The 51021-nt window shown below is 32.1% G+C and overlaps 2 protein-coding genes across 4 annotated transcripts; both read left to right on the forward strand.

Annotated features, from left to right (window-relative positions):
- Nucleotides 1-7383: 7383 nt before the first annotated feature.
- On the forward strand, nt 7384-14318 carry LOC107888511 (uncharacterized). Its single transcript, XM_041077574.1, has 6 exons — nt 7384-7678; nt 8016-8108; nt 8195-8453; nt 12624-12738; nt 13298-13465; nt 14096-14318. Exons 1-6 carry the CDS (start codon nt 7583-7585, stop codon nt 14130-14132), a joined length of 768 nt encoding a protein of 255 aa, XP_040933508.1. The 5' UTR covers nt 7384-7582; the 3' UTR covers nt 14133-14318.
- Nucleotides 14319-19688: 5370 nt separating this feature from the next.
- LOC107888510 (transcription elongation factor B polypeptide 3) lies at nt 19689-24100 on the forward strand. 3 transcript variants are annotated; one of them, XM_016812642.2, is made up of 9 exons: nt 19690-19930; nt 20575-20784; nt 20874-21011; nt 21144-21222; nt 21924-21992; nt 22135-22210; nt 23163-23219; nt 23315-23448; nt 23823-24100. In XM_016812642.2, the coding sequence occupies exons 2-8, from the start codon at nt 20581-20583 to the stop codon at nt 23403-23405; spliced, it is 714 nt and encodes a 237-aa protein (XP_016668131.1). In that variant the 5' UTR covers nt 19690-19930; nt 20575-20580; the 3' UTR covers nt 23406-23448; nt 23823-24100. The 3 variants fall into 3 exon arrangements, with proteins under 3 accessions (XP_016668129.1, XP_016668131.1, XP_016668130.1); XM_016812641.2 differs by having other exon boundaries at nt 23870-24100; XM_016812640.2 differs by lacking the exon at nt 23823-24100 and having other exon boundaries at nt 19689-19930; nt 23315-23565.
- Nucleotides 24101-51021: the final 26921 nt, after the last annotated feature.

Here is a 51021-nt window from a genome sequence, read left to right on the forward strand (position 1 = left end):
GTGGTGATGTTTCTTGGTTAGAAGGGAGTGGTAGCCCGTGACCAAAGGATAAGTTCAAGTCCAATGGACCAGAAACTCTCTAATAAGTCGCATTGTCAAAGTTTTCCAGTAGATGGCAAACTAACCGGCAAACAATTTTGTGTCATTGGATTGACTGCCAAAACTCGAGGCTCCAACTTGTCCATATGAAAGATTGAAGGGGAAATTGTCATTTGAATGAGCCACTGTAATTTTTTTCGAAATTTTTTTCTCAAACTGAAAGAAATCTATTGGTCAAAAATTTATCCACGCTCATTACACCAATTGTTGAGTAATTTTCCTTTGTGTCTCATTAAATAAGACAATTGAATATTTATATGCATGGTTACTATTCATGAAATTAACGTGCTTAGTAGATTTTATACATGCTGGACACGTGTATTGTTCTAGGTTGCCTGCTGGATTCTTCAGCCCCCCACATACGAACTCATTGGGTATATGTGAATTGGGACCACAAACTCCCCTTGCAAGCACACATTGGCATGTGCGAGCTGAGACCGTAAGCTCCCCTTATGAGCACTCCTTGGCATGTGCGAGCTGAGACCGCGAGCTCCCCTTGCTGACTTCTCACTAAAAGGCTTGCACGCATCCATCTGATAGGGCTTAGTTGGGCCGCAGGTAGACGACCCAAACCTTATCTAATTTTCAGGTTAGTGATCATAAGTACATAACATAAAGTGTTCGCTAAATTATTAGTTTCGTTCTATTTTGATCGTTGAACTTTTTTTATTTAATCATTAAACTTTTTAAAATTAAATATTTTTATGACTAAATTTTAATCTGTGTTTGAATTTTGATGGATTTATTAATGTGAATTTTCTAATCTTCCAACTAATTACTTAAAATTCCACCTGTGTAATAATAATTTAAGGTCATTAAATTAAAAAAATTAAGTGGCTTAAAAGTTAACCCTTCTTTTATGCATTATTTTTAAATTTCTCAACATTCCAACTGATTTCTCAAACATAGCTGTTATTTTAATTATTCAAATTTATTATATATATTTCACGAAATTGGACACATCTACTACAACACATTTTACGATTTTATTTTATTCAACCATAAGTAAATATAATATTGATTCAGAAAATATTTTTAAAATACACATACCAACCATGAAAGGTTAAAAAAAATTTTAATAAGTTCTTATTAATAATATTAACTTCGCATAATTTTAATTGAGAAAATATCCTTAATATGATAGAGTTATATTCGCTCATAATTTTAAAAATCTTACAACTTCATGTACATCCAATCACAACGAGCTTCGGACAGAATTATCATATTTCAATTTTCATATCTTTCTTTTAAATTATTCCATAATTGAAGTGGATATTTCACAGTCAAATATTTTACTTTCAACCCTCTATGAGAATGATAACAAAGGAAGATCATGACAAATGATCACAATCAATTCAATTTTAATATAAGATATGCCACAATTATCATTCTAACATGCATATTTACAAAATTTGGGACATTATAGTTTATATAGATGATATAATAGGATTTAAATATATATCAACCAATAAATTAAAGAAATCAAAAAATCCAATCTGCCATAAGATTATATATGGGTCAAGATTTGCAACCACATTTGGCAAGTAACATATGTCACAACAAATTCAAATAATAAAAAGTAATGATAATTACTATACAAAATAAAAATTGCATGGATATTAAACTTTATACTATTTTTTTTACCAATCAAATTTAATATTACAAATTAAAGTTTCAACCCAATATAAATAAAAAAAAAGGAAAGTTCAATTTTAATATTAATTCAATAGTCAAATCTTTACTCATCCAAATGCCATGCAAAATAATTGAATTTTTCTCTATTTCTATCAAAATCAAAATAGGAAAATATTTATAACAATAATGATTCATATCAAATATAATTAAAAAAATTGAAGGAAGAAGCATAAACACATACTAGGTATAGCGTAATTAGATATATTTGTGTAACAATTTTTTTTTAAGAAAGTGATCCCTTTGAATGGATAAAATCTTGTATTGTTTGCAAATGGTGCAAGTTTGAATCTTGCTTTTAGCAATTGGAGATTTAGTTTCTTCTCTTTAACCGTGATTGGTTTTATATATTTCTTTATGTGTCAAACTTAGAAATCTTAGAGTCGTCAAGTAGTTAAAGGAGAAAGCTTAGAAGAGATTAGGAGAAATCTTGGAGTACGCAAGTTTAGGAGAGATTTTTTTTTTCAGAAATTTTATGTGCAATTATCAATAACTTGGGAAGAAAAAATGTAAAACCCTCAACCTAATTTGATTCGCTGGATCCGAATTTTAGGTGTTACTACAAATAATACATAATCAAATATACAATACTCTAACAAACCACCACAATTTACAAACAAGCCTAGTTTAAAATTACAATCTAGAACTAAATTTCAACAGAACAAATAAAGTATTTAAACATATAATTATACAAAATTAATCGAGACTGACACAACTATTTTACATTTATAACTCGATATATTAACTCCTTTTTTAAACACCAAAAGAACAGCACTGCATGCATAATATTCCAATGCGCCCCATCTTCGGCGTACTCTTGGCATCATTCCTTCAGGCGTGTACCCAACAATAATACATGAAACATGAAGATAGAAATTGATAAGTTCTAAGGAACTTTGTGAGAAATGACATCGTTTACCTTAGTTAATACTCATACATATGCTAGTTGTTAGTTGTTTATGGCGATCTTGTTCTCAGTCATGTGGTTTTACTTCTGAAAAATACGTTCCCTAAACTCACTCCTTTATATACACGTTAACTACCCTACCTTGATCTGTTCCCGATTCTATTCTTTATCAACCTCAATCCTCAGATATTTCTTCAACTCTCATCATTCATAAATCTACACAAATATCATTCAAAAACGTATACATATCGATTATCACCTCACACGTATTCTTAATCCAGAACTAATATTTCTAAACACAATTCTTAGGCGAACACATACTCAGTTGGCAAAATCACAATACAACTTATCTATCATAGTTTACCCAATCAATAACAATCTAGCCCCACATTATTTCCTGCTTATACTAACATAGTACAAATAGAATTGGCAGATAACTTCTTCGAACATACAAATTCGAAATTTTGTTTAAAACATCTATTCAATACTAACCCATTACCTCTCAGTATCTCATCAAATCATTATTGTTAATCATATCTTAACCTTGTATAGTACTTTCCATACAGCTAATAGATACATTATACCATACTGATTTTACTAAGCACTTTATAGAAATATATTGAATTCTCCATATAGCTTTGTACAGAACACGCCACAAGGGCAATCTATTACAATACGCCACAAAGGCAATCCAAAACTGTTGTGTTTGCTATATGGATTTGCTTAAACTCACATTGCATAAGGTTTGCCCATCATCACCTCGGGACACGCAGAGAACCCCTTTTTGTAAATGTCGTTCAATAGTTCTTTTCCATAGGGTGTCATGACCATGGACTTTTTCTTCAAAATTTTATATCAAAGTTTGTGTTTACTGTCCCAACAAACTTCATCAGTTACCACTGCAGTGACTCGATTCACATTACCAACCCCTCAAACTCACACTTCCTAGACTCAGCATTTCGTATCACTCAACATACATCTAATAGACCTCACATTAAAGCAGACTAACTTATTTTCTTAACAAGAACATTATTCTTCACATGCATCTATCAAATCAACAAAGGCTCATCACCCAATATACATTTCAAGCATGCACACATATAGATATACTTCGGTGACCCGACCATTCATACACAATTCATCACATTTTTGGACTCACCAAATCCCATAACTATTACACGTACTATCTTTAGTAGTCATTCATGTACTCAACAAATTCCAACATAACTTTATTCCTATAATCGTATAAGTATCATATTTATACTATACTATCCATGATTTTCAATTCATAGTTTAATCTCTTTCATGTAGATATACTTTAGTATGAACAATATACATGAAAAAGTCAAAGTAGAAACTCATCTAATAACTCACCTAAAGCAGCTTGAATTCAAGATCCAAACATCCATCAAGATACAGTAGCATCCACTGCTTACAGAATATAGTGACATCATTAAAACTCATTCGTAAATGAAGTATCATCAACTCAAACACTGACAACCCTCATGCAAAACCTTATATTTACATCTTATTGTTCATGCACCTCTTTCAAACTTACTCTTTTAGAGTTTAACATGCAGGATTATAAAATAACCACTGATTAGATCCAAGTCCTTATATTTTCGTTTACATGGGAAGAAATAGTGTTGAATTGTAGTAGAGAAACTAGAGAATAGCATAATCAGGAAGAAAAAAAACTCCTCTCAAAAACTCTTCCACATACATAAATAACCTTAACTCTCTTACTGTAATTTGACAAGTGTCACTTGAATTCAAAGTTTGTCCTACTTAATGGTCTATAGATTCTGAGAAAAACATTAATGAGAATCCAAAATAATAAATATCATGTTAGTCGATCAAATTGATTCCTAATCAAAATACTTACAACGTAACTAGCAAAGTAACTCAGACAAACATGGCGTACAATACCCTTGGCGTTATCTCAATCATAATTGTCTCATTACACTTACCAAAAATCTTCATGTTTACATAACAACGCGTTCTGATATAAGTCTCTACTTTCAACCTTGACGACTACTATACGCCCTTTCTATATATCAATTGAAACAATTGAACGGATAACACTTCGCCAAACAAATTATTTGATACATCACAAAAAAAACATAGAATCCGCTTAATCTGAGGTGTTACAAGAAAACTTAGAAGTGAATCATATTGATAAGGTGTTATAAAATAAAAAATAAGAGAAATAGGAGAACAAAAGAGAAGTAATTATTTTATTCATCAATAGAAATATTTATAATATTTTTCCAAAATCTATATTTATAGACATAAGAAATATAAATAAAATAAAATTATATATTAGATTATTAAAATAAATTAAACTTCTTATTTTAATTTAAATCCACTTTATAATAAAATATTTATAACAATTTCAATATTAAATAATAATATGAAATTTTAATTGTTACTCAATGAGAACCATAAACTAAGAAACTGAATTTTTTTTTTATTTTTTGTTTAATAAGAATAATCAAATATTATCATTTGTTAATAATTTAAGTTATACTATCAAATTAAAGGAAATTATAGTAAAAAAAAAAACAAAAGACAAAAGAAAATATAAGACACGAGATGAGAGAATAGTTTTTCTTTCTCTTGGTTCATTTACGAGTTCCTTACATGACTTTTTTTTTTTTTATAAACACTTTTTTATAAACATTCTAACATAAAGTCCCACAAGTTATTAAATTAATGAGATAATAATTGTTTTTATGTAAAGAAAAGGCTTAAATGAAAATTGTCGTTTTAAATTAATCTGTTTTAGTTAGAAAAACTTTTAGCCAATCAAATTATGACATTAGTCAAAAAGATTGAAAATAATATTTTTTATTTTCCTTCTCTCGCTTTTCACCTCTTTTTTTTTCTTTTTCTCGCTATATTTTATATTTTCTCAAGTAAATTACACCATTGATCCCTCTAAAATAGCATTGTTCCTATTTTGATCACTCTAATTAAGATAATTGCTCTAATTGATCACTACCGTTAAAAACTATGTTAATTCATAGATGCATTGTTGACATGACACTTTTTTTTTTTACTTTTAACTAAAATTAGGGACTTTATATTAGTCCAAAATACTTTTTTGGTTTATTTACAACATAAGAACCACCAATCCTTGTCATTGCCCAATGCTCACCATAAAAGCCACCTATTCTCATCCCAAAATAAACTTAAATAATTAAAATATCTATTTTATACAAATTGAGATTCGCTATTCTCAACACTTTGACTCCCAATTTCCCACATTTTTGCTTAAAACTCGAGTTCCCAACTCTAAGTCCCCTAAAGGAGAAGACAATGACTGGTATTTGGTGTTGATGATTATTTGAATTATCAGTTCCATTCAACCCAAGCTCAGCTACATCAGAAGCTAAAAGAAGTGCCAAAGCACTTCCCATACTATGACTAGCCAAAGTTATACTCAATTCCTCACCTTTATACTTGTTTAATAGTCTGGAAGCCTCAGATAAGAGTTGTTGTTGACAACGTTCGAACCCAAACCTGCTTTCAGCTTCTTCATGTGTGCATAACTTTCACTTCGAGCCTCGGGTTGTGCGGGTCGACTCGTGCAAACGTGAGTGAGCTCATGAAATTGGCAACCCATTCATGGTTGGTAACCGTGCCTCGAAACATGATCAACAAATATCCCTTCTCCCGAGCCTTTTTTTCAGCTTCATCTGATGAAACCGTGAGACATCCAACCGCAAGAAGCATCGTTTTGGATGGGGATATTAGCCTAAGACTTAGTTTAGTATTATTTCTCAAAAAGTTAAAATTTTTTACTTTTACTTTTGACTAAAAAAAATTTTAAAAAATATTTTTTTGTCTGTACTTTTAAAAAATTTAAAAGCATTTTATCTAACAGTATTTTTATCTTAAAAATATTTTTTGTCACAGAAATAAATTTTAGAAGCAATATTAATCCGACACTAAACGTATTAGCCCACTTCATAGCTTCAGATTTCCATCCCAACCTCCTTCCACATACTCTTTTTCTGTACTTGCAGTTCAAGCATCTTTTGGAGCTTGAATCCATTTCAAAGTATTGGATAGTGTTACAGTGGGTATTATGCAATGATGAGATTAAGTGGTTTTTAGGTTATCAAACTAATAAAAATTAAACTAAAATGCTTAATATCCATCTAACATCTAACACTACAATCTTGAATTTTGTTGATAAATGGAGATTTGAAGACACTGACACATTTTTAAAGTGGAAAAAGAGTGAGAGAAATGGGATAACTTGGTTGGCTAAAGATTTCTTTTAATTAATTCAAAAAATATTACATAATCATGGTTTAGCAGCTAAAGAAAAGTGCAATTTTTCATTCAAGCCCAATGAAAACTTATTTCATTTATTTAATTGGAAAATTGTCAACATCCTCATTTGTATCAAAATATTATTACAACCTATAAAATATAAAACACAAATGTTGATATTCACTTTATTTTTTTATTTGATTTTATATATTATATATCATATTTAAATTTGATATAATTATATATAAAACTTTAATTTTAATTAAATTATATACATATTTATTTAATATTAGATTAATTTTTATATAATATATCAAAATAAACTAATTTGATAAGTAATTTATAAAAATTGAATTAAATTATAAAATTATAAAAAAAATGAAAGTTGAATTTCATTTAGATTTTATTGTGAATGAGAAATATCTGAGACTGATATTTGTATCTCATTTGTTAGATATTTGAATGAACAATGTCCCATCACCCAAAACAAAATATCTTTTTTCACTCAGATATTTGATTACTCACAGCTTAAAAATCGTCATCATTTGTAGAGAAACTGCAAAGCCATATCACCTCCATCTTTGAAAACAAGAAACGAAAATGGAAAGCGAAACAGCAAGACGCAGAATCAGCAACATTGCATCCCATTTTTCACCCTGTGATGATACTTTATCTGTTGCTCACCTTCTTCCCATGGTACTCTTTTTCATTTCCCAGTTATTGTCATCTCTGCATGTTTTTACTCCTTTTCCTATACTGAGTAGGGTTTAATATGTTACTTCTTCTTTTACAAGAACTAAACATGGTTCTTAGATGAAACTTGGTTGTAAGGCTCTACCTTGTGATGAATTTAGAGTTGACTTGATTCATATTTATTTCATCTTGGAAATATTTGAGACAGAAACCTTCATGCTTTTCCTATAGAAAAAGGTTTTTTTTTTTTGTTTTGTATGATTTCTGTTTAATTTTGCATCTCTTTCCTTTCTTGTTGTTGAATGGTGTTACAAAGTTAATTGAATTTTGCTGGGTACAGAACTGTAGTGGGAGATGTGATAATAGAATGTACTTTGCACGTCAAGGTTCAGCATATCAAGCTTACTTCATGAGACAAGTTTCAAGACCAGAGGTACTCACCTTTACCTTTGCAATAAATTGCTCCTTCTGTAATTTAGCTGCAACTCACTCAACCATTCTATGTTGGTTTGCCCCCAGAGAACTGCTTCTCAGTGTTCTGCACCTCCCAAATCCGTTCCCACTCCATTGGAGAGTTTTAATGCTATTGAAGCACCATTATTTTCTAGACCTACAATGATGGATTCAAACTTGTCAAATTTAGCAAAATTAGAACCTCTGGGACTAGATTGGAGATTATCCACGCCTGACCCTCCTAAGTTTGCTAGACCAAATAAAAATACAAGTGAAAAGATGCCATTGCAATCTAAGAAGAATACATGTTGGTCCAAATCTAATGGTAAGTCAATTTAGTTCCTGAACAAGATGTATTTGTTTCTATGCATTTAGTCTTACCTTGTTGATTTCAGTATATAGTTCTTACGTGTCAAGTTCCTAAAAATAAGCAAATTGTCTAGGCTAGATGGATTTCACAACGCTAAAAGTACTTTTTCTATTAAAAATTTCATCTATTTGTAGAAATGGATAGAAATTTTAACAAAAGAATCAGTTTGCTCTCTAGGACTAATTTGCTCATTTTTTGAGTAAAGGGGGCAAAATGTAATCCGACTCTTACTACAAGAGCTTCCATGGTACTTTTACCATTTCATAACCTAATGAGTGGTTGAATACTTAGCGATGCAATATTCGATCTGAATGTTGCGGAAGCGACGATAATATTAATAACAATATTATCAGAAATATTTAGATAATTATTATGCCAACAATTATACTAAGAAAATTCCCAGTTAAATTGGAGGGGTCACAATGGTCCCGCTTAAAACCCAACAACTAGACAGAACTCACTTAGATATTTATAGCAATAATAACTAAATAAATATAACCAACATAAAGCTATTAAATAAAAGCAAACAAATAAGAAATAAAATACCAGAGTTTTAACGAGGTTCGGCCAATTTAGCTTACGTCCTCGGACACTACCAAATTAATATTTCCTCTAGAAATATTACAAAGGAGAAGATTTTGGGATGATACAACCAAAGGGGGAGGGGTTCTATATATAACAAACCAAACCCCCTCCCTTTCTATCTTTTCCTAATGTGGGATATTGCCAATATTCAACAAATCTCCACCTTGGCGATATTCCACATCTTCGAACATCTTCTCATAACACTAACTTCAATAGTGTCTTCAAATTTGCAACCAATCGCCTTCTTCCCTTTTGGTAGTTGTGCCAGCTTCCACGTCTTGTTTTTCTCTAGAGATTGCATTTCCTCTTCCATTGCACCTAACCATCTATTATTCTCTAAACTCTGAATGGCTTCGGTGTAAGTGGATGGAATATTATCAACAACTGGAAGTGCATAAGCTACCATGTCAGTGAAACGAGCTGGTTTCTGAATTTCTCGTCTCTGCCTTCTGACTGCAATTGGCTCTGATTGCTGTTGAGGTTCTTGGGTAGAAACCTCTTCCTCATCTGACTCTGCATCTGCCAATGAAGAATCACTAGTGGTACCTTTTGCTGGAATTACCACACTCTGCTCAAACTCCACCTGCTGCGGAGTACACTCCACCTGCTGCGAAGTACTACTCACTCCTTCTGGATTTACCTTATTCAACATGGCAGATTCATGAAAGGTAACATCCCTACTGATTATCGTCTTCTTTGCCTCTAGACACCACAAACGATATCCCTTAACACCAGCATTGAAGCCCATGAATAGAGCCTTCTTTGCTCTTGGATCTAACTTTGATTCTTTCACATGACAATATGCAATAGAACCAAAAATGCGCAAGGTGTCATAATCAGTAGCAGGTTTTCCATACCATTTCTCCAAAGGAGTCTTGCCATTTATAGCAGATGATGGCAAATGATTGATGAGATGTTGAGCGTACATCACAGCCTCAGCCCAAAACTTTCTATCTAATCCAGCATTAGATAACATACATCGAACTTTCTCCACAAGCGTTCGATTCATACGCTCTGCCACCCCATTCTGTTGCGGTGTTCCACCTACGGTGAAGTGCCTTACTATGCCACAATCTTGGCATATCTTCAGGAAAGGATCGCTTTTATATTCTCCACCGTTGTCTGATCGGAGAACCTTAATCTTCCTTCCTGTCTGATTTTCAACTTTAGTTTTCCACTTAAGGAAAACTTCAAACACCTCATCTTTGTTCTTCATAGGAAACACCCAAACTCGTCTGGAAAAATCATCAATAAAGGTGACAAAATAACGTCTTCCTCCAAGTGATGGAGTCTTGGACGGTCCCCATACATCAGAATGCACATAATCCAGAATACCTTTAGTATTGTGAATCCCAGTGCCAAATTTCACCCTTCGTTGTTTTCCCAGAACACAATGCTCGCAAAATTCAAGTTTGCAAGTCTTTGTACCTTTCAATAATCCTTGCTTGGCTAGAGTTTGCAAGGATTTTTCACCAGCATGGCCCAAACGCATATGCCACAGCTGTGTTGCCTCAGCGTCCTTCTTGGTACTCGAAATTGCTGCTGCTGTTGTCCCGACCACTGTACTACCTTGGTAGTAATACAGATTGTTCTTTCTTATGCCTTTCAACATCACCAATGCTCCTGAAGTTGCTTTAAGAACTCCATCTCGTATTGTCACAACTAGGCCTTTAGATTCTAACGACCCCAAAGAGATGAGATTCTTCTTCAACTTTGGGACATATCGTACATCCCGCAAAATTCTAGTAGATCCATCATGACTCCTCAGTTTAATTGAACCTATCCCGGCTATTTTACACGTGTTATCATTACCCATGTAAACAACCCCTTCATCTAGTTTTTGAAATTCAAAGAACCATTCCCGAATGGGACACATATGATAGGAACAACCAGAATCCATGATCCACTCATCTGCATATAATGTTGAAGATGTCATACTAAGAGAAAAGTCTGACTCTGCTTCACTATTGCATTCTGCAACATTTGCATCTTGCGGAGTCTTCCCTTTTTTCTTCAATTTTGGACAATCTTTCTTCCAATGTCCTTTTTCTTTGCAAAAAAAACATTCATCTTTGGCAACAGCTCGACCTTTGGACTTTCTTCTCTTCCCCTTAGACTGACTTTGCTGACGACCTCTTGTTACCAATGCTTCCACTGCTGCTTCACCTGAACCTTTCAACTTATCCTTTCGGCGTAGTTCATAGCTATACAATGCAGCAGTTACTTCATTGAAAGTTACTTCCGATTTTCCATGAAGTAGAGTAGTTTCAAGGTACTCAAACTCCTCAGGAAGCGATCCCAACAACATTAACGCCAAGTCTTCGTCTTCAAAAGTCACATCCAAATTCAACAAATCAGCCACCAGCTGATTAAAATTGGTAATGTGCTCGTTCATCGTGGTACCAGGAACATAATTGAAACGAAACAGTCTTTTCTTCATATGCAACTTATTTTGACTGTTCTTCTTCAAGAATTTCTCCTCCAATGCTTTCCACAATTTACTTGCAGAAGTCTCTTTACTGAATGTATACTTCTGCTCTCTGGAAAGACATGATCGAATTGTACCACATGCCAATCGGTTGATGGTCTTCCATTCTTTATCATCAACCCCTTCTGGTTTTTCTTCCTCAATGGCAATATCTAGACCCTGTTGAAATAGGGCATCTAGAAGCTCACTTTGCCACATGCCAAAATGACCTGTTCCATCAAAAATTTCCACTGCAAATCTCGTATTTGCAGTTCCAATCCTCGGCAAAATGTACGAAGTGGAAGTTGTTGATATGGATGGTTTTTCTTCTGTCATTTTTGCCATAGCTTCTACTTAATAGCCACCAAATGCAGAATACCCACAAGCTTTCGGAAATGTTTCTGATGTGTAAGATCAGACTAAGCTGCAAACACAGAGCATACTACAAACCTTGGCTCGGATACCAATTGTTGCGGAAGCGACGATAATATTAATAACAATATTATCAGAAATATTTAGATAATTATTATGCCAACAATTATACTAAGAAAATTCCCAGTTAAATTGGAGGGGTCACAATGGTCCCGCTTAAAACCCAACAACTAGACAGAACTCACTTAGATATTTATAGCAATAATAACTAAATAAATATAACCAACATAAAGCTATTAAATAAAAGCAAACAAATAAGAAATAAAATACCAGAGTTTTAACGAGGTTCGGCCAATTTAGCTTACGTCCTCGGACACTACCAAATTAATATTTCCTCTAGAAATATTACAAAGGAGAAGATTTTGGGATGATACAACCAAAGGGGGAGGGGTTCTATATATAACAAACCAAACCCCCTCCCTTTCTATCTTTTCCTAATGTGGGATATTGCCAATATTCAACACTGAAAAGGAGTGCACGTAGGTGCAAATTGCAGTACCATGATTTACTTCTAATGACTTTTAAATTGTTATAAAGAAAAGTCAACCATCATCCTTTCTTAGAATGAGAAACATCATATCTCCTTGCCAATATTCGATGGTGAATGAGAATCTGGTCTAATTTTTTTATATTTCATGCAGGCACTAAATGGTCCCCTAAGATGGATGTTGCAGAATCTGGACACAATTATATTATGATGGTTGAAGTTCCGGGTGTCAGCATTGGTGACATTAGAGTGGAGGTTGATGACCAAAAGTAAGGCTAATCTATTCTTACTCTAAGCTCTTCCCATTTCATATATGTGATGAGTCATAAATAGGATATAAATAGCAGTCAAAACGCAATGTTACCATCACTATTTTTTCCGTAAAAGTTGTATGAAGGTTCTTGTATTAAAAGTTAGATTGCATTTTGTCTTTTTTATTCAAAAAATGAGTAAATTAATCCCTGTAAGTTAGATCAAAGAGCAAACTAGACCTTTCTATTAAAAATTTCATTCATTTCTTCTATTAAAAATTGACGTGGCTGATGAAATGGCTAGATAGTTATACTTGATGTGTCACGTGTATCTCGTGCTGACATATAGAGACTAGTTTTTAACAGTAAAAAATAGATGAAATTTTTAGTAGAAGAATCAGTTTGCTCTTTATTCTAATGTACAGGGATTAATTTGTCAATTTTTTAAGTAGAGGGGACAAAATACAATCTGATTTCCAGTACAAAGATTAATATTTGTTGCAAGTGACTGCAATTACCCGCAGAGAACGCAATTGATCTTCACATTTGATGTGATAAGAATTTTGTTTCCCAACAGTTTAACGGTGAGGGGTAAACGCTCTAGCCATTGTTGGAAACTAGCTGCTGATTGCTCTGATGGCTCAATCTCTGCATATCACAAAAGGAAGATATCACAAGGGCCTTACCAGGTTGTGTGGCCACTTCCCGCTAATGTAAACAGGGACAGTGTCTCAGCTGAGTTTCTGTAAGTTCTAAGCATCATGTATCTTGTTTTCTTCTCTGAGTTTTTGCTTTTGCTTTTGAATGTGTCATCTTAACACGTATTTCATCAAACAAAAAGTAACATTTCTTCCTGAGTTATAGCATCTTCACATCTGTTAGAACTTAGGTAATCTACACTCTTAGTGACTCTAAATAGGGGTCAGTTCTTATTTTAGTTGCCTTGATTTTTTTTAATTTGGTCACCCAAGAAAAGAAATTGGGTCACTACTCTGTTATGTGGCAACAAATGCTGATTGTACATTTTCACGTTAGTAACTCTAAAATTAGGGTAAGCTATTCATTAGGTATTTAAAATAAAAGTCGTTCCTGTTTTGATCACTTCAAAACTATATGTGAAAATGCACCGTTAATTTTTCCGTTACCATTTAACGGTGGAGTAACCAAATTAACAAAAAAAAAAGTTTGAAATGACTAAAATACAAACGACCACTACTTAAAGTGACTAATGGAAGGAATGAGGTACATAAAGTGGCACAAAGTTAAAACCAGTTTTTTTGGGGGGGGGGGTGGTTGGCACTCATGTGGTAGCTAAAACACATAGAAATAACAGTTTATACTCATGTTGATGGCTCCATTGATTCTAATGATGCAGAGATGGATTTTTACGTATTGTTATGCCTAAACTTTGAGATCAAACTGGTGGTGGAAGCATTCATGCACATATATGAAGACAAACTTATGTACTATATTGATATAAATGGAGGTAGCCATTAATGTTCGATGCCTACTCTCAGTATCTGTTGCTCTTATTAAATTGTTGGCAAGGACTTTGTAAATCCGTACTAAAATAAAATAGTTCATACGAATTTTGTGAATTTAGAACAAAATTACAAATTCGGAAATTGTTGGATTAGTTTAAAAAGCTATCTTCATTCGATTCCCTTAGAGCATATATGTCAATATGAATGCTATATAGGTGCTACTTCAGTATGAACTATTTAGTATCCTATTTACATTTATTAATAAATTCAACAACAAAACTTCTACTTAACGTAAATAACACAACTTTTGTCTAACATACATTTGATCTTATATAAACATTTGTATTGTAACACCTTTCACCTTTTCTGATATTCGGTATAAATGGAAGATGCCATTGGAATTCGTATGTTGGAAAAATCTTTTCTTTTTTTTTTAAGAAAAGCAAAGAGAGATTAAATTATAAAATGTGTAAATATTTAGGGTTATTTTTTTAGAATCAAGATTAATTTGACATAATTTATAAATGTTGAAGGATAAAGTTATTATTATGTCAATTTTAAAAGCTGTCACTATTAGCCAGTTAGTGATAAAAAAAATAAAATTGAATAATTGGGTGATTATTTTGTAACTTTTTATAGTTGAGTGATAAAAAAGAAATTTATTAATAGTTGAGTTGTCATTTTGTAACTTTTCATAGTTAGGGGATAAAAAAGAAATTTATTAATTTTTGGGTGATTGTTAGTGTAGTTTACCTCAAAAACAAAAAGATTAATACAACTTGTTTTAATTACAACATGACGTTTTTATAATTTTTCTAACCCAGTTGGTGCCCAATTGACTTGTAACATCAACTCAGTCAGAGACTTGTAATGGTATAGATGATACATATATTCTTTTATTTTTCTATATTAGTTTATATATTAATTAAATGGTGAGTATTTAGTACACTGGCAATATATTTTTTTATTCCATAAGTAGCATTAAAAAATTAAATTGTATCTATTTTTTAAAAATATTTTTAATATTTTACTACATCTTTATATGACACTTGTTAATCCCCTAATTCTACTTGTGGAGTTTGACTTCAATAACAGTATATCAAATAGTTTTTCTTAATTACATTTTTTTTAATTTTACAATAGTTGCATATTTATGTGATAACAATAATTTTTAACATGAATATAAATATATTTGGTATATACTAATATTAATTTATATGAAATTACATTAAAAAATTGAAATAAATACATACATAAACATTTATTTGTTAAATTAATATTGTATTTAAAAAAATTATATACCACTTTTACAATTATTATGAAGACTAAAAAATAAGCATTCATATTTATATAAATTTATTTTTAGTCATTTTATTTATCAAACAATACAAATCTTAAGAATTATTTTAAATTAATAAATGAACTTATTTTAATAGATATATAAAACAAATCTATGCATAACACAGCATAAGAAACTAGTTATTATATATTTGACATAAAATATATTTTTTTAAATATCTCTTAAATTTTAATGACACTAATTTTTTAAATAAAATATTATTTTTTAATATTTTTATGTTAAAAAATATGGAAATGGTGTTTGGGTGCCAATGGAGTGTTGACTCCTTTACCACTAGAGCTGTTTGAGATCGTTTTCATGTTTGAGATATTGACAATTTATTAAACTATATTTATGAGTTGTGTTGAATATATGGATGGTATCTAGTCCATCAATGAAGATCATATCACTTGGGAAATTATTTTTTAGAGATTGGATCGAATCGAAAATACCCTATTTAATCCTTTAGATCGTGAATATTGGATTGAGTCGAAACACTAATTGCTTGGCTATCAAGAGTCAATCTTTACCTTGTACTTATTATTTTATTGTATTCAACATATTTTATTGTTGTTTAATAGGGATTGATATAGATCATCTTATGTTAGCAAGTCTTAGAATATTCTATATAATGAAAAACTTGTATAGGTTATTGTACTCAGAGAACTAAACACTTAATTTCAAACCTCAAAATAAACATGCACATTAATTATGAGTATTCACGTTTCAAGCATATATTTTTACATCTTTTAATTGTTTAAAGCTCATATCTCCCCATAATCATTTTAATAGGCAATTATGCCAATCTTTCCTTTTTCTCATATCCAATAAATCACAATTTGTGTGAATAAAACATGCTATATCATAACACAATTTAGTCCGAAAGCCAATTACACGATTGTCGATCGAAATTTACCATGTATTTCTTACATCACAAGTATAGACCATTAATTCACAAGGCTTTCACAAAAACATTCTAATGGAAACCTTGAACTTCCAATATGATGAAGTCAATGCTTAAAAACTTTATGTACATACTTGTACACTTTCGTAATACTTACCTGCTCTTTCTCATCTTTGACATACTCGTTAAATTACCCGTTGAACCACTTGGAATACTAAAGGATACTCAGGAATCTCATACACACAGTACCGTACCAATGTCATATCTCAGATATGGTCTTACATGTAATCTCGTATCAATGCCAATAGCCCAATTATGGTCTTACACGAAGTCTCATATCGATGTCATATCTCAGATATGGTCTTACATGTAATCTCAGTAACCCTAATGTCATGACATTTGTATCCTATCTATTCCTAAGGTTCAACCGGGACTTTCGCTGTATTGAATCTCTATCGGTCGTTTCCGTAGTATCGTACTCAATAGCATTCACATTTCATTTCAATAATATAGAATTTACCACAATTATATCAATTAAGCATTTTATACATATATAATTTAATTCTTATTAAACATACGAACTTACCTCGACATAAAAATGGCGAAAAGGACCTAATCGTTAAATACTCGTTTTCCCCTGGTCTAATTTTGAACCTTGTTTTTCTCGATCTATAATATCACATTTAACTTATTTAATCATTATACTATTCAAATCAGCCCAAAATCATATTATGGCAAAAATTACATTTTTGCCCCTAAAGTTTGACATTTTTACATTTTAATCCCTAGGCTCGTAAAATGAAATGTACTTAATTTCTTCAATACCCATGCCTAGTCGAACCTTATACATGCTTATAGCAACCTATATTTTTATTTTGTTCGCATTTTAACACCAACTTTATAACTTTTTACAAATAAGTCCTTTTTAGGTATTTTCATCGAAAATCACTTAGCAAAAGTCATTTATCATACACCAAACATACATTTTCTACCATTAGACATCAAAATACACAAATATCCATGTTACAATGATTTCAAAAACATAAAAATCATTAAAAACAGGGCTAGAACGGACTTGCAATCGAGCTTAGAAGCTTGAAAAACCCTAGACGTGGTTTCTTCTTAGTACATTTAACCATGGGTGAGCAAAAATTGGCCTTTAATTTGGCTTTTTAATTCATTTAATTACCAAATTACTAAAATACCCTTAATAAAAAACTTTGGAAACATACCTAACCATATCCATTTTGTCCACCAATTTAACCAATGGTCTAATTACTATTTAAGGGCCTCCAATTTAAAATTTCATACCAATTAGACACCTCTAGCTTCTAGAACACACATTTTGCACTTATTACAATTTAGTCTTTTTGACTAAATTGAGTGCTCAAACATCAAATTTTTTGAATGAAATTTTCACGAAATCATTCCATAAAATTGTAGACCATAAAAATAAATTTTTCTACATCGAATTTGTGGTCCCAAAACCACTGTTCCGACTAGACCCAAAATCGGGTTGTTACAATATATGCTTTTTTTGACACAATGCTTAGAACTATCCATAATTCCTCGCAACCCATAAAAGGATAATGCACTTTAGCGCACTTGAACTCACATCCTCCTATATTGGCAACAATACACATGCCAATCAAGCTATAACTCAATTGATAATTAATTGATTATTTTTAAAAAAATTAAATAATATATAAATATTATAAGTGATAAGTTAAAATAACATAACTGAAAAATAATATATATACACAGTCAGTTTTCTCTATAACAACCACCCACTATAATAACATTTTACTATAACAACCGAGTTTCTAGTAGAACTGATTTCTTATATTTTATTTTAACCCTCTATTAACAGTTTTTTAACTTATAACAACAATATCCATAGTTATGATGTACATTCTTTATTAAATTATTTTTCTATAATTTTAAAAATTTAAGTGAAATTATAGCTATTTCATATAAACAAGCTTATAATAAAAATGATCTTAATTAAAATAGTTAATTTTCACATGAAAAATTCTATTAATCATATTTTATTAAATGAAAATAATTTTCAATAAGAGGTATTAAAGATATAAATTCAATAAACTATTAAGTTCCCTAATTAAAATTCCTACTATGAATTCAGAGCATCATAAACTTATAAATTGATTACTTGAATTTAATAACTCGTGATAAATTAATTAATTTAATTTGATAACTCATATTGATTAATTGTGCTTGTTAGATTTATGAACTTTATAATTAATCATGTGAAACAATGTAAAATAAAATATGCATAAAAACAATAATATAAACGCCTAAATACGCCTTTTAATTTTGTTGATTTGATTCTCACTTTATTTCTTTTTTTTAACATAATTCTCAATTTTTTTTATTTGATAGAAATTCACGATATAAATTCTATTGTAGACTTACAACAATTATCTCTATATAACAACATGTTATAAGCGTATAACATCTACCACTCTATAACAGGCAAAATCTTAACAAGCAAATAAGACAAATTCTTTATAATAATTTTTTTTATTTTCTTCCATAAAAAATTTATGCAAAATTTCAAAATTTATTTAACCCATTTAAATTCTACTTAAGATTTTAAATTTTATTTATTTAATTTTTAAAAAAAATAATAAATACCATCAATTAAGTAAGTTGTTCACGTCAATTTTAAGTCTTAGACCTTATAATATATATTATCTAATTTTATAAAAGAAATTATATTAGGGTTGAAATTTATATAAAAGCTTGACATTTTCTTTCTTTAGGGAATATTCTCTTTAAGCACTCAAATCGATTCGTAAATAAAATACATATATTTTTGTTCAATTTTGGGTTCACATAAAATAAAATAAAATTTAGACATTTATTTTAATTTATAATCTAACTTTAGAACTCAGTTTTCCTTAAAATACAATTTGTTTTATCATTATATCCAAAATTTATTGTAATAAAAAAAACAAAAAGCTGGCAAATCATGCACCCTGGCGCAAGTTAGCAAAGTTAATATAGTTAGACGGTCGGGTCATCGGTCTGGTTCAACAACTTGTTTAAAAAGTAAAAAAATTTGAGTAAAAATATAAATTTAGAAAATTTTATATAAAAAATTTTAATACTAGTGAATTGATTTAAACTTAAGTTTTAATATTTTTATTTGAGTTAAATTTAGATAAAATTTTAATTCATTTTTAAAGTCGAGATAAACCCAAACCAATTAAATCAACCTAAAATTTTATTAAGAGCCGACTCGGATTTTTCCCGGATAATCCCTCAAGATAAATACAAGAGTCTGCAAAGAATAGCATGACTCGTCATCATCTTCGAGTCGGCGCATGTTAGCACATGAACCGGAAATTTTTCGTATTGCCCAAAGAATTGTGATTATCGTCAGCAATCGTTGATCGATCTGGTTTTCCCCGTATCCAATTTCATCGAATCCCTTCGCTCCTTCTCGCAAATCAATAATCGGTAAGCTCTCTTCAGCTTAGTTTCAAATCCAATGACTCCGATCTTTTTTTTATTATTTTTCTTAATGTTTCTGATATGATGATATACATCTGTTTATCTTTTCGATTTTGTTTAGGTTGATTATTTATTATCTTACAATAATTTTATTTTTTTATAATGAAAAATACGGAAAAAATTTTCTTTGATTGTTGAAAGCTAGAATCCGAAAAGTTTTGGAGAATTGTAGATTTAATTACTGTTGGATGATATAAATCAGTTATTAGTTGAATTCTTTTTATACATCTAATCTGATCATAATTTTAATTTACTGAATTTTATCTGCAAATCCAAGACTGACCATTTGTAAAAAAGTGAGAAATAGAGATAGAGGTAAAAAGACATCTCTTGTCCTTTTCAATTTCAAAATTGAGCAAATTTGTTATTATATCAATCAAAATCATGTACAATTGATGGAAAACATTGGTGTGATTAATTATACTTAGTTGCTCACTTTCAAAATTGACTGATTAAATTGCTTTGATTTCGTTGGGATGGACTAATTTGCTCAATTTCGAAATTGAGAGGAGTGGAGAGGTCTTTTTTACCTAGAGATAGAGCTATGGCATAACAAAATAAATTATCTTAATTGCATTTTTTTCTCCTAGAGCAATATGTATGTGGAGAAGAGATCGAGAAACATAGCAGATAAAAGCGAAATGAGAAAAACTCCTTCACTGGTGGACCTTTGTGTTAGAACAGTGATAGATAATGTAAGGTACCTTGGAGATGTTGGTGAGACAGATTCACATCTTCTTGAACGTATTCTACCGCATTGTACAGTTGATCAATTATTGCATGTGGAAACGAGTACAAAGGTGAGTTGACTTGCATTGTTTATGCCGCAATTAGATGTTTTTCCTTCAATTTCTATATATATTTAATTGGGACTGATTAATTGATGTAGGGAAGGGATCTTAGTTCAGTAACTGATAAACTATGGAAGAATTTCTATGAGCTGCAGTTTGGCCGCGAGAGTATGAAAATAGTAATTGAGAGGATGAAGCTAAAGAAAGTATCGTTTAGATGGAGACAGTTGTATGAGGTAATCTTTTAACTTACTTAATAGCTAGGCTGTTGGTGAAATGCGTAGGAACCAGCAATATGCCTTTAATTAAATATCAGCACTGTTATAATACCAACTTCCCCACTAAAGTTCAATGATTTGTTGTATTAGGCAAAATTGAAGGATGTTCAGGAGGCCGAGAACAAAGCAATTGACCGGCTTAAACAATTATACAAGAAAGAAGATGCTCGTATGCTCCTTGTTCTTTGATTATTTCTTCTTCTTCTTTTTTTTTGAACATTAATCTCATTATAGGTTCTCATCATATCTACTCTTTTTGATACAATACTAGAACTAACCATAGCCCCTCCCCAACCGCTTTAACGCACTCAAACCCGCGTCATCCTGCACTGGCAACAATGCCGATGCCAATCGAGCTAAGACTCAATCAGCTTGTTTTTTGAATTCTTAATAACAATATAACCCATTGTTTTGACAAGTAGCTTGATCTTGTTACATGTGTGCTTCTATCTCTTAGACTCTTGTATTACTGGTTTGATCTGCATTTAGTGGTCATAACTTGTGCAATAGTCCCCAAGCTTTGCAAAAAAATAAAGGCAACTTTCTTCAGAAAGTGCTGAAAATTGGAACTATTTCTTGAATACTGTTCACAAGAACCTGTATTGGCCCAAACTTGCACTGAGACATGGCTTTAATTGTTTGCCTACATACTTAAAGTAATAGTGAGAAGTGGCCTTTAATTGATGAATAAGATCATGGATTTAAAACAAAGATGTGTGGAGCATTTAAAAGAACCTTTCATGTCAATACATTAATAGAATGAGTTTGTTGCAAGCAAGATCTTGCTATGTGTGTATCTGTGTGTTCCAACTTCTAACACACTCTGCTTTTTGGTTGTCAGAATTCTTACCTTGATTTCAATTTGATTAGGAAAACAAAGTCGGCAGGTTCAGCTTTGCACAAAGGTTCCACCTTCAAGCAAAAGAAGCTTTTTTGCTGGTAACATTCTTTGTTCCTCTAATGCTTGTTTGATCTAATTTATTGGTTTACTATTGGAAAATATGCGAATTTGATCTTTGTGGCTGTTAATAAAAAGGGTCTTGTGTGATCTGTTGGTTTTATTTGTAAAAATGTTATCTAGGAAGTGGACCTGGTTACAATATGTCCAATGTCAAGAGCAACATAATGAAGAAAGCGAAGATAGATCTTATGAAGAGGTAATCTTCTTCTTCTTCCTCTATTAAAAACTGTGTAGAAAAGGAAAAAGAGCACTGCAAATTTGTTGAATATTAGGAAAAGCATGCTAGCTCCTCCAAAAACTGGTAAAAGTAAGAACCCTTAGTTTACAAGGGCATGTTGCGTAGCCTCTTAGAATTTGAGTGGCAATAATACCGTAGCAGCTAAAATAGGAGTTGGAATCCATTAAAATGCCTTGAATTTATTATTTATCACTGCGATAGTGTCATTCTTGAAGTTTTTCCTAATTTTTTCTCCCTCAGACTGTTACCTTTTCCAGTTTATAGGTGAGTGCCTTATAAATAAGGTATAGCTTTTGAGACAACTGAATGCAGTCTACAATTTCTTATTGTAGAATTCAAATTTTAACGTCGATATGCTTGGTTGCTTTAAAGGAAATTTGCTAGTAAAGGAATCGAATTGCATTTTACCCCTATATTTAAAAAATAGATAAATTAATCCTTGAACATTAGATCAAAGAGCAAACCAGTCTTTCTATTAAAAATTTCAGTCATTTCTATCGTTAAAAATTGATCATTGTACATAACATGAGGTACACGTGGCACTGTTTGGTTATATTGTCTGTCACATCAATTTTTAACAATACAAATTAATTCAATTTTTAATAGAAATGACTAATTTGTTCTTTGATTTACAATATTGGAATTAATTTGCCCATTTTTTAGTAGAAGAGGCAAAATGCAATTTGACTTCAAGTAGAGTCTCCATGGTACTTTTACCGAAATTTGCTCTATTGTAGTTAAAAAACCATGTAAATACTGACAATCAGTCCTAAGATTATGAACTTGTATAATGGCCTAAGTTTATAAGAAAATGGCTCTACACCTACAATAAAATTGGCATCAAGACTCCACTTCATCCAGGTGGATATTTGAAGGAATTGATTGTTTATTTTCTTCTATCTTTAAACAGCCAGGAAGTGAAAAATCTCGCAGCCATGAAGAAAAAAGCAGTTCAAAGTCATCATAGGTAATATCTTTAGGTGTATATTATTCAATTTTACATCGAACAGCCATTGATTGATATGAATTGATTGCTCATCATATTGGCTTCTTGAAACGCAGTGGTACCACCATAACAAAGTCGAGTGGATTTTGCGGAAAGAATTCAGCTTCGACATCAAAGCATAGCAAACCATTAGAGAGGAGATTCTAGAAGAAGCAGTTTCTAAAAATTTAAGAACAAAGTCCCGAAAAAGGTTCTATTGCCTTCCTCCTCTTTTTTCACTGTAATATTTGGAAAGTAATAATGGATCAATCTGTAACTTTATAAAAATCTATTTTCATAATGCAATTGTTTTCAAGGTTTGCATTTCCATTGTCATAGCATTTACTTTTATGAAGCATCCTTTGCTACCCATTTCTCTGTTTCAATGATGAGTTCCTGCTTTTCAGAAGCACATGTAACACTATTAAAGGTGTTAGGATTGGTTATTTGCCTATGTTACTCACACAAATCATTATTTATGTTACTTTGACACCTCTCTTTTTGAAGCATCAATTTTTGAAACATATTCAGATAGGGTAAACTACATCTAAGGCCACTAGACTATTAATAAGTTTATGTTTTTAGTTGCATACCTTGGTCTACTACTGCTTGAATAGCATCCTCCGCTGCAGTTTGAGCAGCAAAAGGAGTCCCTTTCTTGTACCCTCAAATCCACAAGTGCCGGCGGAGGACCAAGAGATTACCCGACCTTGTACATTTGTAACCGTAACAATGGTATTGTTGAAACTTGCTTGAACATGAATAACTCCTTTTGGTATTCTTTGTGTAATTTTCCGTGCACTAGAAGATGGTCATTGAATTATTTAAAAGTTTTTATTTAAATCACTAGAATGTTAAAATCATTATTGTATGGCTTTCTCTATTCGTACTATTTTTACAAGCTTTCATTCATTTCTCTTTTACAATTCAGTTTTTTTCATGAAACAATTTTGAACATTATGAATCTACGAATTAAAATTCAAATAGTTTTCTTCTTCGATCTTCAATATTAATTGTCAGATGAGCTTGGGTTTAAGATATGTTCTACTTATCAATGAGTATTGATCTATTATACTAATCGTCGAATTATTACTTTAACAGTCTAATGACTTAAATAATAATTTTTGAATAATTCAATATTCTAAAATGAAAATTTTCAAATAATTTCGTGTTTATTTTGAAATTTGTAAATTTAACTTACCCACGGATATAATCTTAATATATGAAAAAAAATTAGACATATCTTTGTCAGACATGACTATATTCATCCGAGTAGCATAGCAATTTGCTGCTTTGGTAGAAAGATTTATTGAATGACCTGCAAAAATAAAAAGGCCTATTCCCTTACAGGGTTTAGCAATGTTAAAAGTAGTTGGATTTTGCTCAAAACGTTGTTTTAGTGTAGGTTTGGATGGGTGGTGCGTTTATCTGTTGTTAGTGTAAAAATAGTAGGGCGGTGAAATTAAATACTATAGTGTAAGATAAAAAGTAAGCTAAACGCACCGCACCGCACCCAATCGTCCATCCAAACCCACCTTAGTTCCATTCCTCTCCCAACTTTCAACCGCTAAACTTTTTTTTTGCATTTTAAAATTTGAAATTTTAATAAAATAATCTAAAAAATTCATATGGGCTGGATTGGGCTTAGTTATTTTAATTTGGGCTAGATTTGGATAAATTTTAGACTCATTTTTAGGTTAGGTTTTCGCCTAGAAAATAGGTCTAACATTTTGTTGAGGCTTGACCCATTCGGCCCATTATCACTTCTAGCATAGTGTCCTTAATTCAAATTTCATTATGGATATATATATATTTTTATGTATAAAAATATAAAAAAGACGAGAACACCCACAAAATCATATAACTTTGCAAATAAAATCATTTTTTGATAATTCTGTAATTGAGTTGAAACTTTGTTGATGGGTGATATCAACTCAGTAAAAAGTTTAATAAATAATCCAGATAACTAATATATTTATATAAGCTTTACAAAGATCAAAATATGTTCATCTTTTAATCATTGTATTATTTTTAACAATATTGTACGATTACTTAAATTATGATTTTAATTTTTTTATTTGTAATATATTATTTATTTTAAGATAAAATATTGGGTACATTGTAAGTAGAGTTTTTAGATTACAGAAGAATGGTCGGGGGATTGGCAAATATCCTATAGGTGTACAGCAAAATATTGTAAAAAAAAGACATGTCAATTTTTTAAGATTGTTTGTGAAATAAAAAAATATACTACTAGTTTACTAAATGTTTACCCTTATTTTGAATATTATTTACAACAAATATAATATATTATTTGTTTCTTTCTCTTTTATTCTAAAACATTAAACGCATGTATTCACATGCAACGTATGTGACAAGAAATCTAGAACATTAAAAGAAATTAGTAAACTTCCAGTCTTACAAGCAATGATTCATTACTTGGATGTTTCTTCCCATGATGTAATAGTGAAATGTTGCACATTCCATAATATTATTTTACATATTTTTTTCCATACAACCCAATCAAATTATTGTTACACTTATTCCATTCAATTAAATTAAAAGCAATATTTTATTTAGGCTAAGGGTCTGTTTGATAGGGGGAAAACCATTTCCGGAATTGGTTTTCCCCATTTTCCGGTGTTTGATTGGAGGAAAATGATTTCCTATTGTAAAATATTTTACAAAACACGGGAAAAGGAGTTCTTGTTTGAGGAAAATGTCTTACCGTTTTGAATTCGGTAAGACATTTTCCGGAAAATGACCCATTCTTCTCCCCTTTCCCCTTCTCCTTCCCTTTCCCCTTCTCCTTCCCTTTCCCGTTTCGAAGCCTACAATCGCCTCCAAGCCATGGCAGTGGCCTTCGGAGAGAAGTTGCTGATTCTCGAAAAGTGTAGCCCTCGGCAGTCAATCTGATGGAAAAAGCTCTCCTTGAAGCTTTGTTTGGATTCCATTTTGCTTTTGCCCAAAATCCATTCGATGCGTCGTTTCGCCCCCGCTATGGGAGAAGCTTTAGAGGGATCCCGGTTCTGGTAATGCCCGAGGCGTCGCAGCCTTAGTCTCTTAAGCCCAAGATGGTATCCATCCTCGTCCACTTCGTCAGTTCAGAGCGGGGCAGATCCGACTCGGCAATCAAGATCCAGAAGGGAGCAAGTGAATGACATCGAGCGTAGTGTTTCCAAGACAGAGACTGTGGAATTGATTCGGAATGACCCAAAGCAGAGATTGAAAGTGAACGAGAATCTGATGAGCTTGCTTTTCAAATTGACCCAAAGCAGCGATTGAAAATAATGCGGAAGTAATTGACCAAAATCAAGGTATTATCGATTCTTCAGATAAAAGCAATCAAATTTTAGAGTGGGAAGCAACAGAGGATGCTGAATGTGTGGCTAATTTGAGTGAATCGGAAGGAAGTTTTACTGTTGCAGTCGGAGGGAATGAGGAGAAGATATTGGAAAGCAGTGGGAATGAGAGTCAAAGCAATTGGTTAGGAGATGAAGAAGGTGAAAATAGAAGAAGGCAGTCTGATAATTGCTCTCTTTTGTTCTCTGATAATAGAAGAGGGCAGTCTGAAAATAGAAGTGGGAATGACAGTCAAAGCAATTCGTTAAGAGTCAAAGCAATTGCTCTCTTTTGTTCCAAAAATCAAGAACGAATCATTGTATACACACCCTAGAATATCATGTCTTATATCCAACATCATCTTTTGGCATCACATATCCCATGTCTTGAATACAAAATCATATCTTCAACCTCAAGTAAATTGGGCTTATTGGGATCCATCTAGAGTTTATAATTTCCCTTATTACTTTTATAAGTAATATATTTTAAGAAATAATATTTAACTTTTATAATTTCCCTTATATTAATATATTAAAAAATAACTTTTCCGAAAAATATTTTCGGGAAATCTGTCAAACAACAGAAAATATTTTACACAGATTCAATCAAACACCAGAAAACATTTTCCAGTAAGTCATTTTACAGAAATATAAAACATTTTCCAGAAATTATTTTACGGAAAACATTTTACTGCCAATCAAACAGACCCTAAATGTTCAAATAAAGCCTAATGTTTTGGATCTTGTGCAAGGGCTTATATGGACAGTTGTAGTGCACACATCAAATATTTCAAATGTCAATTTAGTTATATGGTTATAGGTTATCAATTCTGATATTCAAATGTTTTGATATAACAAAATAAATTCTAATTTCTCTTAATTAAATTTGGAAAAAATTAACTTGATCGCATCTACATTTACTTTCAAGTGTTGCAAACTCAAAAATATTTTTTTTGAATAACTTGTTCATTTTACAAAAGTTTTTGAGTGCCCCAAGTCTTTTAAAATTGTTTCTAAGCCTAAAAATTACACTTTTCCAACAATATCTCAAGAAATAGGACCATGTGTCTCGAGACATGAAACTTCAAATGTAAACTTTGCTTCAAGAAAGAAAAGTCTCAAACAATTCTTGAAACAACCAATCATGTCTCAAGACATAGGCCTGCTTGTCTCGAGACATAAAACATCGAAGCTAAAGTTTTGCTTCAAGGGTGAAATGTCTTGAGACAATATCCTCTAACTCTCAAGACATGTCCATGATGTCTCGAGACATTAGTCTTGTTGCCTCGAGACACTTTGCTCCAGCGGTCATACTTTTGTCTCGATGTCTCAAGACTTAGACATATAAATTGCATTAAATGCAAGAATTTAATGCTCTCAACGGCTAGAAACTCCTTTCAATGACTCCAAACATCCAAAAATAAATGAGAGGATATAAATATGATCTAAGGACGCTTAAATGAAGATAAGAAACAAGCTTACAATGATTAAGAACAAAAATCCAATCATTTCACCTTGTTATTATTATTTTCATTTATAATCACCTGTCGATTCAATTCCCATTCATTCTTTTAAGTGTTATTTTGTAGTTGTGAAAACTTAATCATTTTATATTTACCTTCTACATGTGATTATTTATTTCAATTGTATTTTTCAAATTCATGAGAGGTTAAGCAAAATTATTTTTAAGGTTAAGCAAAATTAGCTTTAAAATTATAATCAAACTTAGAATTTTTGAGACAAGAACTTAATCGAATAGACCTTATAAGTTTTGGGCTTAAATTTGAATTTCATAATTAAAACGGGATTGAATTTAAATTAACTTTAAATTTATTTTTGAAGTAATTTTTAAGTTTAATTTCAATTAAATTCTAGAAAAATCTGGCATGATGAGAGTTGATATCCACATGTGGTTTTTGGAGAAATTTTTTTATAAATAAAATCATTTTTATGTTGTAAATAATAGTTTTATTTTTAAATAATTTTGGAGTAAAAACTATTTTATGTTTGGTTTTTAAATAAATGTTTTATTAAAACTCATTTTATTTGAATTGGTCCCAATTAGGTTAAGCTTGAATCTATTTGCTTAAGCTTCAAATCGAGTCAAGTTTAAGTACAATTGTTTTGAGGCTCAAAAGGCACACATCTTTGTGAGATGTCAAGTTAGGGTTTGAAAATCTTAAGGATGTAATTGTCGTACATTGGGAATAAAGAGTCAAAGAGCATTAAATGGTGTAATTGCCATCCATTATATTATTTATTTTTATTTTATTCTCGAAATATTAATAAAAATACTAAAAAAATAAAAAAAAACAACACAAAATGGAAATACAAAAAATCCAAAAAATCAAGAAAAATGAAATCTTTGAAGATACTTTTAGATCAAGAACATGAACACAACATTTTTGCGTTTGTGATACAATACTAGAAATGCACAGGTAGACGAAGAAGAGAAAACGAGAGACAAAGAGAAAAGAGAAAAAGAAAACTGAATTTTGGCTGGGTTGTTACTTGAGGAACAAAGTCTTTTCCAATTGTTTTTAAAAGCCAATTAGAAATAGTAGTTACAATGGACTACCTGATTGTTACCAATGGTTGTTACTCAGCTAAGTGATACGCACCGTATCAATAACCTTTAACTCCCAACAAAAATGTCTCATTTCATTTTTCTTTTAAACTCATTGTTTCACTAATTCCCTAAAACTCTCCATTTTACTAGCTCATTACTAATTGATTCTTAAGTAAATTTTAGTTTATGTAACAATTCTCCTTCCCTTCCAACATCTTGTCATCAAGGATGAGAAGATAGAAGTTTCTTCTGCAACTCTAGCAAGTTCTTCCAAGTAGCATCTTCTGGAAAGGCGTTTATCCATTTGACTAAGACTTCAATGACTACCATGTTTCCTTTTTTCATCATTCGCCGATTGAGAATCTGAGCTAGCTTATTGACCATGGCATCATTCATACCGACAATAAGTAGGTCAGATTGCACCATCGAGTTGCCCACATGTTTCTTAAGTTGGCTAACATGGAAAATGGTGTGAATACATGATCTCAAAGGTAAGGTTAACCTCTAGGGCACCTTCCCTACTCTAGTTTCCACAGAAAAAGAACCAAAAAACTTGGAAGCAAGCTTTTGGTTCCAAGTTTTCCTCATAGTATGTTGTCTATAGGGATGAATCTTGATGTACACCATGTCTTCCACCTTAAAGTGCCTGTCACTACGTTTCTTATCAACCAAATGCTTCATTTGATCTTTGGCTTTTTGAAGATGAAATTTGAGCAATTGTTTGGCTGCTTCTCCATGTTGAAGGCTCATGTCCACAAAAGCTATAATGGACATTTTAGCCAAATAGGGAAAACAGAGATGAAGAGTTTGCCTATAGAGGGCCTCATACTGGGTAGTTCCAATTGTTGAATGGTAAGAAGTGTTATACCACCATTCAGCCAAGGGCAGCTATAAAGCCCAAGCTCTAGCTTTTCCTCTGACATTCATCACAAGTAGCTCTCTAAACATCAATTCAGCACCTCTATCTAACCATATGTCTTAAGGTGATAGGTTGTAGAGAGCTTCAACCAAGTTCCCAACCTCTTAAAAAGTCTATGCCAGAAGGTTAACATAAAAATCTTATCCCTATCGGAGACAATTGATTCTGGTGTTCCATGCAACTTGTAAATATGATTAAAGCACTCCTAAGGAACTATTATTGTTATAAAAAGGTACGAGAGGGCCACAAAGTGGCCATATTCGATCAATTTGTTCACAACCACCAAAATAGTGTCATTCCCTTTTAAAGTTAGTAGACCTTCTACAAAATCCATGCTGACCTCAACCCAAGCTTGATCAAGAATTGGTAAAGGCTAAAGTAGACCAGGTTTAGCAGCATGACCATATTTACGCATCTGACAGGTCACACAATCTCTTACCCATTGGTTATGTAATGACCCAAAATTCACAGGCACCGGAAAAAGTACATTATCGGGCCTCAGTCTTAGTAAATCGAGTTCGAAATAATTACTAAAAATATTTATGAGTCTAGAGATGTGTTTAATTAGGTTTAAATTAGGTGAATTTAGCTTAATTTAGAGTAATTAGTAAAAATGACTAAATTGAATAAAGGATGAAAGTTAAATTGTAGATTAAAAGAAAATGAAGAGGACCAAAATGGCAATTATGCCATTTGTCCTAAGTGAGGCGGCATAAGCATAAAAATCTGAGATTTTTATGTGTTAAAATATATATTAAATTATTATTATTAAAAGTAAAGTAAATAGAAAGAAAATAAAGTAAAGAACAAAGAAAAGAAACAGAATAGGCAAACGAAAAGCAGGGGAAGGAAAGAAAGAAAGAAGAAAGAAAAGAAAAAGGGAGAATTAGGGTTTGAAGGTTTGAAAGTTTAATAGGTAAGTTAATTTAGCCCTTTTTACTTAATTTTAATGTTTTAAAAGCTTTAGAACAAAGTTTTGATGAAATTAAATTAATATTTTGAAAGTTATTAGAATTCTAAATATTGTTCATGTTGAATAAAAAAAATGAAATAGGGGTTTAATTGAATGAAATTCAAGTTAAAATAGATATAAAGATTGAATTGCAAAGTAAGCTATAAGTTTTGTGTTTTAGGGACTAAATTGAGGAAAATTTCGGAATTAAGAAAATATGTTGAAAATTTAATAGTTAAATTTGAGTTTAAATGAAATTTGAATAGACATAAGGTGTGAATTGGTGTTATAAATTTGGTTATTAACATTTTACATCAAAACAGTTTTGGGAAGTAGCAATGGTCTAACTTTGAAAATTCACTAAAAATTGTATAAATTGAACTAGAGGATGAACAAAATATGTAATTAAATCTTATTGAGTCTAGTTTCTTATAGTATAAACAGTGTAAGCAATGAATTGATGAATCAAGAGATATTTGAAATTTTGTAAGACTGGTTTGGGGTGATTTCGAGATGCCCTGTTTTAAATTTGGAAAATCATTATAAATTGTACAAAAATTATTATGAAGTGTAATTTATATGTGTGAACTCCTTAATGAATCTAGTTTCAAAATAAGTAAACAAGAACTTTATTCGAGTTCTGTACAATGAGATAATTTATTTTTAGTAGAGAGAGGTCAGAATAAATTCGGGTTCCCCTATTCTGACTTTGGAAAATCACAAAAAATTGAAGAAAAATAATTAGAGGCTTAAAGTTATATGTTTAGAATCCTTAATGAGTCTATTTTTAGGAGAAATCAACGGGAATATTATCCGAGTTCTGTACTGTGATATAATTAATTTTTAGTGAAGAATGGTCGGAACTATTTGACAGCAGAACAGGGGCAACTTTAAAGAATAAACTGTACTTATTGGCTTAACCAAAAATTCTAAAAATTTTATGGTAAGAAGATATGTGAGTCTAGTTTCAGAGAAAATTAGTGGATCTTAATTTGGAGTTTCCTAGCTCAAGATATAAATGATTTAGTAACAATGACTCAAGTAGACAGCTTTGAATGAACATATAAGTAAATAGTGGAATTATGTGTATAAAAATGGTTAAATTTGCATGTTTAGGCTCATGGATTAAATTGAATTGTGTTATATTGATGATTACAAATTATTATTATTTTCGTAGTTAACAAAGAACCCAAGACATCGGCGCACAAAGGAAAGGAGAAAGCTATCGAGGATTAAAACAAGAAATTCACGGTTTGTATTACTATAATTCAAATTACTTTTTATTAAATGCTATATATCAATTCTATATTTAATAAGTGAATTATAAGGTAAGTATTGATATTTGAGTTGAATGAGAATTGAATTGAATGGTGAATGTGTATGTATAATTGAATTGTAAATTGATTTGAATGTGAAAATTTTAATTGAAAAGTAATCTTGGAATGGAAATGAAAGTGAATTGAGAATTGAAATACCCTATTAACTAGTCGGGCTAATTCGGATATAATTGGCATGCCATAGGATATGGAAGTGTACGGGATTTGCCGGCTTTATCGATCAGGCACTTTATGTGTCGTATTTCAGGCACCTCGTGTGTCGTATCAGGCACCTCGTGTGTCGTTTTAGGCACTTTATGTACTGATCAGGTACTATGTACCGTTTTAGGCACAATGTGCCGTACTGGTGTGTTTGGGTTGGAATCCGTGTATCCGTTAAAGTTCGAAATGTTAATAGGGTGAATAATTGAAATGAGAAGTTCAAATGAATTTGATCAACTGTACTAGTGAATATGAAAGAAATTAAAATTGTGGACTGAAAATTTAGATTGGAAATGAAATGCATGGATTTAAAATGATTGTGGTGATTAAAACCTGGTAAATGTGATTTGTAACTAAAATTGAATAATAGCTAAAGATTGTTTATTTATTGTTATTTAATGATAACTTAAAAAAAGAATTGTTATTTGATGCTGAGTTCTTATTTTATTTTTTTAATTGTTATTGCAATTTGAATTATGGTAATACCACTGAGTATGAAATACTCAGCGTACGGTTGTTTCCGTGCGCAGGTTAATAAAAGTCTGGTGTCCTGGTCCAGCATCCAGTGATCCCGACTTCAGCGAAAGGATTTTGAGTGATGTTTTCTTTCTTAAGTGAAAGTGGCATGTACTAGGTGTTGTATAAGTTATATAGATATACTTGTAAAGTTAGTTATAAGAATGGTATACCATATTTTGTTATTAGTTTGATAAAATGGTAAATATTATATTATATAATTTGGTATAAGTTGGAATGAAAAAAATGAATGAAGTTATTAGTTAATTTGGATTAATATTATGAATGTTTAGTTATTAAATAACTATGTTAATGAATTGGTTATGATTTAGATATATTTAGGTTTAAATTGTTTTTTATTGTGCCATTGGTTTTGGATTAGGTGGTTTTTGGTTTGAATTTGGAGGGGGTTTTATGTAAAAATTAAGAAGAAATGCTGTCGAAATTTTTGTAAAAAAATATATATATATATTTCCCTGAATACTCGAACAAGTCCCGTTTCATTCCACTTTAATACTTGTGTTGGGCTTGAAAGTCCATTATAGGGACATAATTCTTCAATTATACTATGAATGTTATAATAATTGTAAAATATCCATAAGTTGTCTGATATATCCGGTAATGCCTCGTAGCCCTGTTCCGGCGACGGTTTGGGGTTAGGGGGTGTTACAGGTTAACATAATTAATTCAACAATTAATTTAATTCATGTAACAACTAAATACAATACCAAATGTATTTGGATTTTGTTGGTTTCAACTATAAAGTGTGACTTTATAGGCTCTTGTAACGTTGGTAGTAATACTATAACGTTTATAACATTACAAGTAATGAGTGACATCTTAGTCAAGCAATGAGTGACATTTTAGCAATGTATCATTGCCACCCAAGTTAGAAGAAGTCGTGATTCAACATAATCTTTCTATGATAATATTTTCATGTATTATATCATATTATCTATAATATCTACATTGGACACAAGTCATGGAATAGTCACACTTGTATAGTCCAATATCATATTTCTTAATGTTCTGAGCATACTACAATAAACAAATAAGTGTGATATCTTATATCAACTTGTTCGGCTATGGCCATGCATTTCTAGCCTCACTCCATCAATAGGCCAAAGATATTACTCCCATTATGTAGGAGAGATAAATCCTATCTTGATCAACCATATCCCACTACATGGATCATGGTGTATCCAACATTAGTCTTTATAGTACAACCTGTTACGGTAGACGTTTTGACTGTATCAAAATATACAATTCAAATTGTTGGAACAATGATAATATCAAGTCTGAGGATCATATACATAGTTAACATTATGAGTAATATTGTGACTATTACATAATAATACAAGAAACATATTCATAGCAGTTCAATCCAATATGTTGTTCTCTAACACATACTCATGTATTGATTTTGACATCCCTATGTTAATGACAACTATTTGTTATCAATCAACTACACATTAGTCTCAATTCATTATTGTTATCCAAGCCCACAATAATACTTGACTAATGACCTTTGTCGAAAGCATTTTTAAATCGAGTTTTGGAAAATGGGAATCGACTTTAAGAAAAACGAGAACGGGAGTCGCCACCAATCTTTTAGGTGTGATTGGATCACCTTTAAAACATTTTGTTTTAAAATCATTAGTTTTGGTCTACGAAAGTCGAGAAAACGGATTCGGGAATCAGTTACATACGAGGAAGGGTTAGCACCCTCGTAACGCCCAAAAATTGGTACCTAATTGATTATCAAGTGTCTTTAATGTCGGAAATTTGAAAGTTTTAAGATGTAATCCCCTTAAAAAAAATTACAGTTCACTTGTATCAAATAAATCAAAATATCACATCCAATAAGTTAGGATGCAATATTTTTAAGACATTTGAAACTCAGCTTGTAATGGCCTAAATTCAAGGTTATCGGAACAATGGTTTCGTAACCATAGATCCAATTGAAAGAGAAATTTATTTCAATATTTTTGCTTGAAAGTTGATATGATAGGAAAATCGTATGAAAATATTGATAGGAAAATTTTATCGATTTAGTGATTAGTTAGAAAAAGAAATTATTGAAGAAATTGGGTAAAATAAGGTCTAGTAAAACCGAGTCGAAAATAATTTTATAAATATTTATGAAATGTTATTAATGTGGTATTAAAATTTCGTTAGGAAATTTTAATGTTTGGGTAGTCAATTAAATGAAAAGGACTAAATTGTAATAGGTGTAAAAGTTGCTAGAGTGATTAAATAGCTTAAGAGTCTAATGAGAAAGGATTTAAAAGGAAATTAGACCCAAAAGTTATTTGGGCTGGACGGAAAGGGTATGAAATCAGCAAAAAAATTGATAAATTAAGGGTAAAATTGGAATATTGCAAAATTAAGTAAATAAAACGAGGACTAAATAGGAAATATCTAGATTTCTCTTCATTTCTCTTCAATTCCAGCAGCTAAAAACGCCATAGGAGGGTTCTCTAAGCTGGTATTTCATAATTTTTGCACCAAGTGAGTTAATCCTTGCCTTTTTCTTGTAATTTTTGTGTTTCTAAGACTTTTACAACTAGGTCCTACTATTAAATTCATTAGTTTTTGATTTCATGGATGAAATTGAAAGTCACCATGGTTGAGTGCTGTAAGTTTATGATGAAATAGAATGAAATTAAAGCTTTAATTTTTTTATGAGATGATTTTATTAGGCAATTTCAATGGAAATTGATTTTTAGGACCTAATTGTGAAAATGTTTGGAATTAAAGTCTATTGCTGAAATTCTGATTCCTAAAGGTTGTAAACTAGTTTAAGGTGATAGAATAAAATGTTAATTGAGAAAAATCAGCTCAATTGAGAGGCTAATTGAGTAGGGACGAAATTATCATTTATTAAAAGCTTAGGGGAAAAATGGTAATAAACAGCTTGCACTAAAACAGTTTGGACAGCAGCAGTAGACTAACTTTGAAAAATCACCAAAAATTGTAGAAATCGAATTAGAAGATGAACAAAATATAGAATTAAAGCTTATTGAGTCTAATTTCTCATAGAAGAAATATTGTAAGTAATGGATTCGTAAATTTTGAGATATAATGAATTTTGTGACACAAGGTCAGAATGAATTTGGGTTCCCCTGTTCTAACTTTAAAAAATTATAAAAAATTGAATAAAAATAATTAGGGACTTAAATTTATATGTCTAGAATTATGAATGAGTCTATTTTTAATATAAACAAACAATAATATCATTTGAATTCTGTATAAAGAGATAATTTATTTTTAGTGAAGAAGGGTCAGAACTATTAGACAACAGAACAGGGGTGACTTTGAAGAATAAACTGTACTTATTGGCTAAACCAAAAATTCTGAAAATTTTATGGTAAAAATATATATGAGTCTAGTTTCAGGTAAAATTAACGGATCTTAATTTGGAGTTCCGTAGCTCAATTTATAAATAATTTAGTGACTATGACACAAGTAGACAGCTTTGAATGAACTATAAATAATAGTTGAATTATAGAGAATGTTGCATATGAACATGAAATGTATTAAATTGATAATTAAATTTATTTATTTAGATCCAGAAGATTCAAATACGAAGCTAGATTGAGGAAAGGAAAAAGTTCGGGATTAGTAGATTTTTACTGTTTACAAACAAGTATCAAGGTAAGTTCATGTAACTTGAATTATATTCTTAAATGCTTGAGATTGTATGTTATTGATGTGAATATGATTTGAATGTTTATTGTATGAAAATTAATGAAACATTGATATATTTGATAAAATGGGAAGAAATCCCAGTTGAATGAAAGGAAAATTCGATGGATCTCTGAAAAGGAATTGACGGTAAAAAGGATCTAGCCCGGACGGGTGATCCTATCTTGATATAGCCCTCCCGAAGAATATGTGTAAAATAGATTTAGCCCGGACGGGTAATCCGAATTAGGGTCTGAATTTAGCCTGGACTGGTAATTCAGATCCAAGCTCATTAGAGTAATCGTCGTTGCAGGGGATTTAGCCTGGACTGGCAATCCCGACAATACTCTATGAGTTTATATTGCAGGAGATTTAGCCTGGACTGGTAATCCCCCTGCAAGGTTGAGGTTCGCGGGAGTGTGCTCTCTGAAATGGAAATGTGCGCACATGAATATGAATTGACAGACCCGGAATTGTACACTAAAAGTGTACCTCTGAAAATCCATCGAAAATTCCAAGAAATTCAACGGGATAAATATGGAAAAATAAAAAGGAAATGGAAATCATGGTATTGACGAGCTCATCAATCATAGTATATATTATTGGTACATGGAAATTATTGTACTAACTTGAATGTTGAGTTTGTGCATATTAGGGTAATAATGCATTGAATGGATATATGGATGTTTATTGTACTGTATTGAAAATATTAGGTAAGTATAATTCTTGTTACATGAGCTTACTAAGCACAAAGTGCTTATCCCGTTTCCTTTTTCCCTGTTTTGTAGTGTTAAGAGCTCGGAGGTCGAATTTGGTCGGAGACACATCACACTGTCAACCTCAAGATTTCGGTATATAAAGAAACTTTATTTTGGAAATCAATGGCATGTATAAGCTAACAAAGTAAATGTTAACGTGAAATGAATGTAAAGTTAGCCATTAGTATGGTTAACAAACCTGGTTATAGATATGTGCTGACGTTATCTTATATAAATGTATGAATCTATCATGAAAATATGTTGAATTGATTTGGTTGATGTGGATTGGTCTCGATTTAATATTACAGGGAAGGTTAGATATTTATAAAAGGGCTATATTGAATATAAAAAAAATAATTCGTAAACTCCGGTAATGCCTCATACCCAATTCCGACAATGAATACGGGTAGGGGTATTACACAGCTAGCCTTTTTTGAAAATCCCTATCTTGAAACAACAAAACGCCATATCCACTAAGTTAGGACACAACGCTTTGAAATTCCAAGACAGTTGCTCGTATTTTGAAAACCTTAAAAACTTAGAAAGGTGCTTGATTATTCGAACTCAACGAGAAAAGCTGCAACCCAGTAAGTTAGGGCACCACCTGTCTCGGAGCTTCCAAATACCAAGCATTGTCTTTTTTATTTGAAAACTTTGGAATCTCTTTTTTATTGATATGTAAAGAATCATACACATTGTAACATATAAAAAAGAATATTGCAATAATAAAACATGCATCTAAACAATATGTTAGCAATAACATAAAAATCATACGTTAGATACATACATACAATAAATATAGCAAATCTTAACAATATACGTACAAAGCTATACATAGCATATATTGAAAATGAATAAACAAAACATACAAACATACAAAGTAATAATTAATTTAAAAAATGATGCATGATATATAAAAAAAATAGTAATATAATATCAATGTACATGTTCATAAAATACAACATCACATAATAATTGTAAAATAACATTTAATACATAAATGATATATACAATATAAAAATATATAAAAGAATTAGTATTTATAAAAAAATATAAAATAAAGTGAGTAATTGTTAACAAAATATACATACAATACAAAAAATATGATATTTAATAATGATAATTTACAAATTTTAGAATTATAAATAATAGAATGAATAATGTGAAACATAAATAATATAATAGATGATATATGATATACATGATATATAATATAATATATATACATGCATAGAAAATATATATTTGAAAATAAACTATATAAAAAGGTTAAATATTATAATATATAAAATACATAATCAAATGTATAAAAGATAGGAATAAATATACATATTTGAAAAATAAAGAAATTAAAATAAAAAATATTGAAAAACTAAGATAGACGAAGAATAAAATAAGAACAAACCACAGAGAGTAAGAACGCAAGAGGGAGAGAAATTTGAGTGAATGCTCTCAAGAATTCTTATTGCTTCCCAAAACTCAAGTGATTTACAATGAATGGAGAGGCCTCTATTTATAGTTGAGCCTCCCCAAATCCAACGGTATAGATCAATTACATCAACGGTTAAGATTAAAGGATATCTACAAATTAAATCTCCAAGATTACAAGATCATATCTTCAAGATTGCATATCATATCTAAGATTGTATCATATCTAAGATTGCATATCCTTAAAGATTATATTTCCATATGAGTCAAGCTTATAGATGGACCTTAAATCTTTTCAAGTAATGGGCCATTCTAATTGGGCCAAATTATATGTTTGTAATTTTGTACTGGACTTGGACTTTGTTTTATTTTTATTTTTTGGGGTTTATTATTTTAAATACTGAAATGGGCCGGGCAAAATTGAGTGTCTACAGCTGCCCCTCTTTGCTCATTGCTGTGTAACAGGAATAGAGCAAAGACTATAAAAGGACCAATTTTGCCCGGGCTCGCCGAGTCTTGAGTTCTTGATCCTTGATCTTCTTTAAATGGCCTCTTGATGGCTTTAATCTGCTTCACTGCAACTCAGGAAGGCGATATCTGCTATCTTTGATCTGCTCCCCGTCTAATACAGAGACGCCAAATTTGTTATTTTCGATCTGCTCCCCGTCTAATACAGAGACGCCAAATTTGCTTCTTCAATCTGCTGCTTGCAAACTCATGACTGTCATGTTGATATCTTCGATCTGCTCTCCGTCGAACACAGAGACGCCAAATCTGCTTCTTCGATTTGTTCCCTAACAATACAGAGATGCCAAATCATCTTAGATTTGCTTTAACGTAAGCACGTGAAAGCCAAATCAGCTATGTCTTCGATTTGCTCCTTGTAAGCACAAGGATGCCAAACCATCTTGGATCTGCTTCAGTATAAACATCTGAAGGTTGGATCTGCTATGTGTCTGCCCTCCGTCGAAGTGGAGATGCTAGACTTCGATTTGTTCTCTGACAATACAGAGATGCCAAATCATCTTAGATTTGCTTCAACGTAAACACGTGAAAGCCAAATCAGCTATGTCTTTGATCTGCTCTCCGCCAATACAGAGATGCCAAATCTGGTATCTTCGATCTGCTCTCTGACAATACAGAGATGCCAAATCTGCTATCTTCGATCTGTTCCCTATAAACACAGGGAAGCCATGCTGAAATCCTCGATCTGCTTCGCTGCAAGCACAGGAGTGTCAGATCTGTTATCTTCGATCTGTTCCCTATAAACACAGGGATGCCAAATCTGCTATCTTCAACTTGTTCCCTATAAACACAGGGATGTCATACTGAAATCTTTGATCTGCTTCACTGTAAGCACAGGAATGTCAGATCTTCTATCTTCGATCTGTTCCCTATAAACACAGGGATGTCAAATCTGCTATCTTCAACTTGTTCCCTATAAACACAGGGATGCCATGCTGAAATCTTCGATCTGCTTCGCTGTAAGCACATGAATGTCAGATCTGCTATCTTCGATCTGTTTCCTATAAACACAGGGATGCCAAATCTTGTTTCTTTGATCTACATTGTCCTGTAAAAGACATAACCTGTAGAATGCGTATGAGTTCATGCCTAATAATTAGGATGCTATGATCGAAGTGAGTCAAATTCTCCTAATTAGACATGTTATAATGCAAAATGTTATGAAAATGATTCCTATTTAGGATGTCTCACTCATTCCTTCATCGAAGTTTATCCTTACTTCTCTCGAAGTCTCATTCCAACTCAACTTGTGGGTTTGTACCATTCTTCAAATGCTATGACCCACTGAAAATGTCTGTAAGATGATCATCTCCTAGGATCGAATCGTTTGATTTGTTCAATCATCATTTAGACTGAAGAAGAAATTTCAGTTTCCCCGAGTACATCCGACCCTCACATATGGGAAAACAATTGTCTTGTTTCAGTTTCTTGTATTATCTAGAAATTTCCAGAATAATATGCAAAACTTTATTTGTAAAGATATTTTAGTTCATCTATCATTATTTCAATGCAACATGCTTTATGAATAATAGGAGACAAACAAATTGATCCTGAGGATAATTAGATTTGGACAAATTATTGGAAGGAATACAAAAAGATTAACTTGAGAACATATCTTTGCGAAGAAAAAGAATCCAAAGATAGTAAATAGGACAGAAATCAGATGCCCCAGATATCGTCGCTTGAGCGTCTATACACCAGCTCCATGAAGACTTTCTTGAGTTCAACATGTGTTTAAAAGATCCAAAGTAATTCGTTGATGCCTCGATATGTAACATACTTCACTTCTCTTCGAATCTGGTATAGCAAGGTCACTGCATGACTTTCCAAATTTGAGCTGCCCTTTCGGGTTTTCAACTCAAAACCCCTTTGGTCTCAATGCGCCCTTTGCGGGTTTTCACCTTGGCCTCTCCATTTTTTCTTTTTTCTTTTTTTTTTCTCTTTTTCTTTTCTTTTTTCCTTTTTTTGAAATAGAAGTCCCGAAGTGCCCTTTGCGGGTTTTCACCTTGGCTTCTCTTCTCCTTCAGACAAAGTACTCCTTAACCGAGTCCGAATTCACTGGATCAGATAAATTCTTCCTATCCATTTCTTGTCAAAATCAGTGCACCTCTAGAGAAAGCCCTCTTCGCAACATATGGCCCTTCCCAATTCAGCATCCTTTTGCATGGGAAGGATCCCTTTCAGCACAAGGTTTCCTTTATGAAATTTTTATGGACGAACCTTCTTTGTCATAAGTCTATGTCATCTATTCTTGGTACATTTGCTTAGGATGAATACTTTCAAGTTAAGTTTACTAGAGGTATTCAATTCTTGACTCCATCAAAGCTCGGAGGAAAAATCTTGATTCATAAGCCCATGAGAAAGGGATTGCCCCAGCAGCAATCCTGGCTGTTGTTTGTCAAACCCTACAAAAAATGGTTCAATGATTCTCAGCAGACAAGAATGAAGTTGCTGACTTTATCCTTCAACCTGGAGAGCTGAGGTACAGAGATTACTCCCGGAGCATACATCCCACCATGACTCGATGATGTTTCTGAAGCATCCCTAATCTTCATAAAATGCTCCCAACTGTGAAGCTGCCAAATGAACGTAGCAAATAGAAGCCACAACAAATATGGCTGTGGTGCTCTTTTGATACATATAGGATAGAGAATGAACAAACTCTTGCAGATCATCAGCCGAAAACCCAGTCTGGTCTAAGAGAACATGATAGTGGGTCTGCCTCGTGATTCCAATCATTCTAGCATGGGTACCAAGGTAAAAATCATTATTCTTTGGATGGCATACTTTGTTTTCAATGACAGTACCATGTAGCACATTGTCAGGAGATCCCTGCTGAAAAAACTTGGTATGATGGTTTTTCGTACAATAATAACCACAATCTTTAGGGTTTCACTTCTCGTCAAGGAACTTGCAAGCCTCAATAACTTGATCAAAACTTGATTGAATTGAGACTCATTAACCCCATCCCTAAAAATAATGATTTGATCAGGTTTCCTCTTCCCTGAACTTGTATAGAAGTCTAAGAGAGCTTCCTTCATGATACCGTCATCCACTTTGTCAAAAACTGGTTTTGAAGAAAGAATCTATCATTTTAAGCTTCAGAGACTATGTACGGCCTAATACCCCATCGCCTAGAGCTAACCATTGCACCTATTGACGGTACATCAGACTGCTCAGGAAAGCCAAACAATGTACCCATTCCAAGGATGATGGTTGGAACCTTTGAAACAACTGGAATTGAAGGTGTTTGCCCCACCGTAAGCATAGAGAATATGCGGTAGTTTCTTATGCCAATTTTTACCAGTCTCGGTCATCTTCTGTAATTTGTTTTTTTCTTCTTTTTCTTTTCTTTTGGCAACCTTTGTTGTACTGTGGTATGGTGCATTATCTTTGAAAAGACTGTAAACTTTTGGCATTGTGCAGTTATATATAATCTTTTTTTCTTTTTTTTTTTGGAAATGGATGACTTTTGACTTTGTAGTATTGGCATATGAAGCTATCTCCCCCTCTTAATGGAGTAGTTGACGTCCACAAAGATGAGTCATTGTTAGCTTGAAACTTTTGACGAGCTCGGGCCTATAACATACATGCCCCATAAGTCTTGACTCCTTTAAATTTGGCATTCATTGTACAACTGATGCGATCCCTTTCCATAGTGGACCAACAGTGGCCCAAAACCTCATGTTTATCCTGGCAATTGCAAATCCTCCTGCATGCATCTTTGGACCACATTTTTGAATTCCCATAATAGTCTCAACAAGGTCTTGTTTTGTCTCCTCAGTTAATTCCAATTTCGCAATCTTTCCTTCCTATAAAGTTATATTCCTACCACCACTTCATGGGGTAAAAGCCATTTTCAACAAATTCAGAAACAAGTCACAATTTCTGTCACCTTCAAAGTACTGAGATTCCTCTAAACACATATCGCACTCAAAAGGAACTCTGAATCTGTAGTATCGTTGCCCGTGTCATTGATATCTAGGAATCTATGATAGGCACACAAAAGAATATACAATGAATTCAAGAATGACTATTTACATGAAATGAAAATTTATAAAGAATATTAAAGGTCAAAGGAATCAGAATGAAAGAATATTTACTCGGATAAATAATAAAAGTATGTTTTATTAAAAATAAAAATGTCTGAACATGAGCCCACTTCTCAAAAGAAATCTCATTACTCCTAGGCTTTAGAGTAACAAGAGTGTTCTGAATATTACTCCGTAAAATTCCTAAAGATTACAGGAAGTTCTTCTGCAGTCCAATTGTTTAAAGAACTTCCCGGTTCGTAAGGGCGAATGCCCTCAAGGTTTCTTTGTTCAGTCCCTTCCTCATGTATGACATTGATGGGATGATTTTCATTTCCAAACACCCTCTTCTCCGGGTAAGCTATCCCTCCTGACACAAAAGTCGGGGATATGTAAGGGAACGTCATTAATTCCCATTCAACTTCTTTTTTACTCTGCCGTGACCCTCTTCTCTCTCTCTCTCTTTTTCTTTCTCTTTTTAATAACTTTAACTAATTAGGGTCTTTTTATAATTTTGAATGCAAATGATGCAATGAAATGCTATAAGATGCAAATGAATGCAAAAGGTATCGATCTCGATTCAATCTCATTTAGAAAACTTTATTTAGAAAAAGAATATCTTTACATATAAATGGATTACAAATACGCTTTCGCCCTAATGCCCAAAGTTTTAACTCTATCTAATAAAAGGGCTAACTCTCAACCTACATTCGATGATAACTCATGCATCATACTCAATACGTCAGCTCGTACTGCCAAGTCTCGAACGTGTTCAGTTACCTCTCGGATCTGAATTATGGCTTCTCCAATAAGGTAATCTCTATCTCTGACTTGTTTTTTAGACTGGCGCAGTTCTCCCTTTAAATGATCCTCTTGTGCCTCAAGCTGCTCGATAAAAAGCTTACTATCTTGCAATGCTGATTCCAACTCCTCAACTTTTCCTTTTAGCTTCTTTACCTCTACCGTAGAATTACTACTTCGTTGCAAACGAAGGGATCGCTCAAGCTCAGTCACCCTAATTTTTAACCCTTGATTTCTTTCTCTAAGGTTAAATTCTGTAATTGCATCTCTTGGAACCTCCTCTCCCAATATTCGGCTTTGGACTTTTCCTCTCGGACCTCTTTCTGCAACTGATTTGAAAACCTTCCTAGTCTTGCTCTCTTCCAAGCTACTTGTGCCCTTTTGTAGTGCTCCTTTAAATCATCTCGATCTTCCTCTATCTTTCTCTTTTCCTTCTTTACCTTCTCGACCTCCATCTTTTACATATCGACGTCTAGGCTCAAGTATATCTTTTCTTCCTCGAGCTTTGCTACCCTCTTCTCGAGCTCCAAGTTCTTTCTCTCAAACTCTTGCTTTATAATTTCTAACTCCGAGGGCGTCACTTGCAAATATTCCTCCATCAGTCGAGCTTCTTCCACGCTTAGCTTAGGAATGTTATCATTAATCCTTCTACCTCTCCACTCGACGTACTCCGGAGTCGTAGCAGAGCTAATAACTACTCCCTTTAATCGACAAGTCTTGTTCTGAGCATTAGAGATCTCACTGACCTCCCTCTTGTAGTCAGCTCCTCTATACATGAACTTACTCTGAACCAAACCGTAAGTTGTCGGTATGAACTGTCTCAATCCATGTTGCCTCAGCATAAGCAAGGGGCATAACCAATAGCACCCCAAATTCCCAACAGAGGGACCCAATCAAAACTGCCGCATCGGTAAAGAATCTCACCAGGAATCATCTATGGAGCCCTCCACTCTACGTCCTTTGACTGCAGATTCTGAAGTAGTGGTATCCAACTTTTTCAGGAACATCAACTTTCCTAGTTGAATCTGCTATATCCTTCAACGGGGAGTAATCCTCGAAGACCCGACAAACCACCCTATCTATCAAACGGAAGTGACTGTAGAACCAAGCTAAAAGTAATTGAGCACAACCAACAAACCTGCCCGTACTGGCCCTCCTACATGCATTCAAGGACCTGAATGTCTCCGCCAAAATCGCAGGAACAGGAGTGACCCGCTTGCTAAGTCGATGGAAGAGATCATTGGTCGCCTCATCCACATATCCCAAGGCATTGGGGAAAACCATCAATCCGTATAAGCTTAAGGCAAAAATGTCTACCCTCTTCGCCTCGTCTAGATGTGTCTGGATCAGATCTTTTAAAGCTCCCCACGAAATGCACTTACTCTCACCCTTTTCCTTAATTCTAGCCATGGTCCACTGCTCGCTCATCCCCGTAATGGTCATCAACTTCTTACCAAAGGTTGGGACACAAGCAGCTCGAGAATAAATCCTATCACACTGAAATCTAGGACACTGAAGTAAGACTGTGTATTCCTCCACAGTAGGCACTAAATCTACCTCCCCAAAGGTAAAACAACTGTATGCTGGGTTCCAAAACTGAGCGAGAGCTTGAAACAAGTTCTCATCAACCTGAATATCAAACAAATAGGGCAAATCTCTGCACTTACCGTAGAATGATTGCTTGGTCTCATTGCCCCATTTATCCTAAATCGCCTTAAGCTCCTACAGATTATTCTGTGTGACACTGATGCGAGTGTAGTCTGACAACTCCGACATATATCCCACAGTTATGCTATCCCCTTTTCCTAGCTGAGTTTGCTCAGACCATCTATGGACGTTAGCGTTGCCCTCCACTCTATCAAGAAGTCTGTTCTCTATAATAAAACTTTCTAACTTAGAAACTGACCGTGAATCGATACCTTTTAAATGCAAAATGACATGTAATGAAAAAAAGAAACAGTCAGTATCACATAATATTAATAAACTCAAGAATGATATGTGAAGGTAATATCTAAAGTATAATTCTAACTAAGTTGAGCTCTTACGATTTTTCTATATGAGGTTTTAGTTCTAAAGTTGAGGTACCTGAACCAGCAGATTCCTCAATTCTCACCCATTATAAGCTCATTTGAATCGAGTTCAGTTCAGGGGAATACATTTCCCTATGGCTACACGGAGATGAAAATCTCACGAAACCATAGGTACGGAGGTATCGCGAAAGTGATCCACTATCCTGCACGGAGGCAAAAACCTCACGAAGGCTTAGTTTCTCACTCCCACTTAAGGGTGTGACCACAACGGTCATGCAAATGCAATGCGTATCAGAATATATAACATATGCAATAATACAAACACATGTAATGCAAAGAAGATTGAATTTTAAAATTTTTCAAATTTTCGACATTAAGAAAAAAGGTAATCAATTATACGGCTTGACTTTCTTATTAGTCCCCAGTGGAGTCGCCAAGCTGTCGAAACCATTTTTAAATTGAGTTTTGAAAAATGGGAATCGACTTTAAGAAAAACGAGAACGGGAGTCACCACCAATCTTTTAGGTGTGATTGGATCACCTTTAAAACATTTTGTTTTAAAATCATTAGTTTTGGTCTACGAAAGTCGAGAAAACGGATTCGGGAGTCGGTTATGTACGAGGAAGGGTTAGCACCCTCGTAACGCCCAAAATTGGTACCTAATTGATTATCAAGTGTCTTTAATGTCAGAAATTTGAAAGTTTTAAGATGTAATCCCCTTAAAAAAATTACAGTTCACTTGTATCAAATGAATCAAAATATCACATCCAATAAGTTAGGATGCAATATTTTTAAGACATTCGAAACTCAGCTAGCCTTTTTTGAAAATCCCTATCTTGAAACAACAAAACGCCATATCCACTAAGTTAGGACACAACGCTTTGAAATTCCAAGACAGTTGCTCGTATTTTGAAAACCTTAAAAACTTAGAAGGGTGCTTGACTATTCGAACTCAACGAGAAAAGCTGCAACCCAGTAAGTTAGGGCACCACCTTTCTCGAAGCTTCCAAATACCAAGCATTGCCTTTTTTATTTGAAAACTTTGGAATCTATTTTTTATTGATATGTAAAGGATCATACACATTGTAACATATAAGAAAGAATATTGCAATAATATAACATGCATCTAAACAATATGTTAGCAATAACATAAAAATCATACGTTAGATACATACATATAATAAATATAGCAAATCTTAACAATATACGTACAAAGCTATACATAGCATATATTGAAGATGAATAAGCAAAACATACAAACATACAAAGTAATAATTAATTTAAAAAATGATGCATGATATATAAAAAATAGTAATATAATATCAATGTACATGTTCATAAAATACAACATCACATAATAATTGTAAAATAACATTTAATACATAAATGATATACACAATATAAAAATATATAAAAGAATTAGTATATATAAAAAATATAAAATAAAGTGAGTAATTGTTAACAAAATATACATACAATACAAAAAAAATATGATATTTAATAATGAGAATTTACAAATTTTAGAATTATAAATAATAGAATGAATAATGTGAAACATAAATAATATAATAGATGATATACGGTATACATGATATATAATATAATATATATACATGCATAGAAAATATATATTTGAAAATAAACTATATAAAAAGGTTAAATATTATAATATATAAAATACATAATCGAATGCATAAAAGATAGGAATAAATATACATATTTGAAAAATAAAGAAATTAAAATAAAAATGTTGAAAAACTAAGATAGACGAAGAATAAAATAAGAACAAACCACAGAGAGTAAGAACGCAAGAGGGAGAGAAATTTGAGTGAATGCTCTCAAGAATTCTTATTGCTTCCCAAAACTCAAGTGATTTACAATAAATGGAGAGGCCTCTATTTATAGTTGAGCCTCCCCAAATCCAACGGTACAGATCAATTACATCAACGGTTAAGATTAAAGGATATCTACAAATTAAATCTCCAAGATTACAAGATCATATCTTCAAGATTGCATATCATATCTAAGATTGCATATCATATCTAAGATTGTATCATATCTAAGATTGCATATCCTTAAAGATTATATTTCCATATGAGTCAAGCTTATAGATGGACCTTAAATCTTTTCAAGTAATGGGCAATTCTGATTGGGCCAAATTATATGTTTGTAATTTTGTACTGGACTTGGAATTTATTTTATTTTTATTTTTTGGGGTTTATTATTTTAAATACTGAAATGGGCCAGGCAAAATTGAGTGTCAACAACCTTTTAAGAATAATAATATTTTCTTAGGACTTTATTACAATTCAATTTATATATGCAAAAAACGAAACTGAAATAATAATGGCAATGTTTTATGATAATAAATAAGGTAAAACAAGTATGTGATTACAATAATCTGATGATTGGTTTTTGGGTATACTCTAACAGAGCATACATTAGACTCCCTACTCTTAAGACGTAAGGAATCTTATGCATTTCCTTAATCTCAAAATCATGCTTGGGGTAACCAAATATAGATCCTTACTCCCATTGAACATATGGTATATACAATTATCAACCAAATTTATCTCTAAACCGAATAAGATAATCATTTGGTAAAATTTGTAATATTATTGACAAGAAGTCTACTTAAGCCCATAGATAGAGTTATTTAAATTGCAAATCATTAACTTTGCATTATTAGAGACAATGTTTTTTAATTGCACCATATAAATGTATGATCAATGTTACCATTGAGAAACCATTAACTTAACATTCATATGATGCAGCTTAAGGTCAAAATATTCCACTAAAGTCATTATAATCTTTTCTTTAATGGAACTTTTTAATGACATTCGTTCTTGAAGTTGTTGATTTTGTTATTCGGGAACAATCACATCATCTTGAATAGGGAGTTATTCAACATTGCCTTGTTGAGGTTTTGGATTTACTTCTTAATCAATGATAGGTATGAGAACTTGAACATCGTCAAAAGTAATAGCAAGAACTGAGTTATAATCCAATTCCTCCTCAAAAACAATGTCTCTAACCTTAATTCTCCCTCCAAACTCAACATCCTGAAAAAAATATTGTAGTTCCCGTCTCAAAAATATTTCCAATTATGGGATCATAAAACTCATAGCCCCTAGATCGATGAAAATAACTAATAAAGTAGTTGTTCACTAGTTTAGAGTCTAATTTTTTTATGTGGCCTACAAGGCGTTGCCTCAACTAGACATCCCAAAATGTGAAAATGCTTTAGACTAAGATTTCAACCTGTCTAAAGCTTGTAAGGTGTTTTTGCAGCTACTTTAGTGGGTATTCTCTTTAGAATGTAAGTTGTTGTCTTTAGAGGCACTAACCAAATAAGCACTTTTATAAGTTGTTGTCTTTAGAGGCACTAACAAAATGAGCACTTTTAGACTTATAATGTTTCAAACCTTTCTTTCTCTTACAAACATTGAGAAATGAGTTCATTTGACAGTTGTAACTAATTTTAAACCGGTTAAACTATGCAAGAAGTGATACTGAAACCATAAGAATAAACAATTCCTCAAAAAAATTGATCTTAAGTGTCTTAAGTCTTGAAACAACATGGAACATTTTCATAATGTATTCTCTCATGTTTCCTTGACCCTTATACTTCATAGACATCAAAGAAGTCAAAGTAATGTCATTTCAACCTTATCATTTTTGGCAAAACGTTTCTTAATTTCGTCAAGGAAACCTTGGTCTGAGTAATCTCTTCAGATTATATTCCCCTAAAGGCTTCTGGAATGTTGCACTCAGTGATTATTAGATTCATGCGATTTGAACGATCCTACCTCTCAAAATCTTTTTTAGCTTCAGGGTTGCTTTCCATAGTGAAAGGTGCTGGTTGTTTTTCCCTTAGTGTGAGATCTATGTCTATACAACTAAACACTATAAGTAAGTGCCTTTTCTATTCCTTGAAATTAGTCTCATTAAGCATGGGTATAGAATTTATATTAGTAGATATTGTGGTAGCAGAAGATGAACTAGCTAAATATAGAACATAATAGATAAAAACAAGTTTACATGAATATTCACAAGTAAATAATAAATTAAAAATAGTGGTTAATCCCATCTCAAGATACCAAACACAACATTAATATCAAGTTTTTGGATAGTAATATTAACAGTAAGTGATAATCTTGTTGTAGCAATCAAACATTGATAATAAATTATGTCAAACAATGAATCAATCTTTGGGCTAACTTATTGCTCCCATAAAGTACATTATAATTGTCACACATTTATCACTATGTCGTTGAAATTCTGTCAAATATTAATTTACCTGGGTCAATTAATAAATGCATGAATCACAAAAACATATAATCATCTTAATAAACTAATCTACGCAAAAGAGATCACTTTGGTGACATTTTGTTTCAACTAATGTATTTAAAATATTAAACATCCTTAATTAAAACCCAAAGCCAAAATCTGAATTTATTTGTTTCAGAATATTTCTCTTAATTTCATCTTTCAACCAAATTAAAGATAATAGTATATATGTATATATATTTATCCCAAAATATCATACATTGATGTTGGCAAATATAATAATAGTTAAATAAATAAATAAAACAACTTCATATAAGACTTCAAATTTAAACCAAAATAATTAGAATAAAGGCAAACCCTATCTCAAGATATTTGATACTCCATCAATATTTCATCTTT

Source organism: Gossypium hirsutum, chromosome A09 (genome assembly GCF_007990345.1).
Source record: "Gossypium hirsutum isolate 1008001.06 chromosome A09, Gossypium_hirsutum_v2.1, whole genome shotgun sequence".
NCBI lineage: Eukaryota > Viridiplantae > Streptophyta > Magnoliopsida > Malvales > Malvaceae > Gossypium > Gossypium hirsutum.

Bases quoted from the DNA above. Each gene is read 5' to 3' on its own strand.
- LOC107888510 (XM_016812640.2), top strand. From the start codon at position 20,581: ATGTATGTGGAGAAGAGATCGAGAAACATAGCAGATAAAAGCGAAATG. The intron at 20,785-20,873 runs GTGAGTTGACTT...TAATTGATGTAG, and splicing joins ATGTGGAAACGAGTACAAAG to GGAAGGGATCTTAGTTCAGT. The intron at 21,993-22,134 runs GTAACATTCTTT...AATGTTATCTAG, and splicing joins CAAAAGAAGCTTTTTTGCTG to GAAGTGGACCTGGTTACAAT.
- LOC107888511 (XM_041077574.1), top strand. From the start codon at position 7,583: ATGGAAAGCGAAACAGCAAGACGCAGAATCAGCAACATTGCATCCCAT. The intron at 12,739-13,297 runs GTAAGGCTAATC...GTTTCCCAACAG, and splicing joins GTGGAGGTTGATGACCAAAA to TTTAACGGTGAGGGGTAAAC. The intron at 13,466-14,095 runs GTAAGTTCTAAG...CTAATGATGCAG, and splicing joins AGTGTCTCAGCTGAGTTTCT to AGATGGATTTTTACGTATTG.